Source organism: Pinus tabuliformis, chromosome 4_1, assembly GCF_031772625.1.
Source record: "Pinus tabuliformis cultivar Carrire ecotype Pingquan chromosome 4_1, CPIR1, whole genome shotgun sequence".
Taxonomy (NCBI): domain Eukaryota; kingdom Viridiplantae; phylum Streptophyta; class Pinopsida; order Pinales; family Pinaceae; genus Pinus; species Pinus tabuliformis.
Window position 1 is genome coordinate 821,173,932 of NC_142303.1, and position 72,089 is coordinate 821,246,020.

Sequence of the window (72,089 nt, forward strand, 5' to 3'; positions counted from 1 at the left end):
AAGCTCGTTAAAAAATGAAACAAGGGGTATGAGCATAGTTCCTTGTCTTGTGTCAAGCTCGTTAAAAAATGAAACAAGGAATCTAAGCAGAGTTCCCTGTCTTGTGTCAAGCTCATTAAAAAATGAAACAAGGTCCCCTGGAGCAAAGTTCCAATTCGAGTCTTTGATTAGATCTCGTAAAATACCAGTTGATTCTTTCACTTGATCTCATAAGTGAACCTTCATTCCATCTACCTCATAGCCGCAAGTAGTCTACTTAGGTGAATGCAATGAAGCTTGGGGGCATGCACCTAGTGGTAAAGTTAAGTTTCCCTATAGGTTATGTGAAGGGAATCACTTCATTCACCTTGGCTATGTGAAGGGAATCACTTCATTCACCTTTGTCCCTATCTAGACGAAGCCAAGAAGGTGTTGGATAACCGTCATGCTTCAAGGCAGCGACTTCCATCTAGTTACAGAAGACTCTCCCTTTCAACATGTTGGGGTCATGTAAACTAATCTCAAGCATAGTTTTTCGTTTCAAGCTTGTGTAAAAATGAAACTGAATCCAAGCATAGTTTGTCGTTTCAAGCTTGTGTAAACATGAAACTGAATCCAAGCATAGTTCCCTATGGTTCAAGCTTGTGTAAAAATGAACCCATCTCCATTTTAACCCTCGTGATTGCCATTTTATCAGCCTCTTCCATCAGATGAGGCTTGGTTTTTCTCCTTTGATTGTCACTATCTTCTTGGCCGATCATATGTTTTCACTTGGTTGTTTTACCTTTTTTGAGGAACAGTTGCAATGAGTGGTCTTATTAGCCAGCCTCTTCACATAACTCAACATGATTTGAGAAGTTCCAACATCACCGGAACGAGTTTCTATCCTAGACACCACTCGTTCCTCAAAACGGAGTTCTCTTTAAGCTCTTTTCAGACTCTCTAAACATGAAAAGATTTTTGAGTGCTTGTCCTTTTCAGCTCGTTAACGGATTGGAAATGACATCTACTCAGTATAATTTTAACCCTTTTTCAGGCTGAGATGGATTAACTACGAAAAAGGAATATGTTGACTGAACATGGTCAATAGGTTCTCTCTCATATTGTTTTATGCTTTTTCAGGCTTGAGAGACAAATCTATGAAAAATAACTTGTGGATTTTTTTTGTCCCTTTTCAAACTCTCTAAACATGAAAAGGACCAAGTTATCTTTGTCGTTAAACTCCTTAAAACATCAAATAGCAACAAACTTGTCCATCTAGAAAAGACTGAGTTTCACCTTCTCTAGACTCATTAAAACAACACATAGTGATGGATTCACCTGAAGGGTGGAATTATAAAACAAGCATATGTTATCCTCCTCAAGCTTGATAAAAAATAAAGAGGTACTGGTCAGCAATGACTGGGGAAAATGGAAAAAGGGGAAAACCACTTTATGGTAGCAGGTCCTCTTGAACATGACACTTTTACTCCATCACCATGACTATTTGGGTTGGGTTATCAACTTGATGGTTATCATATCGTTGGTCTATCATACCATCCATCACTTTGTTTTGGGTCAATGCTACCAATTAATTTCAGTGTCGCCAACATGCTCAAGAGAAGTCATCGAGTCAAAATTCATCCTTTGCAATACCATAAACCTTCATTTTCATGACCACCATTCCTGAACTTTGCATCATTAGTCAAATTCCGTCTCCAAAATCATTACACTTGTTTCGTGTCATTGATGTGGGATACATCAAGGCCCTCCTACGACGAGTCGCTTCTTGTCGACATCAGCACATTATCCAAGAAGTTGACTTAGAAACACCCTTCCAGTACCTTGAGGCTTGCATACATCAATGGCAGGTTTCTCGCTTCCGGCGATAGGTTGACATCACTGACCTTCGACCGAAAGACTTTGTATGGTGTTTGACATCAAATCATCCATTCACACCATGCATAATGTATTGCAGTACCTTGAGGATCATTATCATTATCGGTGATTTCTCTCGCGTCTGTTAACAGCTTACATCATTGGCTGGTAATCAGATGGTGTCTTCCCATGTTCTACTTTAGATCACATATTCACATGGTTAGACTCGTACTTGAATGAACGATTGAACGAGATAGAAGACCCGGGATCTAGTTTCATCCATCCGAGTTGCGATTTCAAGAGTACTAAATCATATGTACAATGGCTTTACATTGATGGTCATTCTGATCATAGGTCTATATCTGTAGACGACTGTCTATGAGCATGGGTATGCCTTCCCTCAGAAATTCATGTAAAAATAAAAATACCATGAAATATTTATTGTAATTGATGCAGGTCACCTTCCACTTCAAAACCTCCTCATCACATCATAAAGCATTTCATTCGACATTTTCATTTTTTGATTTCATGCTTTAGGGGGCAGCTGTTACAGATCCATTTGGGAACATCACTCCCATCATCCATATCAATGTTTTAGGGCTCATCAAACCCTAATTTCAGTTTCTACATGCCCTAAACAAGTCACCCTTTTGAATGCCTCCTTCCTAGAAAGTTTCATGACTTGAAGACATCCTAAAATGACCTCTAGAGGGACCAGCGCAGGTAGGCCCATGTAAGTGTGCGCTACAGAGTAGTTGAGTCCATGCCAGGGTGCTCTGCAGAGCACTTAGGCCCTCTTTCACCTGCGCTAGGCAAGATTAAGGAAAATTCACATAGGTTTTGGGGAATATTCTTATCTCTTGGAGTCATCTAGAAGTTTCCCTCACTTATCAACTCCTATGAGCTCGAAAATGGATGAGGAATGAGATAATATGCATCCTATCCTATCATCCCTTCCTCCATGGAACTAATTCTAAGTATGGAAGGCAATTCAATACCCCCATTTATGACATAACCTCTTTCATCCTCCTATAAATTGAACACTCATATAAGTGATCAGGGGCTAGACTTTGATGAATTGCAAGGAGATAATGTTAGTTTGAGAATTTAGACTATTGTCAGTGTTGTTATTCTCTAGAATGCCATGCTTATGATGTGACATGGATGGAACCAAAGCTGGAGGAGTGACTTCGAATTAGACTTGATGGTTGTAATTCCTTCTTCTATTTCAATAAAGTATTTGAACCTTTTTCCCATATGCTTATCTTGTTATATGATGCTTATATGTGTGAATGTATCTGATTCCATTTACTTGTATTCAATAGATCTTTTGCTTTGATCGGTTCTTTGTCTTCTATTGATGTTTACAAGTACTTATCAAGCGTGTTAAGTACAGGAAGGAGCGATAGGATCGATACAAATAAGACAAGAGGAAAGTGGAACTACAAGTAGGTCTTCTCATCTTCTTTGTCTTATCTATTGCTTATAGGAAAAGGCTAAAGTTCTTTAAACTGTTGTTCTAGATATGGCTACTTATCTAGGGATTAGTATTTATTCGTAGATACCAAATTCTCCAAAACATTAACCCAATGAATTTTCTCATTATGGACGCCAAATTGTGACATATACTTGTACTCCAAAGGTTTATTCATAGTGACCCAATATGACTCACAAAAGGGCCTGGATTTTGTTCTTTAGGAAGGGCCATGGTTGTGGGAAATGTTAGGTTATTTATCAAACCATGGTTTTTGGATTTCCATGTCACAACCATGGTAGTTACTACCATGCCGATTTGAGTGAGGTTTAAAAACCACCCTCTTCCTTTCTAGAACCATAAATTTCTTGAAGACATATGGAAAGTATAATTGGGTAAATTCAAAAAAAGGGATATGGAAAGAACAAAAAAAGGTATTTTCACCTTTGCTAGAATATGTGTGGAAATAGATATAAGTAAAGGACTCCCAAACCACATTAGTTTGAAGCACAACAACTTTCAGTGGTCACAAGTTTTGGACTATGAGAACATGACATTTTGATACCATGAATGTTTTCAAACAAATCACTCGTCTGGCCAAGAAAAATCCAAAAAAGAAAAAGAGGCAACCCAACTGACCAAAAGGATAGCAGTTTTTAGAGATTCCCCTCTTAGAAGAAGATGAAGAAATAAAACAAAATATACAAGTCCTATAGGATGCAAAGAATAAGGATCATTATGGTCATCAATCGGAAAAGGACTCCCCGACCTAAACAAGAACAAATATTCAGTTTCAACGAGGTTCTTCCCCTATAGGTATGCATATTGTGGATGGTATGCTTCCAAGAGTTCTGACTTTGATAAAGAAGCTCCCCTTATGGATGTAGATAGTGTGTTAGACTTGGTTCCTATTGTTCTCGCTCATGATGGTTGGCACAAGGTGCAAAAAAAGAAGGGTAAAAAGACCAACTAATGTCGAAATGCCATTTTAACTCTACCTACTTCTATTGTGTGTGCATTAGTTTGTTATTTTTGTTTTTTGTTTTTCAATCCAAGCTGAGAGGCGCTTATCTATAGAGTGCTACATAGCATATGCTAAATGTAATTTTATTTTTCCCCAAGATTAATAAAATTATGTGTATTTTTCTATGGAAAAAATCCTCAATGTAACCATAATATAAATAATGATTTATAATAAAAATGCATATAAGCCCATGTGGGGCAACTCATTTGGCAATGGCATGTTATGAAGTATTATGTAAACCATCATAGTCAAGGTTCAAATCCCTCATGGGGTATGTCAACAAAAAACAACATATAAATGTATATAAATTTTCCACATATGGGGTGTTATCTGAGTGAATGGGTGGGGAGCAGGGCACTACAACCCCACTTGGTGAAGTGATCAGGGAACATGGCAATATAGACACATAGTGGATGTTAAATGCTTAGATTGGTATGAGTTAAAGCCACTTGAAAACACACACCATGGTCGTTAAACACCTTTGCAGGCCTCACACTAGTCACATCTACCTCGATTGCAACCTGATTCTCCAGTCTATACATTGAAGTCACTCTCATCCGAAGCATCATTCTTTGCAAATTCCAAGCATGAAAATTTTAATCTCAGTTCTGGCACTTCATTTTAATGATGTTGACCCTCGAATGATCCAGTTCCATGGGAATTACTCGGTAACGAAATTTGCAATAAATTTTTGGGTTCCTCTACTCGTTCATCTTCTCGTCAATTACGAGAGCTTGCTAAGCAAGGACTAATACACTCTGGTTCATCCCTGAAAATCTAGTGAGGGAGACCCCCCCATTCCAATTTGGACAAGAGTTATGAAGTAAATTTCTACTAGTTCACTCAAGAGATTTGCTCCACAAAGCTTCTACCCATTCCCTATAGGCTTCTTGGACACTTCGCTTTTTTTGAGCTCAGATTTCATTGCATGAATGGTTACGGTACCTTAGAATATTGGCCAAAGAATCCAACCATAGTGACATGTTCTATACCTATCATGAAGCCTTTCTTTTGTGCACACCTCTTCCTTTCTGGTTCCTTATTTTCTTGTTTATTCATAATCTTATTACTTAGATTGGTATACCCTGTGGTTATCCAATGTTGTTGCTCTAGTTGATTCTCTGTGCAGCTCCTCTCTCTCCCTTATGGATCTCCTTCTCCAACAATGTGTCCCTCCCTAGGCACTTTTCCTAGCTGACTCCTCTCCCATCTCTATTGTCAGTCATTAAGAAATCCTTTTTCTCTAGGCTACATCTGTGGCTCCATCCCACTCCCCTAACTCTCACAGGTGTGGGTCTCTATCTTCCCCTTGATGTCCATCTTTTAGTTCTCTAGCCATGTCCCCTTTCTTGTGCTCCCATCATGCCTCACCAACGCACCTATGTCTGTAGGGGAGTGACATACTACCAAGAATGAGCTCATTGGCATAATACACACACTCATAATTGATTGGAGGAAACTACTGCTCAGTTTAGAAAGATTACTCCAAAACTGGATGAGCTTGTATACGTCAAGAGAGAGGGGACCTCCCAAAGGTACCACCTTTCAGATATCAAGGCTCTAGAAAAGCTGGCTAAGCTAGTCGATTGGGTACTAGACATTAGACATGCATGTGGTTGCTTTAACCAATACATACACACAAGGGATTTTTATTGGCATATGAAATTTCACTTAAGAAAGGTTCTCTTGGACTGATACAAGCATAGACCAGATCTTCTCCACTCCATGGAACACTTGCATTAGCATATGAAGCATCTGAATTAGTGGCCGAAGCGCATGTGGAACACCTTGGAATCCCTCCCCAACTAGAGGCACACCAAGTGACAACAAGGATCCAATACAAGTCATAACTACTAATTTAGACCCCTATGCTTAGTCTCTTGTTATGTCCCTGGTTTCTTATTCTCCAATATCTTTAGTATATCTCCATGGCCAAAAAAATTCGTATTTTAGTCTCTGTATGGTAAATTTTGAACTCCTGGGCACTTTGATGTCTTCTACCTCTTTATAGAGAGTGAATTTTTGGTTATGGTACGGTTTTCCTAGTGACCAAATGAATTAAAAATTTTAGTACTTTCATGTGATTTCTTGTTTAGAAGGAAATACAATATTTACCCTCCCCCAACACCCCCGACCCCCCCCCCCCCCCCCCCCCCCGCATGCAAAAAAAAAATGTTAAAAAATTAAAGTTGAAATATAACAAATCACTTAATAAACAAAAATTGCTTCAATATCCCCCAATCAGGCTATCTATTGAGAATATGTAGGAGGTTGGCGGGCGAGTTCGTCGCCTCCCACTATATTTGAGAGGGGGGGTGGGGGTTGGGGGGGAGGGGGGGATGGCCAACCTACCCCATTCACCAAGCATGTGATAAGGCCCTTTCTAAAATATATCATATGGAAAATCTTCATTCATTTCATAGCTTTGTTTGCAAAGTCTCTCCTCTCTGAATTTTATAGTATGCTACAATCCCTTCCCCACCACTGTTGGGATTACCTCTTTGGTCTTCCAACAATGAGGGGTTTGAGTTTTGGGAATTATTCGTTAACACGTGGGTTGCCTCTCTGTGTCTTCTTCATGCAAGGTTATATTTCCCAAATATTGGAGTTGTTGACCTTTGGGTTTGCATGTGCCTCAAACTGGTTCACGGAGTCAGAGTGACCTAGAGTTCGCAAGGAAAGTGAAATGGTGGTTTAGAGGTCAATTATGGCTATGGAAAGGTACTTCACACTAGATTATGTGGTTTTGTCTAAAGTTGGTGGTTACACCCCCTCTTCAATTTAGTCGCAATTAATGGAAAGAGAAACGTGGGTTGCTACCATCTGGGTATTATTTGTTACTCTAAACTTTATTCATATTTCTCTTGGCTCAAAATTTATTTGCTATAGTTTAGTTTGTTGCACAATGTTTTTGGTGGTCAGCGTTATGGCCTACTATGTGTTAGCCATTGGTTGAAGCATAACATTTCCCAAAGAGTTTTATCTACTACCCCACTTCTTTGTATTTTTTCCTTGTGCCAACATATCCTAACTAGGCCTCCCAACAATTCTTGTCTTTGTATTCCTTTTGGTGCCTTCACTATTTGTACCATTTGTCTTGAATTATTGTGTCTTAGTTTTTGCAATTGGTTTTGTCCTTTCCGATGCATCATGCCCCAACAACACATACGTAGCTTCTAAGGAGGAGAAGGCCATGGACCCCAGGGAATATCACATGTCCAAGCCCAAGAAAAGGAGGTTGCCACCATCTTCCATTCATCTACTCCTCCTAAAATTCATGAAGATATTTTCCAACTTGAGACCCTCACAACCAATCATCATCAAGATTTCTCTAATTCTGAAATCTTGGATGAGGTAGCCCATTGGGTTCCTGACCTAAGTTACACCAGGTGAAGATAGAGCTAGTACTTGAACTCCATCACCCTTCATTCATTGAAAACCTTTCGAGGTAGGGTCCTGAAAGAGAAGCACGAGGAGTGCAATGACATTATCTCTATTCCAAATGATATCAAGCGAGTCCAATGTAACCAACGTTCATACCTGGTGAGCCTAGATGCACAATTAGTCCACCTGGAGAGCCACCTCTAGTGTGAACTTACGTTGTCATCTCCAGCAAGGACTAACACCCAAGACCAACTCTAGTAACTTCCTCAAACTCTTGATTTTATATTATGTATTACAATAGTTGTTTTTTTTATTCGCAGTAGTTGATAAGCTTATTTGTAACCATCAAATGATATTATTTTGGCTGAATTTTCTCCTTTGTAAGTGGTCACTATATCTTATTTCCCTGATTGCAAATTAAAACCAAACAACATCTATATAAGAAATGCATTTTAATATTTTAATAAATTCACATAAAAATAAATAAAAATTTCCATGATATAAACTTAATTAAAACAATAAATCATTTAACCAATAAAACATCTTATTTGCATTAAAAATAAGTAAATTAAAAAACATTAATTTTGTTTCCATAAAGTTAAAAAATAACTTAACACTTCCCATGATAGCCATCTCCTTAGAAAACGAGTATAAATCAGGTGAGTGACTAGAGAATAGTACCATCCATGCACGTTTGTTATACTAATACTTTTGTATAGTTTAAATAAGATCGTCAAAACCCAAAATAAAATTGCTCTTTTTGAAAGGTTAATTTTTCAAAATGTTCGTTGAAGGCAAACCTCGGGTAAATATGATTTTTTTAATAAAATTAATATGGTGTTTTTAGGTTTATGAAGTTTTATGTGACCAAAATATGTAGTAGTGATTATAAATAAAATATTTTAATTTAAATTTGAAGTAAAATAATTTTATATTAATTTATATAAGGAGAAAAAAATAATTGAATATTTATGTTTTTATTTATAGGTTTTTTTCGCTTTTTAATATGAGAGAAATGTGGAAATTTCTTAATAATTACATACACGAAAGCACTCTATAGTTAATCTATAGAGATGTATTGTCCATAAATAAGTTTAAATATTTAAATATCGACTTGTTAAAAAAAAGTCAAGTCAATTTAATTTATTATATTGTAAAATTGTTTTTATTAATAAATTTATTAACAATTTTTTCGTTTAAAAAAATCATAACATGCATATCACATTCAAATAATTTATCGCAATTATCAATATTTCAAAACATATAATTAATAAAAATATAAAAATATAATTAATATAATTAATACATTTATAATTAAAAATAAAAGCATTTCTAAATATAGAAATGTGATATATATATATATATAAAATAAATAGTAGGTATATATTAAGATTCATTCCACTATAGTCCGCTTGGGGAGCTCAATTGGCAATGGTAGTGGAAATGAAGTCTCATGAAGCCTTGGGTTCAAATCTTGTGTTATCCCCCAATCAAGGTGAGAAGTAGGACATGATGAAGATGTAGTCCTACCAAGCTTACAAAAAAAAGATTCATTCCAATATATAAATTAAAATAATGGGCCTGGAGTATGCCCTAAAATTGTTTATGTTTGGCTAAGAGCTTGCCTTCCTATAGACTTAAGAAACAAGTTAATGACCCAAGATGCATTTGGTAGGAGCGAAAACCTACCCCCTTACAGAGCAACAACAATGTTGGAGCAGTCAGTGGGCAGCTAAACAAAATACAAGCAACAACAGATCAAACACATCACAAAAGAGACACAGGAGTTTTACGTGGTTCACCCAACCATTCTGGGCTACGTCCACCAAACATAGGCATCGGCAATCTTATTATCAAAATAGAAGATTACAAGAGAATCAATTTCCTCTCAAACGCTCACACACCCCACCCAATCCGTCTGGACACCTGTTTTATAGCTAAGAGGATCTAACTGCCTCATAAATCCTCCTACAGCAAATATAGGATGCATTAACTCACTCCCAACAAAATAGAGCTAATATAGCAACCAAATCAGATTGTTGTCACCTACTGAGATTTTTGCCTATTTTATTAAAACAGAAAATCTCAACAATCTCCACCTTGACAACAATTAGCCTGATGCCCTGTTTCTTTATTATTTATTTTTTCTGCAAGCCAAGAGAAGCCAAACACCAACGCAGCTTCTCCAACAAAGCTGGTTTCGTGAGCATGTCTGCACAATTTTCCTTTGTATGCACCTTTTCAAGAGAGACTCCCCTTTCAGTGATAACCTGTCTTACAAAATGTTACTTAATTGGAATATGCTTTGATTTACTATGATAGGCTGGATTCTTAGCCAAATGTATTGCACTTTGACTATCACAGAGTAACCTGATGTTGTCATGTAACCTACCAAACTCACCAAGCAAACCTTTCAAGTAAACTGCCTCTTTGCAAGCATGCGAAGCAGCAATGTATTCTGCTTCAGTAGTGGATAAAGCAACAATGTTTTGTAGCTTTGACATCCAGCTAATAGCTCCACCTGCAAGAGTAAAGACATACCCTGAAGTTGACCTTCTCTTATCCAAATCACCTGCAAAATCAGAATCAACATACCCGCAAACAGATTCACTACTCTTATTGTAAGTAATACAATAACTACTTGTGCCTCTCAAATACCGAAGCACCCATTTCACTGCTGACCAGTGTTCTTTACCCGGATTTGCCATATACCTGCTGACAACCCCAACTGCATGTGAAATATCTGGTCGAGTACAAACCATCGCATACATCAAACATCCTACTACATTGGCATATGGAATTCGAGACATATAATCCTTTTCTTCATCTGTATTAGGACATAAACTGGAAGAAAGCTTAAAATGGGAAGCTAAAGGGACTGACACAAGCTTCACATTGTTCATACCAAACCTCAAAAGTATTTTCTCAACATACTTCTGTTGTGATAGCCACAGCTTACCATTGCCCCTGTCTCTAAAAATCTCCATGCCCAAAATCTGTCTTGCTGCTCCTAGATCTTTCATATCAAATGTCCTTGCCATCTGAGTCTTCAACCTGTTGATTTCTTCAATGCTTTTGCTTGCTAAAATCATATCGTCAACATATAACACTAAGATAATGAACATGCCATTACTTAACTGCTTAAAGTAAACACAATGCTCATATTCACTTCTTATATATTTTTGACTCAACATGAAAGAATCAAATTTCTTGTACCACTGTCGAGGCGACTGCTTCAGACCATACAATGACTTCTTGAGCCTGCAGACAAATTTCTTATTGCGATGCTGAACAAACCCTTCCGGTTGTTCCATATAAATTTCCTCATCTAAATCACCATGTAAAAACGCAGTCTTAACATCTAGTTGTTGTAATTCTAAATCAAGCAAAGCAACTAACGCTAACACAATTCTAATTGAAACAATTTTAACAACTGGTGAAAATATCTCATGAAAGTCTATGCCAGCTTTCTGAGAAAATCCTTTTGCAACCAGCCTTGCTTTGTATTTGTCCTCTGAATCATTCACACCCCATTTCACCTTGAAAACCCATTTACATCCCACAGTTTTCCTGCCTTTCAGAAGTTCAACCAGATCCCATGTGCCATTCTTACCTAAGGCCATCATTTCTTCCTTCATGGCTGCTTTCCATTTGTCACTCTTTGAACCTTCTACAGCTTCCTGATAACACAAAGGTTCATCATCGTTAGCGGTCAAAGCAACTGAAGTAACATAATCATCATACCTTCTCGGAGGGCGTTTGATCCTTGTAGACCTCCTTAAGGATGTTTCTGGTGCTTCCGGAATTGGCTGACTACCATCTGTAGGAACTTCTTCATGCTCACCATCTGAGACCTGTTCATGACCTACATCTGAACCCTGTTCATAATCTGATTCTGAAACCTGTTCATGACTAGAATCTGAACTATGGTCATCATGACTATCATCAGAAGTGCTGTCAAACTGAATGTGCTGAAAATCAGATACATCATCCTGTTTCAATTTATTATCTACATCTAACTGTACAAGAGAGGATTCATCAAACTTTACATCTCTGTTGATGATGATTTTGCGGGTAGTAAGATCCCGCAATCTAAATCCCTTTGTTCCATCACCATACCCAACAAAGATATACCTTTTTGATTTTGGATCTAATTTAGTTCGCTGATGTTTAGGCACTAGAGCATATGCATCACAACCAAACACTCTGAGTTTAGAATAATCACAAGGGTGTCCTTTCCATACCTCTTGAGGAATCTTGCAACCTATCGTTGTCGAAGGTGACCGATTTATCACATAACAAGTTGTAGCCACCGCTTCTGTCCATAACTCCTTCTGCAAACCAGCGTTACTCAGCATACTCCTTGCTCTCTCCAAAAGAGTCTTGTTCATGCGTTCAACAACTCCATTTTGCTGAGGAGTATACACAATAGTCTTATGTCTCTCGATCCCTGCATCCTTGCAATAGTTTTCAAACTCCTTGGAAGTAAACTCACCACCATTGTCAGTTCTTAAACATTTTATAGTTCTACCGGTGATGTTTTCTACCAATGCTCTAAACTGCTTGAAAACTGTAAAAACATCAGACTTCCTTTTCAACATGTAGACCCACACTTACCTAGAAAAGTCATCAATAAACGATACAAAATACGACGAGCCACCGTACGAGGTTGTAGGTGCTAGACCCCAAACATCTGAATGGATATAATCAAGTATTCCTTTACTAGTATGTTTTCCTATTTTAAACTTTTGTTTACTTTGTTTGCCAAACAGACAATGTTTACAGAAATCTAACTTTCCAGACCTTAGATTAGGAAGTAACTTGCGATCAGCCAAAATCTTTAACCCTCTTTCGCTCATATGGCCCAACCTTTGATGCCATAGGCGAATGGAACTACTGTCTTGTTCAGACATGGTAGACACATGAACTGACCCTATTCTTCCTTCTAACTAAAACAGATTTCCTACTTTCTTAGCTTTCATTACTAGTAAAATACCTTTGTAAATTTTCATTACTCCACCTTGAATGACAGTTTTATATCCATTTGTGTCAAGTGCCCCCAGTGAAATTATATTTTTTCTTAAATCTGGTACATGTCTTACATCAGTTAACATTTTGGTTGTCCATCAAACATTTGCAGTTGTATACTCCCTATTCCCACAATATTAAATGTGACATCATTACCCATGTACACGACTCCATCATTCACTGATCTATATGTCTTAAACCAGTCTCTATGAATACGCATGTGGTTTTATGCACCGAAATCTAATAACCAATGTTGATCATGATTTGACATATTAACTGATAAGACTTCGTCGTTCATACCTGAACCAGATGCTGAACCTATATCAGTCGTGTTCACTCTCTTCTTTTCTGTCAATGAAGCTTCTTTAGAAGTTTGTTGTCGCTTCCAGCAATCCTTCTTCAAATGCCCTGATTTGCTGCAGAACCAACACTTTACGTTACTCTTCTTCCCCTTCGACTTTAAACGCGAATCGCTGCGCTTACCAGAGCGTCTTTCTCTAGAACGACCTCTAGCCATCATTGCCTCTGATGTAGAGGTGTCAGCATTCGACCGCTTCCTGGTCTCCTTGGACAACAAAGCTCCAATGACATCATCAAATTCAATGGTTTCAGATGAACTAAGACTTATAGAAGTAACAAAATGATCCCACGACTCAGGCAGCGAGCACAATAAAGTTATGGCTTTATCCTCGGCTTCAAATTTTACTTCTATTCTTTCTAATTGTACCATTAGAGTATTAAAAACATTCAAATGATCAATAATGGAAGTACCTTCCTTCATTCGCAAACTGTACAGCTGCCGCTTCAGGAGAATCTGATTTGTCAAGGATTTTGTCATATACAGCTTCTCCAACTTCGTCCACAAACCAGCCGTAGTCTTCTCTGACACGATGTTAAATAAAACATCATCAGCCAAACACAATCGAATTCCGCTCAAGGCTCTTCCATCCAATTCATTCCACTCATCATCTGTCACGGGGTAAGGCAGTTTGGATCTGCCCAACAACGCCTTCGCCACGCCTTGTTGTACCAGCAGATCATGCATCTTTACCTTCCAGATCTCGAAATTATTTTTGCCATTAAATTTCTCGATTTCAAATCGGGCACTCTGAGTTTTCGCCATCTCGTTTAAAAAATCAAAGAATCTCCAATTCCAACTTTTTAAAAAAAAAGTTAATCTATAACAAATGCCAATGCTTTATTGTATAATGCTTTTATTCTATAATAAAAACAAACAAACCCCTTTGTTGTCTTTTAACCAAAAAACCCGCGCCGGAAGCAAATACACACGCACCAGAAAGAGACTTGGCGCTTGCTAAAGAACAGAAGATCCGCGCCAATGAAAAATCGGTGTAAGGCAAAAAACTTGGTGCGATTATCACCTTCGGATCCGCGCTAATGATGAAATGGGCGCATTGGCGCACTTAATAAACTCGTTTCCACACCATGTCAGTATTTTGGCGCGACTGTGTTAATGTAAAACGCGCCAACTGCAAAAACCTTCTTTTTTTTGGTTTTACGCACCAATGTTTACCACGCATATTCCTTGGATTTCTTTTACGCACCAATGGGTACACGGTTCATTAGTTACCTGCATATCCACGCAGGTTCATGCAGCCAATGTTTAAGTCCACGCCCATATATCGTAAAAAATCCCAAATGATATAACACTCTTTATTTCAATATGCAGCAATGTTAACAACAAACCATACGCATGTGCGTGTAGGTTCCAACCACGCCGGTTCCAACCACGCAGGTTCCAACCACGCTGCTCCATTATGGTATTTTGCTTTACGCTGTTGCAGGGAGTTACTCCACCCACGCAGCAACGGTGTCAACCTCCTTGTTTCAACGCTGGCATATATCCTTTAAACCTCCACGCAGCCGGTAGATGGGCCTAATTTCTTCACATGAAAGTTTTGCCAATTTCATGCAGCTAAGCGTAGATAGGCTCCTTCGGTATGAAAAAATCGCTTCGAAGTCACTCACGGAACATACATTTTCATGCGATAAAATGCTTCACTCCACTCTCCTTCTTGCAGCTTCTGACATGCTCGGCATGAGGGCGAATTCTTCTCCACATATCGATCAATCGCGGGAATATGAGAACAAGAGACGACCCTTGGGGATTTATATTGATCTTTCAACCTTGCGTTTAAGTTTAATTTCCGATATCATCATTGGCGGGTCAGTATTTGTTTCCGATGTAGTACCCTAACACGAGATGACTACTGGAATTTTTACTGATCTCAACTTTGCTCGACTTTAGTGCCCCTCCAACATGCTCTGATACCAATTGTTGGAGCAGTCAGTGGGCAGCTAAACAAAATACAAGCAACAACAGATCAAACACATCACAAAAGAGACACAGGAGTTTTACGTGGTTCACCCAACCATTCTGGGCTACGTCCACCAAACATAGGCATCGACAATCTTATTATCAAAATAGAAGATTACAAGAGAATCAATTTCCTCTCAAACGCTCACACACCCCACCCAATCCGTCTGGACACCTGTTTTATAGCTAAGAGGATCTAACTACCTCATAAATCCTCCTACAGCAAATATAGGATGCATTAACTCACTCCCAACAAAATAGAGCTAATATAGCAACCAAATCAAATTGTTGTCACCTACTCAGATCTTTGCCTATTTTATTAAAACAGAAAATCTCAACAAACAAGTAATTCTAGGTAACCATGATGAGTTAGCTTGCATGGGCAAGTGATTGACAACTGAATTAGAATAAGTATTCCCACATATATATATATATATATATATATATATATATATATATATATATAGATATATATATATATATATATATATAATCTGGGTTTTAATAAAATAAAATATAAAATTATTTTTATATATAGAGATATGAAATTTATATAAATATAAATAATATTACAATATAGATTTATCTTAATTCCTTATTTATCAAGTACAATAAGGATCAAATTTCTAGAAACATGTTTTCTCATCAAAAAGAGATTTACCTCTTTAGAAATCTGATCCCTCTTCCTCACTAGTTCTCTTTTTGCATCTTAAGAAATTTAATCACTCTTTTTAATTAGTAAATCCAGAATTTTCAAAAAATTATACTAATATACATAAAATTAACAAAGAATATATAATAATCAATATAAATCCATCTTAATTTTATATTTATTACACATATAAAAAATAAATACTTAAAAAACAATTTATATTTTTTTAAATTTAAACTTTTTAAAATATTATAAACTTAAATTTAAAATAAATTTAAATAAATTATAATTATACAATAAACTTATCACTATAAAATATATTATTTCTCTTTTAAAATGTTATAATGTATACATCTTTAAAAATATACGTATTTTAGCACATTCATTCAACATTACATGCATGCACTTCTAATTGTATGAAACGACATTCTAAAACTATGAAGAATGAAATGTCTTTTAAATATTTTAACTTTTGGTGAATGGTGAAACATAACATCATTATTTTATGTGCTTGTTATTATAAAAATAGTTTTTGTAATTATTAGTGAATAAATAAATTTAATATAATCATAATTTATTTATTTACGATTGAAAAGATTTAATTATGGGAAATATATAGTAATATTAATAATGACAATTATTATAATTTAATAAGATCAAAATTAATATGTTAAATATTAATAATTTTCCTTTGGATCCAGTGAAGCTGGAGCTCCAACTGTAAGGTAGCTATCACCCCATGCATTTGACGAGGATGACATGTTTGTCTATAATCTTATAACGTGGGATTGGTCAGAGTTTAATTGCCAAAGGTGGTGAGTACAAAGAATGAAATGATGAATTTGCCATCACTTTTAATGTCTTTCAATTTGGGTCATTTACTACTATTAGCTTCACTTGGAATTTGCAGACATTAAGGCTCTCTGCAATGCGGTTTTGATGGTTGTTTTCCTTGTCCCTACTATTTTTCCATTGATCCTTTTGTATTTGTAGTCTATGAGTGAGTTGTCTCAGCCTTGCTTTCTCCACCAGATGCATTTACAAGTTTTATGGGTTCTAATTCTCATCATGTTTTTAAGTCTTACGGCACATAGCACACTCAGGATGATTAGTATGTTCACTTGGGGTTGGAACGATGGTTAAACAGAAAGTGTAATGTTGTTGAGAAAGTGTAATGTTCTCGAGGAATTAATAGTTAAGGTGTTATGGGAGGTTCTTGGGTTCACTCCAAAGTTGAGGCATTAACTTGTTTATTCTATGAATAGGTGCCTGCAATGATTCAAGAAGAGCTCTAGGAGTTTGAGGTTGATGTAGTTATTGAAAGAGGTTGTTTTTTAGATTCAGATGTTTTAATGGACATCACCAAGTTGGTGCCTGATATTAATCACACCATGGGAAAACAAAATCAATACATGCTCACGATTGACCTCTATTAGAGGACAAAAATGATACTTGGAATGCGTTATTATGCAGAGAAATAAGGTCAAAGATGATATTTTGTTTATGCTAGATAAGGAATTGGTCCACTAACAAAACATGCGGACTCATATCAAACACATTGAAGGTTAGCTCACTCCTACTGAAGGCCAAGGTGGTTGCAATTAAGGGCACATCAACCCCATTAAGGTGGATGTGTACACATTGACTTAGTATTCTAATGCATATAGTGCTATTGTTTCTCTAGTTATCTAGTTTTGTTAGGTTGTGTTTCATTGGTATTTTTAGTACTGTTAACATTCACTATGTTACTCTCTCTATTCACCTTTTATGGTACTTCATAAAACACTTTGAACTCTTTCACTTTTTGTTAAATTGATTCCATATTAAAATATATTTTTCGACACTAAAACTATGTGAAAATATTATAATTAATATAATTCTTTAAATTAATAAAATTTTATTTAAAAAAATAAAAATAAAAAGTAGTAATAGATATAACATTTCATTGATTAATTTAATATTATATTTTTATAATTAATATTAAAAAAATCCATATCTTCTTTATTTGTTTTGAAAAGTTATATATTATAAAAATCAATAATATTATAAATATTATAAAATTTATCCCTAATATGTGTATATGGAAGATCATTACTAAAAATGTTTTTTCATATTCCATCATTTTTAATGACACAAATGACATATTTTTCTCCCTTAAGTTTTTAGGTCTTGTGGAATGCTTAATTTCATTGAGTAACTGATGAAAGTTTATTTCAATTTAAGCAATATTATTATTTTTCTTTAAATTAGCAATAAAACAAAGATGTCTCTAACTTTCTAGTTTAAAGCTAGCTAATGATCTCTGTATAGACATTAAGTTTCTCTTATTTTTTATGAAAATAAAATTCTCACTTTTTCATGGCGCCATAGGCTTTCTTTAGATCCGATAGTGATATTTCTTTTGACATTATTGATATTTTAGAGAATGCCCCCGCCTGAATTTTCCAATATTTTAGCTAAAGCATCCTAATTACCTCAATTTTTAACCATCAACTCATGTTAATTAAAATTAGAAGCAATGCTATCAACTCTTTTATTTGTAATGTTTTTTTTTTTCAGCACGAAAAAAGCTATATAGATATTTTGTATTAATCAAAAAACAGAAACATGTACATCATTATAGTTATGGCATCTGTTCTGGTAGGAGAAAAATAAAACCATAGACCTCATGGTGACGGATATGTGTATCCAGATCAAAAAAATGGTACATAGAGTGTGAAATATAACATCGGACATATCTTCGAATAGATTCAATGGGCCAATGTATAGTATGAAAAACCACATATGTGTGAGACATAAGTAGGGAAACAGAAATCTTATCTGATTGGCATCACAAAATAGTGAATTGTGTACCCGTCATTGAGAAATCTTGGATCTGGCAGGTGTAGTTGTCCACAGTAATCTGCAGCCTCCATATGCCCTGCGGCGATGTAAGTCCCTGCTTAGACAAAATGTCTGCTCTTCGATTTTTTCCTCTGGCAATGTGGGAGATGGTGTAGTCCTTCCTGCTGAGCCACCAATCCTCAATCCTGTTTAACCAGCCTGTAAGGTGTATATTTCTGATTCGACTTTTGGACAGAACATGATCGATGGTGACTTTGTACACTAAGAACCTAATTATAAAAAAAAAAAAATAATAGAAAAAACTCAACCTCTAAAGAAGAATGGTAAGGGCTATTATTTTTAGTTTAATATTATAAACTATAAATCTGGATGACCTCTCTTTTTAAACATCCACTGATGTTAATTAAAATTAGAAGCAACGCTATCCACTCTTTTCTTTGTGATGTTAGTAAACTTATGCTTATTAAAATTAGAAGCAATGCTATCAACTCTTTTATTTGTGATGTCAGTAAACTTATGCTTGTACTTTAAACTTGTCTTAATGGCCCATAAACTTGTTTTAATCTGAGAAACTTATGCTTGTACTTTAAGAACCTAGTTATAATTTTTTTAGTGAGAAAAAAACTCAACCGAAGAATGGGTAAGGGCTATTTTTTTAATTTAATATTATAAACTATAAATCTCTTTTGGATTTAGTTAATTTTCCTTCCGTTTGAAATAGAAAGGTGGGGAAGAAGGTTTTTTTCTCCCAAAATAAAAAAATTCTCTGTACAATATTTCTCAACATTAAAATAGCTTCCTAGTTCATATTAATCTGTTTCTCACACTGGGCTCAATTGATCTTATGATACAAGCAACTTCAAAATGCTTTTTCAAGATTAATATAGTTTTTTAGCTCATATTAATCTTTTTTTCTTCACATTGGACTTAATTGATTTTATGATACAACCAATTTCAAAATGCTTATACAAATTAACTTTTGCTATATTCATAAACTAAATTAAAGTAAACAATTTTCTTAGAATTGATAATCACAATTTTAATTTTTTTAAGTGATATATTAACAAGGAAATATAAATCTATCAATATTTATACTAACATAACCACATTAAAAATATTAATGTGGTTATAACTGAATTCTTCATTTGTATCTATCATTGATAAATATGTAACAATAGAAATAATAATACAAAAAAAAACTATTGCAATAAAAATATTTTTAATATTATTATAATTAATAATAGTATTTCTATATAATAAGTATTTCTTTCTAGTAATTATTATTTAATTTTAAATATTATTATTATTTAATTTTAAATTATGTAATATAAATATGAACCCTAGGAATATAAACCCTTAGATTAATAAAACATAGGGATTGATATTATAAACCCAATGGAATAATAAACCCAAAGGGTTAATACTAAAACCCCAAGGGAATAATATTAACTAGAATGATAATAAACCTAAATGATTAATTCTAAAAACCTAGGGTTTATATTCCCTTGGGTTTTTAGTATTAATCCCTTAGGTTTATAATATCAATCTCTTGGATATATTAATATAAGGATTCATATTCCTAGGGTATAATATTATTCATAGACTTAGAATATTAATCTTCTAGGTTCAATATAAATCATGGTAATCCAAGGGTTTGTATACCTTCGATTTATAATATTAGACCCTTGGGTTTATAATATCAATCCCTTGGGTTTATTAATGTAAGGGTTGATATTCCCAGGGTTTAATACTAAAACCCCAAGGGATTACAAACCCAAGGAAACAATATTAACCCAACAGATAATGAAACCAAGGGATTAATATTAGAAACCCTAGGGAACATTGTTAAACCTCAGGGATTAATATTAATTACAAACCCTATGAATAATATTATGCCCTCGGAATATGAACCCTTAGATTAATAAACCCAAGGAACTGATATTATAAACCCAAGAGAATAATAAACCCAAGGGGTTAATACTAAAACCCCAAGGGAATAATATTAATCCAACGGATAATAAACCTAAGGGATTAATACTAAAAACCATTGGTTTTATAATACCAATCCCTTTGATTTATAATATTGGTCCCTTAGGTTTATAAACCCTATGAATAATACTATATTGAAGGGAATAATAAACCCAAGGAATTAATACTAAAACCCCAAGGGAATAATATTAAACCCAAGGGACTAATATTATAAATCCAAGGTATATAAAACCTAAGATAAATATTATAAACACTGAAATAAACATGGTTGACCATGGTTGATTTTCACATTGAGACAATCCGTATCATGATGTGACGTTAGATCATGGTTGACAATGCTTAACCATGGATGATTTTCATATCAAGACAATCTTTGACACATTGTGATGTTCGACCATGGTTGACCGTGGATGATCATGTTTAATATTAACGCAAGGGATTAATACTAAAAACCCAAGGGATTAATATTAAACCCTAGGGATTAATATTATAAACCCAAGGTATATAAACCCTAAGATAAATATTTTAAACTATAAAATAAACATGGTTGAGAATGATTGATTTTCATTTTGAGGCAATCCTTGTCACAACATGACGTTGAACCATAGTTGACCATAGTTAACCATCTTTATTATAGAGTTTATAATATTTATCTTAAAGTTCATATACCTTTTGTTTATAATATTAATCTTGTAAGTTTAATATTATTCCTATGAACTTATGTTGTCAACTCTAACAAACACTAGCACCCAAGACCAAACTCTAGTGACTTCCTCATACTCTTGATTATATTATGTATTACAATGGTTGTTTTTCTTTTATTCACAATTTGATAAGCTTGTTTGTAACTAACGGATGGTATTATTTTAGTCGAATTTTCTTCTTAGAAAATGGTCTATATATCTTATTTCTCTTATCGAAATTAAAACCAAACAATGTCTTTATATGAAATGCATTTTAATATTTTAAAATAATACCAATTTAAATTCACATAAAAATAAAAATAAATAAAAAATTTACTAGATATAAACTTAAACTTAATTAAAACAATCCAAACAATGTCTTTGTATGAAATGCATTTTAATATTTTAAAATAATACCAATTTAAATTCACATAAAAATAAAAATAAATAAAAAATTTACTCGATATAAACTTAAACTTAATTAAAACAATGAATCATTTAACGAATAAAAGACATTAATTTTGTTTACATAAAGTTAAAAAATAACTTAACACTTCCTATGATAGCCACCTCCTTAGAAAACGAGTATAAGTTAGGGAGAGTGACTATGATTTTGTTTACTAGAATTAATATACATATATTTATGGGATTTTTAGTTTATGATATTTTTGCGTGATAAAAATCTGTAATATTAATTATAAATAAAATATTTTAATTTAAATTTAAAGTGAAATAATTTTATATAAGGAAAAAAAAAAAATTGAATATTTTTATTTTTATTTGCATACACAAAATTACTTTACATGAAATTTAGAAAGATGTACTATTTATAAATGAGCATAAATATTTAAATGTAAACTCTATTAAAAAAACTCAATTCAATTCAATTTGTTATATTGTAAATTTGTTTTTATTAATAAATTTATTAATAATTTTTTCAATTCAAAAAATCATAACATGCATATCACATTCAATAATTGGAGGAGAGGAGAGCGATGGAGGTTCACGGGCTTAGGGTTTCAGGAAAGCGGATCTGCATCGACACGGCCCCAAAAGTTCTCCACTGTTTCGGATCGGTTAGAAGCCAGATTGCTGGGTCCTCTGAGAACGATGCCTCCCTCTGGTTCTAGACCGGATCCGCTGAAGGGAAGGATTGTTCTGACTCAAATGACAGCAAACAGGTTTCGATGCGACTGCCCTCTTTCTGGGCGCAGGGTTTTTATCACAGGGCGGCACTAGATCGCCCAGAGATTTCGCCAAAACAATCTTTTCTTACACAGCCTCGTCTTGATGCGCCTTATTTCGCGACCGTTTTGCACAGGACTGGCAGTTTTGTCAGCGATTATGGAAGAAAGAGGCGTATGACAATCCCCATGACCCTTTTTGATAAGCCGTGGACCCGACCTGCCGATATAGGGCCGATTTTAAATGACATGGCCGAAGATCGAGTATGGGCAGGGAATATGGACTTGACTCCACAGAGTTTTGAAGACTATTTGCCCTCTGTAGAGCAGATCGGGGATGTTTCTACTTCGGTGCAATGTTTTAACAGAGGGCTTACAGAATATGGCTTACAAAGGAGAGATAGCATCAACAGGAAGGTCGATCTGGGAAACGGTCCATCAGATCGGGCCAAACCTTGTAAAACAGGGGAGGATCTATCAGATCTGGCCAGACCCAGTGGATTTTCGCCAGATCCAAAACACAAATCTGAAAAATGGGCTTTGATCAAGGCAGACACAGCGGAGATGAAGCAAATCTTTGTCAGATCAACAGAAGGCAGGCACGTTTGTGTGCAGATCTGGGAACGGATGAGTGTTTTGGATCTAAAAAAAGAGATCCAGGACAAATTGGGAATTCCAGCTACACCACAAACCCTATTATTTTCAGGGCTATGCATGCAGGATCACCACACCCTCCAGCACTACAGGGTTGCAAAGGACTCGACTATTATCCTAAATCTCCGACTGCGAGGCGGATCTAAGGGATCTACCTCAAAATCTACAGGTACCTACCGCAATGCAGCCAAAGGGAAAGAACCTCCAAAGGGGAAAGAATCCAAAACAGCTGTTAATGCTTCCTCAGGGCAGTATATAGTGGATCAAATACCAGAGAGCCCCTCCATTCCGCTGGACCTACCAGAGGTAAAGTACATATTCTCAGATCTACAAAAAAATGCTGTTATTTGTAGATTTAACGGTTTCTGGCCTAGAACCGATGCTTTGTACCAATGGATTCATACGGTCTGGACAAAAAACTGCCAGATTCACCTATGCTCTAAGGGTTTCTTCATAGTAAATTTCCTTGTAGAAGGAGAAAAGGAAAAAATTCTAAATGAAGGACCATGGTTCTGGGGCAGTGCGGGACTATTCGTTACCCCATGGTTTCCGGAGTTTGATGCAAATACTATGGTGGTATCAAGGATGCCAGTATGGGTAAGGCTGCATAATCTTCCGATACATTTCTGGCATTACAAGGCCTTATCAGCAATAGGGAATACCCTTGGAAGAATGGTAAAGATTGATTCAGAGAGACACATAAAAGGGATCTTTACTTTCGCTAGGATTTGTGTCGAGGTAGATCTTAGCCAAGGACTACCTGAAAGCATCATTCTGAATTTCAACAATTCACAGTGGAAACAACCTTTGGACTATGAGAACACAGCATTCAGATGTAGGGGATGCCAACAAACAGGTCACCTGTTCAATGCATGTAAAAGTCTCAACAAGAGCAAGCCACAACAAAGGAAATCCAAAGGATGGCAGAGCGTAGATGATGTAGTAAAGAAAAGAGCCATGGAAAAGAAAGCCTCTTCGATAACGGAAGACGAAGAAACAGAAGCAGAAGAGGATGATACTACCATTGAGGAAGTTGAAACAGAGAACCAGAAGGAAAACATATCAGACAACAAGGCCCCAAATCAGGCAGAGATCCACCAAAATCAGGCAGAGACGACAAGCATGGATCAAAGCATGGGAGGCATCAAGCGGCATCATCATTCAGATACTTCAGATTCAGACAAAGAAACAGGCCCTAAGACTGAAGAAACACAGTTAGTCATTGTTCCGGTCGAGCCCACTCAAGGAGAGTGGCGCAAGGTCGAAAAGAAAAAGGGGAGAAAAACTTAAAGTGGGGGTTTTTACTCTTCACATCTTTTCTTTCCTTTCTCTCTTCTCTGTTCTTATTCTTTGTGCACGTTAGTCTTCTAACGTTGTGTGGGGTGCGAAAGCACTCGAGCCCATGTGGCAACTTATTGAATGCTTCACTGCATCTGCTAGTGTAACTTTTCATTAATTCTTTAATAAAAGGTTACCGTTTTTTTTCCTGGGAAAAAAATATCACATTCAATAATTTAATAATAATTTATACCAATTATCATAATATTTCAAAACATATAATTAATAAACATATAAAAACTTCATAAATAAAATTAATGCGTGTATAATTAAAAATAGAAACATTTCTTCTTGATCTGGGTGAGAAGTTGGACATGATGAAGATGTAGCCCTACCAAGCCTACAAAAAAAAACATTTCTAAATATAGAAATGTGAAATATATATAAAATATAAATAGTAGGTATAAATTAAGATCCATTCCACTATATAAATTAAAATAATGGGCTTGGAGTATGCCTTAAAATTGTTTATGTTTAGTTAAGAGCTTGCTAGACTTAAGGAAACAAGTTAATGACCCAAGACCTAGAAACATTTAGTAGGAGTGAAAACTTACCCCCTTAATTCCAGGGAACGATGATGAGTTAGCGTACATGGGAAAGTGATTGACAACTGAATTAGAATAAGTTTTCCCATCTATATATATATATATATATATATATAATCTCGGTTTTAATAAAATAAAAAATAAGAATATTTTTATATATAGAGATGTGAAATTTATGTAAATATAAATAATATTAGAATATAGATTTATCTTAATTCCTTATCTATCAACTGTAATAATGATTAAATTTCTAGAGACGTGTTTTCTAATAAAAAAGAGATTTGCATCTTTAGAAATTTGATCCCTCTTCATGACTGATTCTCTTTTTGCATCTTAAGAAATTTAATCACTCTCTTTGATTAATAGATCTAGAATAAAAATTATACTAATTTACGTAGAATTAACAAATAGTATATTAATAATCAATATAAATGCATCTTAATTTTATATTTATTACACATCTAAAAAATATCAATACTTAAAAACAATTTATATCTTTAAAAATTTTAACCATTTAGGCTTTTGTGATCCATATCAAATTTTTGAGAAGCTTTTTGGCGAAAATTATGATGCTATTTTCGCCAAAAACTCTTCTCAAAAAACTTTTAAAATATTATAAACTTAAATTTAAAAATAAATTTAAATTAATTATAATTATAATTTTTAAAATATTATAAACTTAAATTTAAATTAATTATAATTATACACTAAACTTATCATTGTAAAATATATTATTTCTCTTTTAAAATGTTATAATGTAGACATCTTTAAAATGGTACGTATTTTAGCACATTCATTCAACAGTAACATGCATGCACTTCTAATTGTATGAAACGAACTATGAAGAATGAAATGTCCTTTAAATATTTTAAATTTCGGTGAATGGTGAAACGTCATTATTTTATGTGCTTTTTATTATAAAAATAGTTTTTGTAATTATTAGTCTATAAATAAATTTAATATAATCATAATTTATTTCTTTATAATTGAAAATATTTATTTATGGAAAATATAGAGTAATATTAATAATAACGATTGTTATAATTTAATAAGATCAACATTAATACGTTAAATATTAATAAATAATTAATTTTATTTGGATTTAATAAGATCCACATTAATATGTTAAATATTAATAAATTTCATTTGGATCCAGTGAGGACGGAGGCTATAAGGTAGTCATCACTCCATGTAATAGACTAGGGTGACCCGTTGTTTGCCTTGCTATAATCTTGTAACATGGGATAGGTCGGAGTTTATTTGCCAAACGTGGTAAGTACAAGGAATGGAACCATGCCATAACGGAATCATGTATCATTGATTGGATGAGTTTGCCATCATTTTTAATGCCTTTTAATTTGGATCATTCATTATTATCAACCTCATTTGGAATTTGCAGACATCAAGACTCTATGCAATATAGTTTTGATGGTTGTTTTCCTTGTTTTTATTTGTAGCCTATGAGTGAGTTGTCTTAACCTTGCTATCTCCACTAGGTGCATTTGAAAGTTTTATGAGTTTTGATTTTCATCAGGTTTACAAACATGTGGCACATATAAAAACCATGTTCATTAGTATGTTTACTTGGGGTTGGAACTGATTTTTTTTGTATTTGTAGCCTATTAGTGAGTTGTCTTAACCTTGCTATCTCCACTAGGTGCATTTGAAAGTTTTATGGGCTTTGATTTTCATCAGGTTTACAAACTTGTGGCACATATAAAAATCATGTTCATTAGTATGTTCACCTGGGGTTGGAACGATGGTTAAACAGAAAGTGTAATGTTGTCGAGGAACCGATAGTCAAGGTGTTATGGGAAGTTCTCGGGTTCACTCTAAAGCTGAGGCATTAGCTTATTTATTCTATGAATAAGTGCTTGCAGTGATTCAAGAAGAGCTCTAGGAGTTTGAGGTTGATGTAGCTATCGAAGGAGGTCGTCTTTTAGATTCAGAGGTTTTAATGGACATCACCAAGTCAGTGCTTGGTATTGATCACACCAAGGGAAAATAAAATCAATACATGCTCACAATTGACCTCTATTAGAGAATGAAAATGCTACTTGGGATGGGTTATTATGGAGAGAAATGAGGTCAAAGAGGATATTTTGTTGATGCTAGAAAAGGAAGTGTTCCACCAACAAAACATGGGGACACATATCAAACACATTGAAGGTTAGCTCACTCCTACTTGAGGCCAAGGTGGTTGCAATTAAGGGCACGGTAACCCCATTGAGGTGGATGTGTACACATTGACTTAGTATTTTGATGCCTATAGTTCTATTGTTTCTCTAGTTATCTAATTTTGTTAGGTTGTGTTTGAATGGTATTTTTAGTACTATTAACATTCACTCTATTTCTCTCGCTATGCACCTTTTATGGTGCTTCATTAAACACTTTGAACTCTTTCATTTTTTGTTAAGTTGGTTCTGTCTTAGAGTATATTTTTGGACTGATAAGTAAGACTATGTGAAAATATTATAATTAATGTATCCCTTTGAATTAATAAAATTTTATCTTAAAAAAAATAAAAATAAAATATTAATAAATTTAATATTTCATTGATTGATTTAATATTATGTTTAATATTATAAATATTCTAAAATTGATCCCTAATGTGTGTATATGAAAGACAAATTACTATAAAATGTTTTTCATATTCCATCATTTTTAATCACACAAAAGAGATATTTTTTCTCCTTTAAGCTTTTTAGGTCTCATCGAATGCCTAATTTCATTGAGCAACTCATGAAATTTTATTTCAATTTAAGCAATATTATTTTTTTCTTTAAGTTAGCAATAAAACAAAGATGTCTCCAACTTTATAGCTTAGAGCTAGTGATATCTTTATACACACTAAGTTTCTTGCTAGATCTTAGACTTTTGTGATCCATATTGATAATGAGATTGTCTTTCAGATTAATCAGATCATGACCAAATCACCATGATGTGATTAATCTGAAAGACAATCTCATTAACATTAAGTTTCTCTTATCTTTTCCATGAAAAAACTTTCTCTTATATTTTATTTTTATATGGCACAATAGACTTCTTTTAGATCTAGTAGTGATATTTTTTTTGAAATTATTGATATTTTGGAGAGTGTCCTCCTCCTGAATCTTCTAACATTTTAGCTAAAGAATCCTAACGCCCTCTCTTTTTAAACATCAACTGATGTTAGTTAAAATTAGAAGCAATGATATCAAGCCTTTTATTTGTGAGGTTAGTAAATTTATGCTTATACACTAGGAACCTAATTATAAATTTCCTTTTAATGGGAAAAAACTCAACCTCTAAGAGAAGAATGGGGTAAGAGCTATTCTCTTAAATTTAAGATTATAAATTGTAAATCTCTTTTGGATTTAGCTAATTTTCCTTCAGTTTGGAAGAAGAAGGGGGGAAGAAGATTCTTTTTTCTCCCAAAATAAAAATAAAAAATTCACTCCTTTACAATTGTTCTCAAAATCAAAGTAGGTTCCTAGCTTGTAGGAATTCCTTGTAGATTCAAACTGATTAAGTAATTTGCTAAAACAAAAGACTTGAATCTACTCTACTCATTAGTGGAAATAATTAAAATATTGAGAAATCAAAACATAAACATTAGGCAAGATTCAATCACATATGATCAGAGATTTAACTAAGGGGAAAGCAACTTCTCAAAACCCCTTCCTATTTGTATTGCATTAGTCAAGAAATAGAGAAGAAATACAATGTTTGCTCAAGCTCGAGCAACCGTTGCACTAGTATAATCTATCTCACTGCTTCCTAGAAGGGCTCTGGTCAATACTTAACCAAATCCAAGACTACCCAAGTCCCTATTTTCTTGCGTTGTTCCTCAAGGAATTGGCCCCCTATTAATTATGGAAATTCCCAATTAGAATTGTGCAATCCCTTTAGGCCACTTCTCTGACTCCGTGCACCACCTGTACAACTTGGATAATTATACAACTGATAGTATACTGCCCTTGAACTCCAATATCAACTATGTAACTCGAATTTCATGCATGCATGAGTAAATTAAGGTTGATTGATCAGTTAACTTGTTGAACACTGAAGTTGGACCCCACTCCTAGACCTCCTACTAGTTCCTCTAATAGTTGGAACTAGTTTAACTAACCTTAACTCAATTTAACTAAATTAAATTGTTGCAACTGAAATTAACTCAACCTAGGCTCCTAAAATTTAGGAATCAATGTACACAACTCAAGTTAATCCCTCAACTCGAATTAACTAAGCTAACTAAGTGATAACAACTCAGTTAACTCATTCAATTTGTCTTGTGATGTGGAATTTCAATTTTCTCCTAATTTGATTCAAGGGGAAATTAAATTAGGAAATTCTTGCTGCATTTTCAACACTCCCTCTTAGCAAGAAATTGATTATCGGCTACCTCGGTCCTGCCTCTATGGAACTTGAATTTGCATTTGGACAATGCCTTTGTCAAAATAGCTACATCATGTTCCTGTTTAGGAATGTACTCCAACAACATGATTCTCCTTTGCAAACAATCTCGTAGATGGATTGTTTGATGGTGATATCAGATGTTGATATGCTTGGACAAATCATGAACAACTAGACTCTCAGAGAGTTTGATACAAATCAAGTTGTCACAGTAAATCACTGTAGGATCCATCATTTGACCAAATAACCCAACAAGGATCTTTCTCATCCATATAGCCTCACATGTTTCTTGGCTATCAACCTTTTACTCTGCCTCTGTTGAGCTGAGTGCAACAAATCACTGCTACCTATTGTACAAAGAAACCATTGCTGACCCAACACTAAAAATTCCTCTTAATGTGGTGTTCCTGTCTGATGGACTACCCGCCCAATATGCATCTATGAAGCCTTGCAACTCCACTCCCTCTCTCTGCCTGTACCAAATTCCAAACTAAGTGGTGCCTTTGAGGTATCTCAACACATGATTTGTTGCCTTCCAATAAGGTTTGGTTGGCTTAACCATAGTTCTACAAAGCTGGTTAACTACATAATACATGTTCATTCGTGTGATCACCAAATACATAAGTGAACCCATAAGATGCCTGTAGATGGTAGCCTCCACTACTTCACCTGTAGTTACATCTTCCTTCCTCCAATTCCTTGCTAGAGGAGTCTCCATGGGTTTGTTAATCTCCATGTGGAACTTCTTCAGTATGTCATTGACATACTTGCCATGAGAGACAAACAGTTCCCCATCTCCTTTCCATACATCCATACCGATGAAATAATGCATGAGCCCCAGGTCCTTCATCTCTAATTCTCTTGCAAAATATTCATTTCAAGCCTTGATCATATTCTCATCACCATTGAAAATTTAATCATTGACATATAATATTATAATCAATAATTTACCTTCAGCAACAATATGGTAAAGGTTTGCATCTGTGTCACTTTTGGTGAAGCCCAACCCAGTGAGATACCTGTTGATCCTAGTGTACCAAGCACGGGGTGTTTGTTTCAATCCATAAAACACTCACAAAGGTCTGCACGCATGCGAATTTCTGTCAAAGGTCTCAAATCCTTTCGGCTACTCAATGTACACCTCCTCCTCAATCAATCCATGGAGGAATGTTGTCTTCACATCCATCTGATGTATCTTCCATCCCATTCGTGTTGCAAGAGATAGAATTGATCTGATTGAATAGTACTTAGAAACTAGAGCAAAGATCTCCTCATAGTCAATTCCCGCCACCTGAGAGAACCCCTTGGCCACAAACCTGGCCTTGTGTTCCTTGATGCTTCCATCTGTTGCTTGCTTCACCTTGTAGATCCACCTAGAACCCACCACTAACTTGTCCTATGGTCTTGGGACCACTTCCCAAACATTGTTTCGCATAATGGAGTCATACTCCTCTACCATGGCATCAACCCATACTGGTTTCTATGTTTCTTCCTCGAATGAGGATGGCTCAGCCTCCACAAGCTCAATCAATAGAGCCATGTAGCCAGTGTACCAATCTGGTGACGTCCTCTACCTGCACTGTGATGTGGGTGCTCCCACATTTTCTCTAACATCATGCAATAATCTATTAGCTTCTTTGGTGTGCTTACTTCCATATCTGACAGTCTTTTCTTGAGTGGAAGTCTCCACTCTCTCTACCTATTCTTCTGGCTACTCCACAACTTCCTGAGGTTCCTCCTTTGGAGCCAAAAGCTCCTGCTCTGAATGCAACTGAAGCTCCCTCTCAAGGGAACACCTCATTGCCTTCTCATCAAAATTCACATCTCTTCTGATAACTGTCATCCTGAGAGATGGAAAGTACACACGATAGTTGTGAGGTGTATCAGTGTACCCCACAAATATGCCCAACTTAGTTGTAGGCTCTAGATTTTTTCCTTGCATCCTTGAAAGCATGATAGTAAACTAATGATCCAAATATCCTGAAGTGTGATACATCTGGTTTCTTCACTGAAAAAGCTTCCTCTGGTGTATGCATGCCAAGAATCCTATGAGGACTCTTGTTCTAGAAATAAACATTTGTTTTGCATGCTTCATCCCACAAGTGCAACGGTAGGATCTAATCATTCAACATGGCTCATGTAGCTCCCAAAATACTTATGTTCCTCCTCTCAGCCACACCATTTTTTTGTGGGTTATGAGGTATTGTTAACTCTCATCGAATGCATTCTTTTGCGCAAAATTTCTTAAATTCATTCTACACATATTCTCCACCGTTGTTGCTCCTAAGAGCCTTCACTTTCCTGCCAGTCTCTTTCTCAACAAGTGCTTTAAATTTAACAAATTTGGAGAATGTATGGTCTTTCTTCTACATGAAGAACATCCAACACTTTCGTGAGAAATCATATACAAATATCACATAATACCAATTCTTGGTTGTGGAGGTTGTCGAGAAAGGTCCACTCACATATGATTGAACTCTTTCACGGATTGTTTGCACCACGTTTTTGCTTTATTGTCCCTCTCATTGAAGGTGGCTTTCATGTACTTCCCAAATGTACACCCTTTGCGTGTATCTCTCTAATCCAGTGCACCCTTGGGAAGTCTTGTAGAAATATTTTCTATGCTCTTCAAGGCTCTGTGGTGCAAATGACCCAATCTTCTATGCCATAATTCATCGATGTCTCAACTCTACACCTTCTCTGCTTTTGTGCTCAATGTTGCACAATCTCCTACATCTAATTTGTAGAAGTTATTCACCAGAACCTCGATCCTCTTCACTTGTCTTGTGGTGATGTGTCTAAGGAAAACCTTTCCTTTTCTAAATATCACATCGCAGCCATGGTCTTCCAACATAGCAACTGAAATAAGATTCTTCTTCATAGCCAGAACATACATTACATCTTTTAATTTGAGAGGGGAGATAGACTCCATATGAAAATTAATTGTACCAATACCGGTAGCACTATACCTTTCATCATTCCCATTTCTATGTGCATCTGGAGGTCCTTCTCCTCCAAGTCTGATCAGAATCTAGATTAGGGGCAAAAATTTGCTCAAAAATCAAAGTGCTCAGAATTTCTTAAGAACTGAGTGACTATGTATGTCTCGATGATATGATCCCAATGCAACTCGTTTTAATCAAAATGGAGCTTGTATGAGAAAGATAGAGACTTTTGTCCGCTTTTTCAAATAGGCAAAATTTTGGGTACAGGGCTGATTGGGATGCTGACTAGGCATATGTACAACCTAGTCAGAAAAAATAATATTTCAATGAATATTCCTTGGAATATTCCCAAAATATTTTGACAGGTGGCTCAATCGAATTTTGACAAGTGTCAGCATGTTATTGGTCAAAGGCATTTGAGGTGGACCAATAAGAGGCTGACACGTGGCAAGCTCGGAGGCCACCACGTTCTCTCTCAAAGGTCATGTAAAATTTTATTTGGTAGTCCGAAGGAGTTAAAACCATGACCTCGCCCACACAATCCCCACACTTTACCCCTATACTGCAACTGTATCACTTAACAACTATGCGCTTGTGGTTATATTTAAATGTTAAGTGCCGACGAGTTTGCAGGTACGGAGCCAACCCAAGGGGACCATCCCTGGTTCCATGGGCACCATATGACCCAGCGCTGAAAACGAAGGGTGCTAGCCTGCAGCTGGCAATGTTTTTAGCAGGCCCGATAAATCCAGCATTGCTCCAATTTTGGTGGGGCTAACTAGAGTTTCTCCAAATTTGGTGGAGTTTTCCTAGGGAAAATTGAAGAGACCACAACTTTTGCAAAATTCAACCAATTTTGGCTTAAATATAGTCATTCCTAGATTATTTCGATGCTCTAAACACAATGGAATAGGTTGGAAAGGAAAAAAGACACTTTTCTATGTGATTTTTCTACGTTGAAGTTTAAGGAAGCCTAGGGCCACTAGGAGAGGAGGTCAAGCCTAGATTAGCTGAAGTCCAATTGCAGAGCTTGGATAGTCATTTTTGGGGTTTTTGGGTCTTTTGAATCCAATGGAGTAGGTTTAAAATCCATTGGAGCACTGCAGGTGCATGTAATCAGAGAATTGACCATTAATCCAAAGAGGGCCTAGCCATTGAAGCAGGTCCAAGGAGATGTAGCCAAAGAGGGTGAAATCCTTTATCATCTTTGTGTTATGAGTTGTTGTGTTTTACTTCTATGCAATTTAATCATTGTATATGTGTTTTAAATAACTAATTAACCTCATAAATTGCTCTTAAAAGACACTCAACACTTGACACATAATTCCTCACATTTTGGTTAATTTGAGATGATCCTAAACACATTTTTTTTTTATATATTGATGAGGGAGATTGCATAGCATTAACAAGTTTGCCCAACTTTCAGATCAAGTTGGTATCAGAGAACTTTTAGTTCATTTTAACCCTGAGATGGTTTGCCAAGGTTAGCTAGAAAATTAGCTATTAGTTTTGTATTTGTGCAAGGACAATTTAACTGTGTGCAAGTTTATGTGTGTAATATGAAGAAGGGAGATGGTCTGAGATGCTTCTTTGTTGGGAAAATTTTTGAAGCTTTGTGAAGACTTTTTATGCATTACAAGTGTGATGGCAGCTTCAACAAGTGATGTTTCTAATCCATCTTCCTTAGCAAGACTCTTTGATTTAGAGATGTTGCAAGAGCTTATCATCATGAGAGATATGGTGAAAGAGATGAATGAAGATAGGAAGGAGAACACTATACTTCAAGAGTAGTTGATGGCCATGAAGGAGGAGAAGCAAGAGCTTCTTGAAAATATGCATGAGATGGAGATTCAACTCCATGATGCCAAGGAAACCCTAGCCAAGTATGTGCATGAAAATGAGGCATGCAATTCAATTTTATCTTCAATTTCCTCTCAAAATGAATGTTTTGGTGCTTTTGAAAGACACACTAGAGGAATAGGGTCCAAATTATTGATGAAGATGGGCTATGAAGGTAAAGGGTTAGGAAAACATGCACAAGGCATAGTTGAGCCAATTGTTGTTGAGGAAATCCCTAGGTATTTGGGTCTTGGTTATGAACAACATGATGGAAAATGCTCCAAAGCCAAGGAGGCACAAGAAGATGTTCCAAGAAGGACTTTCATTACATTTTCATTACCTCAAGCTTGTGAAGTTTTTGTTTATGAGGAATGCAAAATTTTTATACCCACTTTGCAAGAAGATGCTCATAATCATGCAACTAGTGGAAATGGAAAACAAGAGGATGTTGAAAGCTCTAAGGTCATTGTAACCATTGTTGTTATTCCGAATGACACTACCTCATCAAATTCATCTCTTTAAGAAGGTGAAAAAGGTGAATATGCAAGGTATAAATCTGCCTCTAAGCAAGTTTCTTTTGATTATGATAAACATGGTAAATCTTCACATAAGATTTGGAGAAATTTTACATGTTCCTTTTGTGGTTTGAATAACCATATTGTTTCGAGGTGTTGGAAGAGGATAGCCATACTCGAGAAACTTTCAAAACAAAAGAGACAAAAAGCCAAAGGTCCATTGGATAATGGAAACCATGTTGAAAAGAAGATGCAATTATTTTTCACTCATTTCCATAAGCAGGGTCATCTTGTAGAGAAGTGTTGGACTTTGCATCCGACAGGTCATCCACGACATGTGAAGAAGGTGGAGAGAGCTTTTGGAAAGAATGGAAAAGAGATTCCATAATTGATGTGGTTTAGTATGATACACATGATGAAGTGCAGTTGAAAGAAGTGCCATTGAAATGGTTTGGGAAGAGATGGTTAGATTTCTTAACCAATTAAGGCGTTGCATTTTTTTTTATAATTGATGCAAATATTTCCTTATTTATGCATTTCCTTGTTATTTGGATGCATTTCTTTTCTCCTGAAAGTATGTTGCATATTGCATGAAGAAATATGTTAGAAAAGTAGAGTTATGTTGACTCACTTAGATGCAGCAAAGATGAAAATTTGCAACTACAAATTTGCATGCATGTTGTATTCTTGAACTTGCATGTTTACGTCAGGAAGGTGTTCGAAAGTGGAGTACGTTGACTCACTTTATTGTAGAAAATCTGGTCATCTCAGCGCTTTAAGTACTCTTACATACCGATGGATTCTTGTACTTGTGATTGTACTTGTGAGAGAGTTGAGATTTTTTATACATGCATGAGATTTTGTGTGTATGAACAGTGGAATTTTTAATAGTTTCATTGTGCTTGAACATGCATGAGTGATTGACTTGTGTTGGTTGATTGCTTTGTTAACATGTATGTTGTCAACTTGAGAATGTTGATCATTTGCACATGCATGAGTGTCGGCTTGTGTGGTTGATTGATTGTTACATTTATGTTATATTGACTTGGAAGAGTTGATTTTGTCTCCAAAGATGAAAGGAAGATGTGACGAATTGTTTCATGAGAATGTGGAATTCTCGTTGTAAATTGTCAATTTGTTGTACATGCTTTTGCTTGACTTGAAAGTTAGTTGTTTGAAGAAGCATGTTTTGTCAACTTGTGTTTAGTTGATGGTTTATACACCAAGATGTAAGAGTGCATGGCGATGTTCACTTGATGTGACATTTGTTGCTTTGAACAAGAAAAAGGAAGAGGTTGTCAAGTTATATTCTTGCATGAGTGTTTTTAAAGGTTAATGGTGTTTCTTGTGAAAATATGTCGCAGGATTTTGGAAGGTCCACGCTTGAACAAGAGGCTCATTGTTATGTGGAATTTTGCATCTACGAATAAATACAATTTCCCTAGGAGGGTAGCTTCACCTAGAACAACAGATTTAAAGTGTGTATTATTTTTCTATAGAATATAAATAAGAAAAGGGACCTACTTGTTATCTTTCGCTTTCCCTTTATCTCCTTTGTATGGCTCCCATCGCTCCTTCTCGAACTTAATCCCCTCGAAAAGTATCTGCAATCATAAACAGAGGAAAAAAACCAATCAAAGCAAGAGATCTATCTACTATAAGCAAATGGAATCAAAAGAATTTACTCATATAATCATCATACATAAAGACAAGAATATGGGAAAAGGTGTAAAAAACCTTATTAAGTAGAAGGAAGAGTTACGACCATGAAGTCCGATCCAATGTCACTCCTCCATCTTGGGTTCCAACCAACATCACATCAAAAGCACAAAACTCTGGCAACATAACAATACTTGCTTACAATATCAAACCTCACACCAACAGTATCTCCTTCCAAATTCTCAAAGTCCAGCCCCTTGATCACTTAGATGAGTTCTCAATTTATAGGAAAATGGAGGAGGTTTGGTCATAAATGAGGGTATTGAATGGCCTTCCAAACTTAGAGTTAGTTTCCATGGAGGAAGGGGTGAGATGATAGGAGGTTACTTAACTCATTCCTTATCCAATTTAGAGCTCATAGCAGATGATAAGTGTGGGAATCTTCTAGAAGGCTCTAGAAGATAAGAATATTCCCAGAACCCTATAAGGATTTCGCTCAATCTCGCCTAGAGCAGGTCAAAGTTGGCCTAAGTGCTCGAAAATGCACCCTGTCATGGGCCTACGTACACTAAAGTGCACTTAACCCTGACCAAGGTTGCGCTGGTCCCTTAAGGAGGCATTTCTAGAGGGCTTCAAGCCAGGAAACTTTCAGGGAAGGAGGCATTCAAAGTGATGACTTGTCTAGGGCATGTAGCAACTGGATTAGGGTTTGATGAGCCCTAATAGTACTGATCTGAATGATGGGAGTGATGTGCCCAAATGGATTTGTGAAAGATTTCCCCTAAAGCATGAAGTCGAAAATGATAATGTCGAGTGATATGCTTTACGATGTGATGAGGAGGTTCCGAAGCGGATGGTGACCTGCATCAATTACAATACATAATATCATGATATTTTGATTTTTTCATGAATTGCTGAGAGAAGGCATACCCATACTTAGCATATAAAATTTTCAATACATGTACATAGATAGTCGTCTACAGATATAGACCCATGATGGGATGACCATTAGTGTAAAGCCATCGTACGGATGATTTGGTACTTCCCTAAAATCGCAGCCCGGGTGGATGAAACTAGATCTGAGGTATTTTATCTCGTTCAATCGTTCGCTCAAGTACAAGAATAACCATGTGAACATATGATCTGAAGTCGAACATGGGAAGACATCGTCTGATTACCAGCCAATGATGTAAGCCGTTAATAGACATAAGAGAAATCATCGATAATGATAATGATCCCCAAGGTACTGTAGTACATTTTGCATGGTGTGAATGGATGTTTTGATGTCGAACACCATACAAAGTCTTTCGGTCGAAGGCCAATGATGTCAACCTATCGCTGGAAGTGAGAAACTTGCCATTGATGTATGCAAGCCCCAAGGTACTGAAAGGGTGTTTCTAAGTCAACTTCTTGGATAATGTGTTGATGTCGACAAGAAGCGACTCATCGCAGGAGGGCCTTGATGTATCCCACATCAATGAGACGAAACGAGTGTAATGATTTTTGGAGACGGAATGTGACACAAGGTTCAGGAATTGAGGTCATGAAAATGAAGGTTTATGAGTATTGCAAAGGATGAATTTTGGTTGAGTGACTTCTCTTGAACATGTTGGCGACATTGAATGAATTGGAAGCATTGACCCAAAACCAAAGTAATGGATGGTATGATGATCATCAAGCAGATAACCCAACCCATGTAGTCACTGTGATGAAGTGAAAGTGTCATGTGCAAGAGCGACCTGCTGCCATAAGGTGGTTTACCCCTTTTCCCATCTTCCCGAGTCATTGCTGACCAGTACTTCTTTATTTTTTATCAAGATTGAGGAGGATAAAATATGCTTGTTGTATAATTCCACCCTTCGGGTGAATCCATTTCTATGTGATGTTTTAACAAGTCTAGCGAAGGTGAAACTCGGTCTTGTCATGATGGACAAGTTTGTCATTATTTGATGTTTTAACGATTTTAATGACAATGATAACTCTGTCCTTTTCATGTTTAGAGAGTTTGAAAAGGGACAGAAAGACAACTCCAAAAGTTATTTTCCGTAAGTTTATCTCTTAAGTCTGAAAAAGCATAAAATAATACAAGAGAGAACCTATTGACCATTTTCAATCAACATATTCCTTTTTAATAAATAATCTATCTGAGTTTGGAAAAGGGTCAAACTTGTACTGAGTAGATGTCGTTTCCAATCCGTTAACGAGCTGAAAATGACAATCGCTTGACAATCTTTTCATATTTTGAGAGTCTAAAAAGAGCTTAAAGAGGACTCCAAGGGGGTTCCTTTTTCAATTTTTAACAGAGCTCAAAAAAGAGATAAAAGTATTCTATGTGCTTAAACTACATTTCACGATTGTGCACGTCAAATTCTGTAAGTCAGCTATAAATCTGTTCAAAGCAACACCAAATGGATCAAACATACATGTTTCATTGGTAAAAATAGGTAAATACTAAAGTTTACTCATTTAATGATCATGAAATAAACATAAAACAAGAATTTACCATGTCATTTTCACCATTTGATATTTACCATTCAGTTTGTGCTCTGGACCAGTTTTTTACCTCGATCTTCAGCAGCTGATTGCGAGAGATTCTGTGGATCATTTCTCATGCTGTCCAGACTAAGTAGAAGATCTACCCCTCCTCTTTCTTTTCATGTCATTATTTTACAGTTTCATGCAAGTTTTTAGGGTTTTTAGGGCCCCTGGGGTTATAATATTTCGCCCTGGGATCAACACAGCCTTCCATGTCAAAAACTACACTGTAGAGCACCCAAACAGAAGGGTAGCTGCTCTGTAGTGCACTGTCTCCTTGCCTGGGCTACGTTGGGCATGTTTCACAAATTTGTTTCACCTGTTTGGCCCAAAATTTCTCCAGTTTTTGCACGAAATGGATCCTAACAGAGCTTATGGTTTGATTTCAGGTTTTCATCAGATCAGAATGTCTATTACTTGGCAAGAAACAGAGCATGAAGAACAAGACATGGTTGCCCTAAATGAACCGGGTACTGTTGAGGCCCTAAAAAACTGTGGGTTTCTCAAATACTTCAGGTTGTTCGGAATGAGGAAACAATCAAAACTATTGCAGTTCCTAGTTCATGCATGGGATGCAACAGATCAGGATTTTCACATAAGGGACAAAGTGGTCCCTATTATGATTTACTTCCTTACAAGGTTGTCGAGACGTGGTGCCCCCATTTCTCTTTTAGGTTCTTCCCGTGGGGGTGAATCAGTGAGGGACTATGTTCGACAATTCTGTTGGCCAAGTACATAGCCTAGCAAAGACGGAAAGATAATCATCAAAGATATTCGTGATTTTCCTTTGAGAACAATCCTTTTCACTATCGCAAAGTTGGCAGGCAGTGTGACACTTCATTTGGCGAACAGATCATACATGCAGTATGCACTTGAGTGTCTTGAGCCAACTCTATTCAACTGGTGTGAGGTCATACTTTCTTCACTGAAAGAGCAACTGACAAAGGTAAAGAGCGGTAAGATGAAGAATTTTAGCTATGGATCACTCTTAATCACTTTTACCTTAGAGAGAATTCCATTGATGCAACCTTAGCATGTAACATTGGGTGTAGTTGGTCCTAAAGATCCACAGATGTAGAGGTGAGTCAAATTGATGGCTAGACATGCTGGTCAATCATCGATTACATTTTCTACTGCATTCTTCAGTTGGCTCGATCAACAACACATTGTTATCAAGGAGCATCCATACGCAAGGATGGATTTTTGTGGAGATCCAGAGTTGAGTTTACTAGTGGGTGCTCAATGGGGTGCTATAGGTAAATTGTCTTTGACCAAATATTTTTGTTTTTTAAGTTTCTACATGTTTTTGTGTTTTTGATGTTTCCAAGACTAAACTAAAATCGTTTTCATGCATACAAATGTTGGCATTGTTTGACCTATGAGACATAACCAGGAGGCAGGTGGACCAGCGCAGAGAAATGTTGGGAGGGCAGTTCTCCAGGATTTGGATTTGATCGAGACACTAGCAGAGTTGCAGGATCATGTAGAGGGGTTAACCCTCGGTATTCCAGATATTTGGATCGAGGAGTTACCTATGAGGCTGCAGCACCATACTATTGGTGTTCCTGGCCGTTGGATGCAACTATTGCGCATGATAGCTCAGGTTGTGACCTATTATCATGAGTATCACTATGTCTACTTAGGATGATATTTGTATGCATTTTGAGTTTTTAGGTCAGATGACCAAACATGTCTTGGACAAAAATTTTGTAAAAACTTTTAAAACATCTATCTATTTTTACTTTCAAAGTTTTTATATATGGTTATGTGCAATCCTATTCAACTAATGATGTGAATTGAAAATTTACTTTTACATGTGTCACAAATGTCTGTTAAACACATAGTTCGCTAATGAATCAGTGAATGTGTTAAAGTTTCTAGAAATATGTTGATATTGAATATACTCAAAACGTATTTCCAAAATATGAACTCTAAGGAACATATGAAGAATTGTTGGGTTTTAGACGGTATAAACATTTGTTAGTTGCAGTATGACGAGTTGTGAGTCCAGCCTAACAATGATTCGGTGAATACCAACTGAAATGGCATTAGAGAGAAGTTCGATCAATGTGCTATACTCAGTGATATTGTTCATAGAACGACTGATACAGATCCCTTGAAAACTCACTAACTTGCCACTTGGAGTGAAAATGGCCCATGCTGTAGAGGATAGGTTCTGCGTACTACGACTAGCACCATTGGCGTAACCAAAAAATGGTTCCAAAGATTCTGACATCTGCAACAAATGCAAATCGGATTACTTAACCACATAAAAAATCTAAAAGACACACTGACACACAGACATGCAATTTAATAATATATACAGTGATTTTACTACACTCAATTAAGCATAGTAACGTTTGAGATATAGCCTGTTTCAGGGTTGCGACAATGGAATTCCATCATAATCCACCCTCGTAGACACCTTTTGCCAAAACACGCTTGACAATGTAAGGGTCGGGTACCAGGTCAATCGTGAGTTTAAGAGATGAAATTTCACATTGTATCGGCAAGATTGCCTTCGGACCATACACCAATTGAAAGGGTGTGAATCCGGTTGCATTCCTTACCGAGGTTCGATATGCCCACAAAGAAAAGTATAGGATTAAATTCTTGTTTTGTTTATGAACCCCTATCATTCGTTGAAGCATTATCTTGAGGACTTTGTTGATAGCCTCAGCTTGTCCATTAGCTTGTAGATAATAAGGAGTAGAACTATCATGTGAAAGTCTTAACTTGGCAGTTAACTCAGTCACCATGTGATTACGAAAATGCGACCCATGATCTGTAACTATAGCCTATGGTACACCAAACTGGGCAACCACGTGGTTGAAAAAGAAAAGTGCAGCCGTCTCACCACTATTGTTTAATGTAGGCATCGCCTCAGCCCATTTTGTGAAATAGTCAACGACGACTATAATGTACCCATGCCCCCTAGCTAAGGTGGGGTTACATGTCATGAAGTCAATGCCCCATTTGGCGAATGGTCCAACAACGATGACAGGATGCAATGGTGCAGGTGGTAATCTAGCTTTACAGTCATAGATCTGACATGCATGACAACTTCTGACTGCAATAATGCAATCTTTGAATATGGTAGGCCAGAAGTAACTAGCACGGAGAATTCTCTGTGCGGTAGCATAACCAGATAAGTGTCCACCACAAGCACCTAAATGACAATCATTTAAAACTTTCTCAGCTTCCTCATGTGTGAGGCACCTCCGTAAAATCGTATCAATACCACGACAGTAAAGAGTGTCGCCAATGATCAGATAATCTTTGGCTTGGTATCGGATACGTCGTTGTTGCAAGCGAGAGGTATCGGGCTAGAAAGTTTGGGTCCAGAGATAAATCAGTATATCTCCATACCATGGGTCAGATGACAAAATTAGGAAAAGAGATTGCGGCTCAAATAATATATCGGATGTTCAATCCCGTATTCTTCTTGGACTAAAACCATTCCAATAGTTGTATCTGCAGTGGCGAGATACATGAAGTAGTTGTTTTTATAATTCAGGGAATACACTAATGACGCTCTAATTAAGGTATATTTAAGAGCATCAAAGGAAGATTTCGCAACCTGATCCCAATGGAAGGGTAGCCCATTTTTCAAAAGACGATAAAATTCTTTAGCCATTTCATCATAATTGGGAATGAACCTCCTCAAAATTTTAGCCTTCCCTTGGAGTCTCTGTAGCTGTAGTAGATTTGAAGGTGGAGGCAAGTCAAGAATTGCCTAAACCTTAGGAGGTTCGAGTCAAATTCCTTCCTTAGACACTACGAAACCAAGAAAACGACTAGAACTGACACAAAACACACATTTATGTGGATTGAGTTGTATTTTTTAGTGTCGGCACCATAAAAATATAGCTCTCAAATGGTGCAGGTGATCAGTCCGGTTTCATGAATGAGCAGGCAAATCATCAAGATATGGTTGAAAAATATTTTTGATGTCATGGAAGGCATAGTTCATTTCCCTCTGAACAGTTGCCCCTGCATTCTTGAAACCAAAAGGGAGTTTCCTATAAGCGAATGTGCCCCATGGACAAATAAAAGTTGTTTTAGATTGGTCCTCTGGGTGGATATTGATCTGATTATAGCTAGAAAAACCATCCATAAATGAAAATATTTCACATCCGGCACATTCATCAATAATCTGGTCGATAAAGGGAGTGGGATAATTGTCTTTTGGACAAGCCTGATTAAAATCCCTATAATCGACACACACGCGTATTGTCCCTTGTTTCTTCATGACATGAACAATATTGGAAACCCAATCAGTAAGAGGAATAGGGTATATGAAACCAGCATGCAAAAGTTTTTCAACTTCTGTTTTAATGGCAGCAGCCTTCTTTGGATGAATAGGACGGAGGCGCTGTCACACTGGTTTGACATCATGATACATTTTAATTTCATGTTCAACTATACTAGAGTCAATTCCTGACATCTCCTCATATGACAATGCAAATATATCTCAGAATTCACGAAAGAGAGCATGGTAAATATCAAGTTCTGATGGAGAACAAGATTTGCCAACATGAATGTTTTCTACAACTTTCGGTTTGGTTGAAATATTGATAGAAATAGTTTATTTTATATTTGCAAATTTCGCTCAAAATCTACTGTATCTATGAAAACAGAATTCGAAAGAAAATCAACAACTGAAGGGTGATTAAGTTCATTTGAAAAATCTTCTATGTGATCTCGAAGATGGGAACGATGATGATAATCTTCCCATGGTTCTTCTTCTGTCATCATTGATTGGATGATTCCTTCATCAGTAGAAAATATACGTGAAAAAGGATAGGAAGAAGTACCATATTCTAATGAACGATCTACCCATACAATTGGTGAAGATGGATTTGGGTTCGCCACACAAGCTAGAAAGGTTGATTGCAATTCAAGTTCAATGGGGCTTAGCGGCATGATTTCATTATTACTATAAACTTCAGAACTATTGGTAATCTTCCTTAAGTCAGATGAAGTGGAGGATATCATGTTGCAAGTCTCAACTTTTTCTAGTTCCGCCAAGTTTGATGGTGATGGTAGTGAAAAAGTACCCATTAGGGAAGGATCCTTGAAGATACCTACACCAATGTTTTGAAGAGATATTGGGGGTCCGTAAACTAACGAAATGCTTCCAGTAGCCTGTGAACTAGAGGCGAAGAAAGCGAGTTGATCGATAACTGTGATTCCACCCTTATGAGGGAATGCAATCATACGAAAGTATGTCGAAACCACAACAGCCATAGCATAAACCCATGGTCTTCCTAGCAAAATGTTGTAGTTAAGGGGTCCGTCAACGACCTCAACTTCAACAGTTACTGTTTTGCCCCCTAGTTCGATTTGCAGATTACTCAAGATTCCACAAGGTGTATATGTGCGACCGTCAAAAGCTTTTAACGTTGTTGGTGAACGTGACAAAGGCGGTGAGCCAAGTGTTTTCCAACAATTCATAGACATAATACAAGTAGATTCCCCCTCGTCAATAATGGTTCAGTGAATAAGTTTATTCAAGGCATTTACTTGAATCAGGAATGCTAATTGCATTGGTAACTGTGGCGTATAACCCGCATGGTTGAAAACCACAATATTGGAATCAGTTGGATCGATTCCACCTGACAACAAATCCTGCTTTTGGGAGGGATAATTCTGAAGCACCTCAAGCGTTGACATAGCAGAAGGCGACTGAGCCAAATCTTCTATTATGTTATAGTTTTTTGCAGCTCGAGCTTGAACGTTAAATGTTGATTTATGTACAACTCCCTTAGGTGGTTTTATTGTTAACTCTGGTCGAAGTTGAAGTCGAAGTCGAAGGATTAGGTTTATTAGCCTAGTCATTCAATGACGATGGTTGATTTCCATAATCTTTACTTCGTGTTGACAACAAAACTTCAATTTTAGGCTTAGAGGCGGATAGCATAAGCACTTGGGAAGTGGAAGCATGGGGTCCGTGAACTAACGGAATGCTTCCATATTTGTCTCTAGGTAAGATGGGATTGCCTGGGAAATAGGCCTTTGCATACCAGCATAAGGCATCTACTGCTGGTAACCTTGATAAGGATAAGTTTGTTGAGAGAATCTTGTGTAAGGTTGTTGTGTAGCACTAGGATACACTTGTTATTGTCCAAACCCAGCATAGGCTTGTTGACCAGGACCTGGGTAAACTTATTGTTCACCAAACCCAGCATAGGATTGTTGACCAAGTCCAGGATGAGGTTGGTATTGCTGGAATTGTTGTTATTGATATTGGAGCTGCCAAGGCTATTGAAGCAACTATTGTTGTTGTTGATACAATGGTTGTTGATTTAACAGTTGTTGCCCACCAATGTAAGCTTGACTAGGTTGTGAATACACTAAACCAGTGTAAGGCTGAGTCATTCTAGTAAAAGGTAAACTAGCTTGAGGTTGGTGGACTCCAGGCACAAGTGGCTGTTGTAAAATTGCTTGAGAAGGCTGAATCTATAAACCTGAAACTTGGGGGTCTGAGGTTGAAGGTCTAGCTTGCATAGGTTGAGATACAACAATCTGAGCTTGTGTTTGCGGTAAAGCTGTAACAATAGGCGTTGTAGGTATGGATGAGACAAATTACATTGTTGGCTGCCACTGACAGACAATCATTCCAGGCTAACCTAAAGACGACAGCATACCGACATATAGTTTCCTCCCAGAAAATGGAGGATAAGGATATTGTGCATATTGTTCTCCATATGGGGGTAGTCCAGTGTAAAGCGGATACATAGGACAGTAACCAGATGAACCAGCTTTATATTGAATTGATGGGTCCAGCTATTCAGTATCCATTAATGAAGAACCAGATAAAATTCCAGTAGAGGACATTCAGGTGAAGACCAAGCACTAGAAGCAACACCTGAGTGGGTTCCAGATAAAGATTGGTAACCCGATGGGATGGACGAAACACCATACAAATGTGATGCAGGTGGCGTAGTAAACATCAAAGAGGGTGCGACAGAATATTCTTTCATAGCTGCAACAGATGGTATGGTCTGGGATGTTGACCCTGCTATAGTCAAATGTCCAAATAAATTTCCTAACAAATCAATGGGTGTCTGAAAGTAATCAAGATCAAAAGGAGTAGTAAAATGAGGAGTATGAGGATACAGATAAAGTCCAGTTCCAAAATGGAATGGAGTTCTGGTTGTTTCTACCTCAGGTTTCTCTTCTATCGAATTCAAACCAGGTAGAAGGATCTCAACGTTAGGTCTATAATAGATTTTTGGTATTTGTTCCTGAGGTAAAGAGGAAGTCTCGACAGTTACGGATGTCTAAGGATGTACCGGTCGATCTTCTTCTGGTATGGTAACAACTTCTGATTGTTCAACCTCAAGATCCAAGTGTTCTGGTAAAAGAACAGATTTAGATTGGGCTTCTTGAACAAATTCTGGTTTAAAAGTAACTTTTGATTGAATAGTGATAGGTTCAGGATCAATTTCTGGTTGAATAGATTCAGGTTCAGAAGTAATTTCTTGTTGAACAACTTCGGGTTGAGAATCAACTTGTTGTTGAAAAACTTGGGTTACCATTTCACTAGATTCAATTCTAGTATCCTTAGGTAATTGTGGAGATTCCACTTCAGTAACAGATGTACCAGTAACTGTAGGAGTAACTGGGGTCACAGTACTTACCAGTATAGGTGTTTCTGGTAATTCAAATGAAGAACCAGAAGTTTGTGAAGTACTGGATTTAGTCAAATGAGACTGCTTTGACCGGATAGGTGTAGTGCCAGGCTGTAAAGGTGGTTTACTCGCTGTCCTCTGTGAACAACGGGGTAAGGGTTGATGTTCCTCCACGATTGCTGATTGATTTTATTACAAAAAAGAAATAAACAAAAAGGGGTAAGCTAGGCAAAAGGTTTACCAAGAAACTATGAAATACAGAATACTTCCCAATGAACCGAGAAGTATAGGCAAGCAATCTCCCCAAATGTTGTATTTGGTGTATCACAGTGTACAAGGCAGTCGACTCGATTACCTAAGGATGGATAGCAACCTAGTGTTATCCTCCCATATATACCTGAAAGTACGTGGAGGCCAAATCTGTATTAGCGTTGTCTAATGTGAAACCATACAGTGAGAGCATTCCTTTATACTTTACATACTGTAACACCACCCTATATACTCAAAGGTACGTGGACAAGCTACAATATACTCACGTACGTGGAATGAGGTATCACACTCGGAATGTATCATAGACAAGTTAGCGACAGCTACTATGTTTTACGACGTCAGAACATGTCTTTAGCCTAGAACCTCTAAATGTTTTGCGTTAGATGACAATGCTCCATTAGGTTAATTGAGGTTAGTTTTAAGTTGATCTTGATTAAGAATTTACCTTTCAAGGTTCACCACGTGATGTCTTTGAAATTTCTGGAATGCAACTAATATGATAAGAATTCTTTCCATTCACTTTGAACAATGAAAACCTTAGCTAGTAGGGATAGAGCAATCAGATTCTTTTAATCAAAGAACAAAGAGCACATCTAAAGCAATTTCCCTAAACTATTCCTATGAGCACACTCAAAATTTTTCAATGAATAATTCAAGTTTTTTTTTTCAATTCCCTTAATGTTGAAATGAAAAAAAGGAAACTAATGCACATACAATCAATCAATCTTTTTGCAAGAAAGAAGACTATACGACATTTCCGTTTCAAAAGAAATGAAGACTTTTACGACACTTTCTTTTGAACAAAGATTAATCGACTATAAACTAACTTTGAGAATGCACTGATAGTGATAAAGAAATCATTTAAGAAACACTAAAAAATCAAGGCCAAAGTAGGGTTATGAGAGGAAACACAAATTGATTTCAGAAGTACAACAATCATTGATCTTTCAACAAGCAAAAATAGAAGGAAATTTGGGAAAAATTAAGTCAAAGGTGGGATTTTTTTCCCTAAGGAGGATCAACACAACCCTGAATGGGAGATAGTGAGCTTCAAAGCACTGTCCTCAAGCTAAGGGTGCTCTGCAGTGCTCTGTCTCTTGACCAAACCTCTGTTGGTGCCAAAGAGGCCATCCTAGGGGCTTTCAAGCACAATTTTTACCAAAAAACACTTCAAAAAGGCTGAAACAAGATCAATGGAAGCAAGTAAAGTCTACTAGGGTGTACTAGGATGAAGGTAAACTACCTGGAACGATGATCTTTCCCCATTGGAGTCACTAATTTGTTATGTGGAATTTTGCATCTACGGATAAGTACAATTTCCCTAGGTGGGTAGCTACACCTAGAACAACATATTTAAAGTGTTTATTCTTTTTATATAGAAGATAAATAAGACAAGGGACCTACTTTTTATATTTATATTTCCCTTTGTCTCTTTTGTATGGCTCCCATCTCTCCTTCTCGAACTTAATCCGCTCGACAAGTACCTGCAATCATCAACAGAGGACAAAAACCAATCAAAGCAAGAGATCTATCTACTATAAGAAAATGGAATCGAAAGAATTTACACATATAATCATCATACATAAAGACAAGAATATGGGAAAAGGTGTAAACAACTTTATTAAGTAGAAGGAAGAGTTACAACCATGAAGTCTGATCCAATGTCACTCCTCCAGCTTGGGTTCCAACCAACATCACATCAAAAGCACAACACTTCGATAGCATAACAATACTTGCTTACAATCTCAAACCTCACACCAACAGTGTCTCCTTACAAATTCTCAAATTCCAGCCCTTTGGTCACTTAGATGAGTGCTCAATTTATAGGAAAATGGAGGAGGTTTGGTCATAAATGAGGGTATTGAATGGCCTTCCAAACTTAGAGTTAGTTTCCATGGAGGAAGGGATGAGAGGATAGGAGGTTACTTAACTCATTCCCTATCCAATTTCAAGCTCATAGGAGATGATAAGTGTGGGAATCTTCTAGAAGGATCTAGAAGATAAGAATATTCCTAGAACCCTATGAGGATTTCGCTCAATCTCACCCAGCGTAGGTCAAAGTGGGCCTAAGTGCTCTAAAATGCACCCTGTCATGGGCCTACCTGCACTGAAACACACTTACCCCTGAATAAGGTTGCACTGGTCCCTCAAGGAGGCATTTCTAGAGGGCTTCAGGCCAGGAAACTTTCAAGGAAGGACGCATTCAAAGTGATGACTTGTCTAAGGCATGTAGCAATTGGATTAGGGTTTGATGAGCCCTAATAGTACTGATCTAAATGATGGGAGTGATGTGCCCAAATGGATCTGTAACACTCATGATTAGCCTTCATTCTCAAATCATGACATGAGCAGCATGTTAATACTAGAGGATGATGGAGTCAATAAGCAAAAGTGGAAAAAAATGCCAAAAAAAATTGTAGCCATTGTAGACCATTTGATGTGTTGACGCCAAGAAGCAAAAGATATGGTGAATGCATTCTTCCAGATGTGGAATTTGGAACCGTGGAGCTAAAAGAATGGTTATTTCTTTTCTTTTTATTACTTATATCAGAACTCATTGTTGAGTTCACTCAGATGGGCTTAACTTGGAAAAGTGGTTTCCAAGGAGAAGCTTGCATCAAATGCATGTGTTGTAAAGGAGGAACATGATTCTCAGTGGAAAGGCCACAGTCAACTTTACAAGCACCGATGGATTGCTTTGGTACAATAGGGTGTTTAATCAGCAAGTAGCCAACAAGTGTTGGATTGGGTCAGAAAAAAAAGGAGAACATTGGTTGAAGTACCAAGCCGTTTGCAAGGTAAGGCATGTTAGTGAACCCAAATGGTTGTCATGGATATTTTTCCAAGTAGAATTAATTGATAAACATGGGAAGGAGAAGAGTATTCATATCTCATCAGATAACCAACTTTTATGGGTCCAAAAGCTTATCAATGGGAAGGAGTGATAAGAATATGGATAAGGGGAAAAATTTGCTCAAAAATCAAAGAGCTCAGAATCACAAAAAAAACTGAACAAGCTCGTCTGTCTTGGCGATATGATCCCAACGCAACTCATTTCACTCAAAATAGAGCTCGTATGAGAAAGATAGAGACTTTTGTCTGCTTTGTCAAACAGGGAAAATTTTGGGTATAGGGCTGACTGGGATGCTGACTAGGCATCTGTACAACCCAGTTAGAAAAAAAATATTCCTTGGAATATTCTCAAAATATTTTGATAGGTGGCTCAATCGAATTGTGACAAGTGTTGGCATGTTATTGGTCAAAGGCATTTGAGGTGGACCAATGAGAGGCTGACATGTGGCAAGCCCAGAGGTCACCACGTGCCCTCTCAAAGGTCATGTAAAATGTTATTTGGAAAATTAGTGGAGTTGAACCTGCAACCTCACCCACACAAGCCCCACGCTTTACCGCTATGCCACAACCATATCACTTAACAACTATGGGCTTGCGGTTATATTTAAATGTTAAGTGCTGACGAGTTTGGAGGTAAGGGGACCAGCCTTGATTCCATGGGAACCTTACAACCCAGCGCTAAATGTAGAGGGTGCTAGCCTGCTATTGGAAGTAGTTTTAGTAGGCCCGATAATTCGGCGCTGCTCGAATTTTGGCGACGCTAACTAGAGTTTCTCCAGATTTGGTGGAGTTTTCCGAAGGAAAACTGAAGAGACAATAACTTTTGCAAAATTCAACCACTTTTGGCTTAGAAAGAGTCATTGCTAGATGATTTGGATGCTCTAAAAACAATGGAATAGGTTACATAGGCAAAAAGGAACTTCTGTATGTGATTTTTCTACGTTGAAGTTTAAGGAAGCCTAGGGCCACAAGAGAGGAGGTCAAGCCTAGATCAACTGAAGTCCAATTGCAGAGCCTGGATAGTCATTTTTAGGGTTTTTGGGTCCTTGAAATCCAATGGAGTAGGTTTCAAAGCCACCAGAGCACTATAGGTGAGTGTAATCAAAGAATTGACCATTAATCCAAAGAGGTCCTAGCCATTGAAGCAGGTCCAAGGAGATGTAGCCAAAGAGGGTGAACTCCTTTATCAGCTTTGTGTTATGAGTTGCTATGTTTTACTTCTCTGCAATTTACTTTTTGTATATGTGTTTTAAACAACTAATTAACCTCATAAATTTCTCTTAAAAGACACTCAACACTTGACACATAATTCCTCACATTTTGGTTGATTTGAGATTATCATAAACACATTTTTTTTATACTAATGAGGGAGCTTGCATAGCATTAACAAGTTTTCCAAACATTCAGATCAAAGTCACTGAAGAATTTTTGGTTTCCCCTTCATATGGAATGAGGCTCCACTATCCAGATTCCACACACTACCCATCAAGGTGCTCACCATACAATCGATGAGGGTGAAATCAAGTTCAAATTCTGAAGCAAGAGCTTCACATATCGCTCCTCCTAAGGGCTTCTTACCCGCCTTCTTATGTGGACACTTCATGGCATAGTGTCCCAATTCATGACAGTGAAAGCACTTGACCTTCAACAAGTCTTTCTTCATGTCGCATTGACTGGACTCCCCTTTAGGTTGGGATTTCTTCCCTTTCCCTTTCTTTTCCTTTCCATCCAAGGCATATTTCTCCTCATCATCATGCTTGGATGAGGTACCGCCTTTGGTGTTCTACCTTATTTCTCCTTGCAGCACTTTAGACCACAATCGCTCCCAATTTGGTAGCTTCTCCCTCCCATTTACCGAATCCTGCTCAAAACCCCTTCCTATATGTATTTCATTAGTCAGAAAATAGAGAAGAAATACAATGCTTGCTCAAGCTCGAGCAACCTCTGCATTGGTATAATCTATCTCAATCCTTCCTAGACAAGCTCTGGTCAATAATTAACCAAATCCAAGCCCGCCCAAGTCCCTATTTCCTTGTGTTGTTCCTAAATGAATTAGCCCCCTATTAATTAGACAAATTCCCAATTAGAATTGTGCAATCCCTTTAGGCCCCTTCTCTGACTGCATGCACCACCTGCACAACTTAGATAATTATACAACTGATAGTACACTACCCTTGAACTCCAATCTCAACTGGGTAACTCGAATTGCATTAATGAATTAATTAATTAAAGTTGGTTAATTAGTTAACTAGTTGAACACTAAAGTTTCACCCCATTGCTAGACCTCCTACTAGTTCCTCGAATAGTTGGAACTAGTTTAACTAACCTTAACTCAATTTAACTGAATTAAATTGTTACAACTAAAATTAACTCAACCTAGGCTCCTAAAATTTAGGAATCATTGTACACAAATCAAGTTAAGTCCTCAACTCGAATTAACTAAGCTAAGTGAGTGATAACAACTCAACTAACTCATTCACATTGTCTTGTGATGTGGAATTTTGATTTTCTCCTAATTTAATTCAAGAGAAAATTAAATTAAGAATTTCTTGTTGTATTTTCAACACAACTCATATTAATAATTTTCTCTCAATTGATCTTATAATACAAGCAACTTCAAAATATTTATACAAATTACTGTCTATGTACTCATAAACTAAATTAATGTAAACAATTTTCTTAGACTTCATAATCATAACCTTAATTTTTAGTGATATATTAACAAAATAATATAAATCTATCAATATTTATATTGATATAAAAAAATTAGTTGCATATTCAAATTCGTAAAAGATCATTTGAAAAAAGCAATATTAACAACTTTCAAAAAAAAACTCATAACTCTCTTAAATAATGTATTATCAATACAATTTACTTATTCCAAAAATATTCATAATTTATAAATATAAATTTAATAAAATAAAATAAAAGACCAGCGGCAACTTTATTTATTGTCTATATTATGTTAGTGGAATTTTTCTTCTCATCCCTCATGGTTTATAAACATGTAAATATTTTTTTTTTTTAATAAACATATAATTTCCTTTCAGGGATCTTGACAAATTTTAATCTCTCTCTACAATTAAACAATAAAGGAAACCAATTTTATTATTACCATTTCTTAAAAATAATATTAAGGGTGATTACATTGTACCTTATTCAATAGTTCAACTTGAACTTTAAATATATTTACGAATAATATAAGTCCATAAGCATGTTCTTAAAAGGAAGCATCATAATAATCTGGTATGATTGTTTTATCCTTTGTCAAAATAAACAATAAAAATTTCAATCTAAATTTAAAGAAGTATAATATATAAAAATTTCGATCTAAATTTAAAGAAGTATAATATGTAGCATTGTTGTTTAATACTTACTTTTTATGTAAAAAGTAATTGATAACTAATTTAGATTAATTTAAATATTTAGAGTTAAATACTTTCAAAACTATTAGAAAAGAGAGGTTACACAACGATTGATTACACAAAACAAACTACACTTAGATACTTTTATTGATCATCAAAGGTACAAATATATAGGATACAAATTACAGAGTTCGACACATGTAGATCACGACGACGACTCATACATTAGAAACAACAACTTCTAGATTAGCTCCTCCTAACTCTTAATGACACTACACATGACATGGAAGCATTACTTCCAACACCCACCCTTAATGCTTACATAGAAAACATTAAAGACACATATTACAACAAGAATAATATATCTGTCTGACTAGTCTTCACCAACACTCACATCTTCTAGTTGTCACTTGACCTCCATTTGAAACATAACAGCTTCAAACCATCTTTGACGTACTTTGCAGAATTGACGCTTCTCGACCTCTCGGAGCACGACCAGTGAATCTCAATACTAAACCATCCTATGGACATGCCTCCATATGTTAAACACATGGTCCTCCGTTGTATTCTCTAGTTATCTAGGAAGGTTGTCTGGGTACTAAATGTATTTAGAAGTCAATTTTACAAGGTGACCTTTTAAACATATAATCAAATTAACTTGTAAGTTGATGTTCTGGACTCCACACGAAGCCACTAAATTATAACAGATTACACATAATCAAATTCGTGATCTGTTTTTGTGTCACCATATGCATCAAAAACCACCAATTTGAAATATGTTAATTTGTTCTATAATTGATTCTTCGTTTGATTTTTTTTTTATTTTTTTTTCTACATAAAAAAATTACAACTCACACCACACAATCTTCAATTAATAAACCAAACACCACCAACAACACCAAAATTTCACACACTATCTTCTCAACAGAGCGCTGCCAAAATCATTAAAAATCTACGAGGTGGATTATGAAATAGCCATATCAAACTTTTTGTATGTGCTGATGTGAATAGTGAAACACAGAATTCTCGTCCAATCAAACCATTCGAACAAAGACTTGAATTTTAAAAAATGAAGACTTTCTCCACGTGAGCTTCATAAAAATACACTTCTAAATTAATTGAGTTTGCAATCGGAAGTTGCTCACGACAGTTTCTAGCTCACAGCGCATAACGTTCAGGTAGTTGAAGAGACAGTGTGTGTGGTGAACATTTGCGGGTCCAACCCTTAACATGCCTCTAATGGTCTTCCCTCCTGTCAATTTGGATTGAACTCCCACAGTGACGCTTCCTCATTGATTTGAATAATGATGAGGCAGCCTGTAAAAAATCTTTTCCGTGACCGAAGACCAAACATATCTTGAATTGTTTGCATCTGTGTAAGGAATTACGTCTGCCTGGCAATATGAAACCGCGGTGCACATCTCTTTCACCATGGAGGTTCAAACCCTGCTTCAGATCTGGTGCAAAAAACAAGTTCTGGTGCAGAGATCTCGTCCCCACAGAAGCAAAAAACAAGAGCCGCCTCCATCTACAAGAAGCCTCGGTCTACAAAAAGGCCACCCCTCAAAATCCATATCAATAGATGCTTCATTGCTACATTTCTATCTGTATTTCTCGCACATGGCTATATGCATCCCTCTCTTTGAAAAATCCAAAGTTTTCTGGAAGGAAACGAGAAAATGGTTAAATCGTCAAAGCCTCCTTAAATATTCAACGAACCTTTCAGGTTTAGCGTCTGAAGAAAACATATCTTAGCTTGATCTCGCTGGACTGAAATCGTTGAAGGGAATAATAAACTTGATCCGCACAGAGGGATATCTTATTGCAAGGAATTTTCTTTTCATAAAATTGGCGGCCATAGTAGCTCAAAACACGCAACAAACAAATCTAAAAAATACAATTTACTAACACACACTATATATATATCAAACACTCTCTTACCCTATTTATTTACATAAAAATAAAATCAAGGATCTCTCGCATTTTCCTGGCTTTTCCATAAGGAATCAAGCCATAACTTACTCTAATACCATGTTAGAAAATTGAGAGAGATCACAGAGCCACTGATGGCACACAACAAATCACACTTAGATACTTTTATTGATTACCACAGGGACAAATATATATGACATAAATTACAGACGCATCTAGATCATGACTACGACTCATACATTGGAAACAACAACTTTTAGATTGACTCCTTATAACTCCTAATGAAAACTAGACATGACATGGAAGCATTACTTCCAACAAAAACCATGGAATTGATAACTAATTTAGATTAATTTAAATGTTTATAGAGTTAAAAACCTCTTAAACGATGTATATATAAAGAAATGTTGTGAACATCTTGATAACATTCCGATTTTATCTTGAAATCACGATTATTTGGCTTAGCCCATGTTTGCCGATTTTAAAATATATTTTTATGGTATATTAGTTTTGCCAATGTTTGTCGATTTTTGCCGATATGTTCCCGATTTTTACGTTTTTTTGGTTTTTCTGAACCTTACCGATTTTAACCCGATGTCGATGTTCGCAACATTGATATAAAGTGTTAGGACCTGCGGTTCCACCTAAGGTGCGACCGCGTTCGGCAGCGAACGAGCGGTTGGGAAAAGTGAAGGACGAGCTCAGACTTAGCGTGCGAGGAGTTATGCGCACAAATGAAGGAGAGCGAGGTGTTTTTATATGCGTGGGAGCAAGGATTGATTACCCATGGCCGACCTACATTTGGAACGAAGCCGACATGTGTTTGATGGCGTTTGTGAAATGTAGGGGCGTTTCATGGCGTGGTGGACGAGTTGGCTTGTGCAGCTAACTTGCCCAACCATCCTTACATATATGCGATGGAGTTAGAGCGAAGTTCATCATTCGACAAGCAAGTCTTCAAGGGAGAAGTGCATGGATAAGGCCGCAGCAAGGAGGAAGGCGCAGATGGTTATGCGCCCAAGTCTTGGGCAGGTCGTTTGAACGCACAAGTCTAAACGAAGGCCGGTCGAAGTAAGGTGTGCATGGGTAAGGCGTGGGCGCTTGGTTGTGCAAGGCGTGCATGGGTGAAGGCGAGGGCGCCCAGTTGTGCGAAGGTGCACGGGTGAAGGCGTGAACACCCGGTTGTGTGCGGTTGTGCGGTTGGGTGGTTGTGCACGGGTTCTTGGGCAGCTCGGGTGAGCGCCCGCCTGTCGTGCAGAGGCAAACGCGGAAGGTGTGCATGGTGGAAACGATGAAGTGTTGAGATTGTGAACAGAGGTGTGACTCGTGCGGAGGCGCCCATGTGTGGCGACTTGGTTACGACGAGGCGCGCCCAAGTTGGGCAAACAACACGATCGTGCGACGAGGTGAACGGAGGGTTGGTGAGCCGTGTAGTGACCATGCGCAGGTGCCGACGAGCTGGGCAACCGAATTTGCCGAAATTGAAAATTGGTTAAGTGTAAATTTGGGGTTTCCCAAGATTTAACTTGTACTTTGTAAAAGTGAAGATTGTATAATATATTGATTCGAGCAGACTCATATTGCAGGGAGTTTCCCCTCCCTTTATACTATTGTGCATTTCACTTGTATAATGTTGTTTATGTGAATGTTATGGGCTTTCACTTGTATAAGGGAAACATAATAATACTTGGTAACATAAATAAAACTAAGTATGGAATGTTAGGCGTAGTCTACAATTGTAAGTATTGGTGAAAAGAAAATGATTGGTAGTGCCGCACCTCGCTATAAGTAGTTGAAAGATTACCGCAGGTGTAGGGGTGTGACAGGTGGTATCAAAGCTAGTGCCGGGGAGCTGGTGCTGGTGTTGAAGCGTTGAAGCTGATACACACATAAACTTCATGACAGGTGGTATCAGAGCTCGGTTGGAGCTGGTGTTTATCTGCACTTCATAACAGATGGTATCGAAGTTGATTCAGGGTTGGAGAAGCTTGATAGTTGATGACAGTGGAAGCAGGTACTTGCAGGAGAAGGAAGTTGGTTTCACATACAAGTGGAACAAGAGCTGGTTCATGGTTGCAGGGAACTTGGTGAAGCTGGTGGATGGCAAGACGTGTTTAGCAGAGGTGAAGCTTAGTGCTTGGGCCAAGCTGAACGACAAGGCATGGCAGGTTTGGAGGAATGCAAAGGGAAGCTCTTGCTTACCTTATACAGGTTGAAGCGGATGAAAGAAGAGAATCCCCGGATTCGAAAGGAACTTGAAGTCTTGGAAAAGAATGTTGAAGACGAACTTTTTCAACTTGGTTGGACAATGGAGCAGGATGAAGTTGCAGATTGTGCTAACAAGGAAGAGAAAGCCATGATGATTGAGGATGTCGCAGATGTGACAACGATGGAGGATGAACTTGAGGTTGATCAAGTTGGACCAGGATCATGTAGTTTGCAGACATGGGTGGATGAGGATACTCATTTGGAGGAGCCTCATGATGATGATCTAAGTATTATTGATACTTGTGTTTCAGTTGAGCATTTGGTAGATTAACCATATGCAGGGAAGGTCAAAATCAGTTTGTTGATGCAAGGGAGCATCTTACCATGGATGTCTATGATGAGACCTTGTATGGAAAAGTAAGGATTGTTGATTGTTGCAGGACTTGTCGGGGTTGTTTGTGACCTTATGATAAAAGGTACAAAGGCTCGTGACAAGGAAGGAACATGATGATCATTGCGGAGGATTGGGTCATGCTTTAGCCACATGGAGAATTGGCTAAGTGCCGGCATGACTCATGGATAGATTGGAGGAGGGCACACACTTGAGGTACGATGATACTTGGGTGGACTTCTTGTGGCCAAGACCAAGAGATAGCCTTGGTGGGACCTTTAGTGGTGGAGCTATGATGGAGAGACTCATGTGATGATGGTATGGTTGGGTGACCGAGTTCACTAGACTGAAGCTTGCAAACTTGGATGGGGATGACCGATTGTTGTGATGGGTCTACTTGGTTGGACTACATGGGCAACTTAGTCATGGACATCAGGTTGGAGACATGGAGCATGGTAGTATTATGCAGGGACATTATGTAGGCGCACTTGTAGAGGTGTCACTTATGGGCATCCAATGAGGAGTGCCAAGGCAGGGATGTTGTGCAGGTAGATTTGCTAGTATGACATGGAGTTGTTTTACTTATGAGCCGATGGAGAGGTTGTGCACTCTTGTACAACAAGACCATGGACTTGGATGGAGTTGTGAGTAGACTATGGAGTATTCCTACTACATGGAGAGTTGAGGCATCTTGTAGAGACCTTTGGGCCGAGACTTGTATGCTTGCTGAGATGTTGGTTGGAGATGAATCATGGAGCTCATGATGACATGAGGTTGTGACTTTTGGGGACTTCATATATGGTGGACTTGGAGGATCTGATGCATTGAGGAGCTGAGGTCAGAGACTTTGATGCAGAATGGGATGCATACTTTCGAGTAGATGTATGAGAATGGCTTGAAAGAGTGACTTAATGTGGAGGATCGATACGAGACACTTTGGAGCGATGGAGTTACGACGATGATGATGCCTTGGTGGAAACACTTGGGCATGGGTTGAGCCAAGACTTAACCACTTTTGACACATGGGAGTTGATTGATCTATGATCATGGACAGCACATGGATAGATGAGACAGGTGTATACTTGTTTCTATGGCAGACTTGAGGGATGGCACATACAGATATGATGGAGGTTGCTTCATGGACCTAGATGTGGCACATCAAGAGTCGGAGTTTGATGAGATGGTATCTTCATATTGGAGAGGCACACATAAGGATGATGATGTTGGGGTAGATGTGGCTGATTTCATGTAGCACATTAGTACCAGGCATCATGGACAACATGTTGCAGATGAGATGAGGACTACTTCATGGACCTGAGCATGGCTTACACTTATATGGATATGGATTCTTGATCGAGTTAAAGATGTGACGGGATGTTCTGAGAAACAGCTGATGATGGCATGAGGATGTTCACTCTCATGGTTTGAGCGTGACAATTGGATTGATCACCCGACTAGTTCAAACATGGGGATGCGTAGTGTACAGCGATGTGTTAGCATTTGTTGGAGTATCGTGATAGCAATTCACATGAGGACGACACATGATGAGGTCGACATAAGATGTTGCAGGAAGCATGTAGCTTGAGATGGAAGGGCCAGCCTTCCACGATGGGGAGCGGCATGTGGAGATTGCGACGAGATGGTCGATGATCATGGATTGAGATGATTTCCAATGTATGACATACCGATGGGGTGTATACCTTGGTATGGTGATCTTGGTGACAGATGGTTGCCAGGACGAGACATGATGGAGACAGTGGTTCTACATATGTTGCAGAGATGGTTGCAGTATGTGGAGGAGTTGACATCATGGGTAAGACAGTTGTTGATGATCTTGGTGGATGGCTACCAGGATGGTATGTTGTCGAGGACGACAACGACTTCAGGTGGAGGAGGATGTTAGGACCTGCGGTTCCACCCGAGGTGCGACCGCGTTCGGCAGTGAACGAGCGGTTGGGAAAAGTGAAGGACGAGCTCAGACTTAGCGTGCAAGCAGTTATGTGCACAAACGAAGGAGAGCGAGGTATTTTTATATGCGTGGGAGCAAGGGTTGATTACCAATAGCCAACCTACATTTGGAACGAAGCCGACATGTGTTTGACGGTGTTTGTGAAATGTAGGGGCATTTCATGGCGTGGTGGACGAGTTGGCTTGGGTAGCCAACTCGCCCAACCATCCTTACATATATGCGATGGAGTTAGAGTGAAGTTCATCATTCAACAAGCAAGTCTTCAAGGGAGAAGTGTGTGGATAAGGCCGCAGCAAGGAGGAAGGCGCAGATGGTTATGCGCCTAAGTCTTGGGCAGTTCGTTTGAATGCACAAGTCTAAACGAAGGCCGATCGAAGTAAGGTGTGCACAGGTAAGGCATGGGTGCTCGGTTGTGCAAGGCGTGCACGGGTGAAAGCGAGGGCACCTGGTTGTTCGAAGGCACACGAGTGAAGGCGTGAATGCCCGGTTGTGTGCTGTTGTGCGGTTGGGTGGTTGTGCATAGGTTCTTGGGCAGCTCGGGTGAGCAACCGCCCGTCATGCAGAGACAAACGTGGAAGGTGTGCATGGTGGAAACGATGAAGTGTTGAGATTGTGAACGAAAGTGTGACACCTGCGGAGGCGCCCGTGTGTGGCGACTTGGTTATGACGAGGCGCGCCCAAGTTGGGAAAACAACATGATCGTGCGATGAGGTGAACGAAGGGTTGGTGAGTCGTGCGGCGACCATGCGGAGGTGCCGACGAGCTGGGCAATCGAGTTTGTCGAAGTTGAAAATTGGCTAAGTGTAAATTTGGGTTTTCCCAAGATTTAACTTGTACTTTGTATAAGTGAAGATTGTATAATATATTGATTCGGGCAGACTCATATTGCAGGGAGTTTCCCCTCCCTTTATACTATTTTGCATTTCACTTGCCCCTCCCTTTATACTATTGTGCATTTCACTTGTATAATGTTGTTTATGTGAATGTTATGGGCTTTCACTTGTATAAAGGAAACATAATAATATTTGGTAATGGAAATAAAACTAAGTATGGAATGTTAGACGTAGTCTACAATCGTAAGTATTGGTGAAAATAAAACGATTGGTAGTGCCGCACCTCGCTATAAACGGTTAAAAGATTACCGCAGGTGTAGGGGCGTGACATAAAGTATGCTACATAGTAATCATAAACCCCAATTTAAAATAGTCTTACATATAATATCATATTTGTATCTCTTAAAATTAAATTATTGCCATGCAAAAAGTTGTATTCAAAATTATAAATATATAGATTTTGAAATGCAACATCAATATTTTTCATATAAAAAACATAAAAAAAAATAAATTAATTATATTTAAAAAAAAATCTAAATAGTTTATACAGATTAATTAATTTAAATGAATATTGTAACTAAAAAATATGTGGTTATTTATTTTATATTAAATTCATTATCCAATTATTAATTAAAAAATTATAAACTATCAAACTAAAAATAATATAATATAATATGAATGACTATATTTATTGTCTTGTGCATTTTCATTAGTAAAATATATAGTAAAAATAAATATTTAAAAAGTGAGTTGTAAAAAAAAATTATTAAGCATAAATATTTAGATTTGATAGGTGTACTCCCTTTTAAATGTCATGACACTTGGTTTGGTACTTTATACAATGACAATTCATTTTCATAAATATTTAGATTTGATAGGTGTACTCTTTATTAAATGTTATGACACTTGGTTTTTGTTTTTTTTTTTTTTTTTTTTTTTTTTTTTCCGAAGGTGGCAAAACCTATCATACTCAGGTGTCAAACCAACAGTGAGGACAACCATCTCTGGCTGCTATCCGCGAATGTCGATTTGACTCATCACCGTTATCAAGGAAAACCACGCCACCTGTAATAACCCGCTGGTGGTCCGTAAGGGAGCAGGCTTTCACTCCTGCCAGATGCCTCTGGGTCTTGGGCCGTTAACCTATTTCCTTACGTCCGAGGAAGACGAGCTCTTAGCCAAGCAGAAGCAGTTTTACGGCATACTCCAGGCCGAGTTATGACACTTGGTTGCATGCAAGATTTTTTTGATTTTTGAATTTTTAAATAATTCTTTTTTTCTGATAATTCAATTTTAAACACTGTGAAATTACTCATTTCATGTAAATGAACCAATCAGAAAATAGAAATTCATTTTTTTTTTCAAAACATTTAGTTTAATATTTATTTTTTTCAAAACTTTAATGAATTTTATAAAATCTATTTATAAATTTCAAAACTAATCGAAAGTCAAACTTTTTTACTAAAATAAAAAACAATATATCCTACTTTCAACAAGTATAATAAAATTGGCTTGTTTTGTTAAATTAAAAAACCTATAACCCTCAGATCTAGGTGTTGGACGACAGATCCAAAGCATTAAGTTTTCAAATGAATTCCCCACCCCCCATTTCACTGGATGCGGGACTTTGGCAGCGCCATGGGCTCGCATTCCACTGCACTTTCGGCTTGGTGTAGGGAGTTGGTGGTAAACACACCCTCCCTTGGCATTTATGGTGCATGACTGGCGAGTACACTCATTTTGTCGCTTGGCGAGAGGACCTCCGAGCTATAATGTGCAGCTAATATTATATAAGCAAATTAACTTCACAATGGCTTGTTGTGTAAACATGCATTCATGCAAGGAGTTTTGAGTTACGTTCCAGGGTAGTCATGGTGAGTGAATGTGGTCACCCACACAAAGGAGGTCATGGCAGAGGAAGTATCCCACACATAAAATAGTTGTGACTCAATTTCCACTTGTGGGTGGGGTGCGATACCAACCAACCTTTTTGTTTTCTTACTATTATGGTTCATGGACTACACCTGTCACCAACACTTAGATTATTTTTCGTTAAGTGTTAAATTTCTTCAATGATGGAGTGGAAATACATTCATTTAACTTTCATCAACATTTACTTCATAAACAACATTAACATCAATTACACACATTTATGAAGGGAGGGGCAACTCCCGAACAAGTCTACCCAATACACTTATAAAATCTTCAAATTTACAAGTACAATTATTTTACAAACTGGGCAACCTTCTTTAATTGGCATGCCCAACCTTGTTGAATTTGTGCAACAGACGTGCAGCACATAACCATCCGCATCGTTTTACTAAAAACCTAATTTTTTGTTTCAAAAACACTTCGCCCAAGAGATGTTCAACCTGCCCTTCCTAGACGCCCTGTTGCACTCTCGCATGCCCTGCACACCATACCCAACTTTGCATGACTCTGCCTGCACGACTCGGGTTCTGGACACGACCCAAACGACACGGTTCTACACACATGACAAAACCCGAGTTCACACGACCCAGTCGAATGAATTCACGCGACCTGAACAACTACACATGGGTTTTGTGCATGATAGGACCTGACCCAAGTTCACATCACCTGACTGAACGACTGCACACAGGTTATATTCACGACACGACTTGACCCGAGTTCACACGACCTGGCCAAGCGACTGCACACGACCTGAACAACTGCACACGAGTTATGTGCATGACACAACCCAAACCGATTTCACACGACCTGGACAAATGACTACACACTACTTGAATGACTGCACACTGGTTCTGTGCACGACATGACTGGATTCAAGTTCACACGACCCACCGAATGAATGCAGACAACTCAAATGACCTGAATATACATGACTCGGTTCACCAGAATACACACGACCCAATTCACCCAACTATGCACGACCTAAATGACCCAATTTCACATGAACCAGTTATGAATTTCGCACAACCCTAGTTCACATGACTCGTGTTCCCTTTACTTAGTTTGCCCACCCTGTGGGCTCACACCCTTCGTTCTGTTTTAGACTTGAACGAATTCGATGATGTCCAAATGAATGACAACCTCTACCAATATATATGCTTTGATGCCCATTCACTTTCCCAAAGGTCACGTCTCTTAGCTATCTTGATGGGTTGGCCTGCCCACACGCTGCCCAATCGACATGTTGTCACGTTCAACACGCGCCCCTTCAATTTTTCTGAGTTATGGGCTAACCTACATTTGGTCGGGTGAGTGGCCTTGCTCATCTGCATGCACTCGCCTGTCACACCACCTGGTCACCCAACGCCTCTTATGCGAACATTATTTCTAATAGTAAATATGTATTCGAGACGCTCTATTAGATTTTTTCTCATGTTCACTGTGATAATCAGTTAACCGTGGCTATAAACCAAATCAACATGGAGCAATCGTGCCTTTGCAGGAGGGTTAGGACTTGTAGTTTGTGCCGGCCCATAAATAACCAATATATTGCCTTCAAAAGTCTTTGCCTATGCTCTTGAGTGTATCTCAATGATTGACAAGAATGTTTCTTCCATTTTTTTTTCTCTGTTTATATGCAAATTCAAAACAATATGCTTCAAAAAACATTGGCATTGATTTAATGCAAACATGTCATTTGATTATACAAACATTCAGTGCAGCGCAAACCTAGCGCTTTTGGATTCTCATCTTCCACCATTTGTTCTTCCAATAATTTATTGTTATAGCTAGATGTTTCCATGATATTGTTCCAAATGATTGGACCAATCGTTGCCAAAAAACGAAAATGCAAGTCATCAAGTCCGAGACAAGTGTATAAAGAACATTTAAAACAATGTATGCTCTATAATGATACATTATATATACATGAATTCTGTTTTTATGGTACTATTAGCCATTGTTGGTGGCTATGTAGTAAATGTGCATAAGTTACAATAAAGAAAATGTTTTATAGATTTCATTGACAAATATACATATAGTTCATTTCTGGAAATGTGTTATTAAGAATTACTATGGCCACATTTTTTTATTATCAAAAGCAGTTGCACAAGAAATAATGAAATATGAACTAGAAGCTAAAGAAAATAATACTATTCAGTATATGGAGAAAAATGTAACAAAGTGAGAACAAAATTGTGTAAATTGCATGCCAAGCATGACATAAAAATTTATAGTTACATAAGAAAAAGTGAATAAATTTATGTTCATGATTCGAAGACTTACACAAATTTAACATTTGTATGTTTTTTTTGTTTTCCTATATTTTGTTGTGCAAAATTTCTTTGTTTTTCAATGTTTGCAAATCAAACCATATGTCCAAGGTGCGCATTTGAAAATGTGACAAATATTGTGACAAGTCAAAAATGAAATTGTAGAATATGAACATTGGCAAAATGACTCAAGGCGACAACAAAGATATGGTAATACAAATTGTATGATGATATGTCCAATAAGCATCAAAGACATGGAAAGAAACAAAATTAGTTGAAAGGTTTGTCTAAATTTGATCTAGCATTAAGCTATAGTCAGTGTATGGTTTTTATGTATGAAAATTGAAGCCATTATTTTTGCATAAATGAAAGTAGTTTTTTTTGTTGATGGCTAGTTTGCAACATGTCCAAATTGAAATCACTAAGAAGCATAATCGGATAGTTGTTGCATGTGTGCTCTAAAATGAATTTGATGAAATTAATTATTTCTTCAATGTTTGCATTTGGTGCAATATATACATTTGCAATTATAATGGTTTTTTTTTCAACATGGAATGTTGAAATTGTCGATTCAATTTGGTCTTTTGTATAAGTGAAATAAATTTTCAATCACAATTTTTTTTTGTAATATGTGAGAATTCCATGTAAATGGTATAAATGTATGTAGTCATATTTTCTTGACAGTAATGGATTCGACGGAGGTGATTTTTCTTTTGTTTCTTGGAAACAAATAATGTCAACACTCATTAGATCATAGTTAACAATGATATCTTCGAAATACAAGGAAAAACTACGAGTGTTCAATGAACATATTGTCAAATCTTCAATTGTTTTATTTTGATATATTGTATATTCAAGCTCATATGAGGCATTTTTTCTAAGTCTATTTAGCTCAATAGCAACTTTGTCATTGAAGGAAAAGTTACTATGTTCCAATTTGTTTAATAAATACAAGGACTTAATATCTTTGACATAAGAAAGTGTAGTATAAACAAGTCCGTGTTTTCTAACTCCTTTTCGGTGAAAAGCCAATTTGTCCATTGTTAACCCTTGTGATCGATGTATAGTTCATGCTCATGCCAGATGAACAGAAAAAATTTATCTTGTAAAATTAATTTTGTTTTTTGCTTCATTATTCCTACAAACTCTTGTAACAGGTGTCCACGTAGATATTATTCCATCTTTGTACAAATGTGTCATTCTTTCTTGTTGAATAGTGCCAATAGATGGATAAGAAAATTCGATCCAAATTTTGCCATTTTCAAATGTTGTTGATGCTCTAAAAATTCCTTTACACCATTCACTAAGCCATCTTGAATCCCGCCAATTAGTTCAATAAGCATATTTTCTTTGAGCACAATAGAAGATTAAAACTACATTTTGATATGTTTATTACGATTTATATTTGTTGAGTCAATTGTTCTATCATATTAATTTAATATAATTGCTTCTTTGTTGATGAGAGATGTTATTCTTTCATTATGTTCATGTACATTCTTGTTTAAATAAAATAGGTATGGAAAAGTTGGATCATTTGGTGTCGATCTATAACAATGTTTTTTCAAGAATGCAAGATCATCATCAATATGTGAACATGTCCTGATTCTGTTTAAGATGGATACAAATTATTTATTGTCTTGTCACATTACTTGTTTTAGTTCATAAGTTTTCACATTTTCTTTCCAAAAGTTGTAAGGAGCACTAGTTCCTTTAAGATGTGGTTGTTCAAATATCCAACAATCACGTACAGGCTATGCTTGACATAGGTCACCATAAAATATTATGTCAAGGTTCTCAAATGGGGAAGCTGGAGTATGCATAATTTTGTGGAGTCACTTGTCAATGTTATAAATCTTTCGAGACCCAATTAATGAAGCCTCATTTATAAACGGAAATTTAAGGTGTTTGTATTATTTGCTCAATACATCGAGTGTGTTAGAAGCCAATGGAATCATGTGACATGGTGAAAGTGGAAAATGCAAAGCTAAATTGACTGTAACGCCATGTAGATTTTCGAGTAAATTCAAGTATTAGACCTTTTTTTTCAAAGGGTCACTTTGTAAGTATTTGTTATAAAAACGTACCAACGCATGGTAAAGTGCATGTGTAGTGAATGTCTTTCATGTACCTTCACCTCCAATGATGAACAAATATAAGCATCTACCTGGATTATTCTTTTTCCATAAAAATATCTGTTTGATTATTGATTGTTTCTCTTGATTTAATTGTCTCATAATTTCATGTTATTCCAATGTGTCCAAAACAAAGGGATGCTTAATGAATTCATTATTTTTTGTATATTTAGTTTGAGTGTTTTTGAATTGCATTTTCTCTTGCAAATCTTATTGAATGTCATATTTTTCATTAGAACAAGCCCTATTGTCAGTTTCTAATGGCAAGTGAAGCCTAAATATCTCGTCACTTTGGGATGAAATTGTAGTGGAAGCAGTTTCAATATCACCCCATGGTGTGACTAAACGAGAAAATTATTTTTCTGTGACATTGATAATGTGTTTATGTGAAAAGTATGCTTCAACCCATGTTTCTTCATTTTTATTTAATGTGTATTCAGACTCCCTGTATGGGATGTAAAGCATCATTTTTTCTCTATAATGGTTTTCTAGGTCCATGTGTTCATTGTATTGAATGAATCTTATGACACATGAACATTTTCTTTTTTTGATGTTGTTTTCGTGATTGAATAAGAGGAAACATATTCTTCCAAGAAAACTTTCTCAAGGGAAATGGGACATGCAACATATCTATCAACAGTTGTCATGCAAACAATATCTTCAGAATTATCGGGTTCTTGTTCTAACAAAATAGGTCTTTTTAGAACATATGTTTGTTTTTTAGCTAGAGTAGTGTTAATGAAAATTGTTTTTCTAGAAGTTGAATACAAAGGAAATGATAGAGCAATGTGGACTGCTTGTCGACTTGACATTTGTTGCATATTTATCAATGTGTTTCCAAGCTTACGAATAGTTTCAATTTTTTGTCTCTATAAGATATGGAATTTTCTTGAATTTGTTTGAATGCAATTGTCATGGAGAAATCCATTTTTCTCATATAAGAGATGCAATATGTTGTTGCAGCATAGGCATCTAAAATAAATTGAGCATCTGCATTTGATTGCCACAACGAAGGGAATTTTTTTGCAAATGCATTTATCCACACATCGCAAGGATTTATTTTGAGCAGTACAATTGACCGATAATACAAAATCGTAAGAGCATGATGTATTCTTGTTTTGTAATTCTAAGGTTGGATAAAAATATGGAAAATGTTATGTTCATATCATTATTTTCATTGCACAAAGGATGCAAGATACAAGTTTCATCAATTGGTGGGATAAGGAAAACAAATCTACAAATAGAATTTTTATGTTTTTTGCAATTTTTTGTGTGGTGATGAGTTTTAAATTCAATCATTTGATTCAACAAAATTGTTGAATCACAAGTCAAATACTGATCAATGAAACCTATGACATCGACATCAAGGGATTGTTGATATATTGGTGCATTTTGAATCCAAAGTAATCCATGGTCATGATTTGTTCCTCTACTTTGGAATTTTGTAATAAAAAAATAGTCTTGCACTTGACTAAATAATTAATTGTTTTCTGTTATCAAGGAATGTAGCGATAAAATTCTATGCCTATAATATCAACTACATATGATCGGTTGATGTTTGATCAACGTGTCAATGCATTCATCATCGAATTTCTTTGCCTGATTTGATATGGATTTAGAACTTTGTATTTTTAATGCATTTATCAATGGTTCCCAAAGATGCTCAACACTAGTGAATGTGACAAAGAAAGTCGGTGGACCAAGTTGTCGTATCATTGCAAATATATATTTTCGTAAATGTTCAAAATAATCAGGCGATGTGTGAATGCTTCTTAAACATTGATATGTAATTGGTGACTTTAATAATTTGTGAATATTTATTCTAATTTTAACATCTTTAGCTACTAGTTTTTGTCCTTTTATCTCTCCTTTGCGAATAGAAATCCAAGCTAAGTTAAAAACCTGGTTTATCAAAATATGAATTGCAGTAAAAAACATGTTTGTAATATGTGTTGAAAATTCACTAAACATGTGAAATAATTCTCACTATGTAATTGTTTGATATGAAAAGTGATTGATAACATTAGTAGGGCGACTTGATCCAAAGAATAATGTTAGGAAGTTTAATTCTTCATAGAATTTGTCTTGAAAAATGCCTAGGGGACGAAACCCTTCAGAAGGTGCAATCTGTATTATTCTTGTATCAAGATCATGGATAAGGTAGGCTTCTGAATAACCATGTAAAAGTGTTTCAGTTTCTCCCTCTAGATCATTATCTACAATTGGTGACTCTAGTTCCTTCATTTTTGGACTATCGTTCTGATGACCTTGTCTACTTCGATCAAAATTCTTTTTCATTCATAGTTGATTATTGCTTGTTCACTCTTGTATAGAGATGTCTTTCACAAGTCATGTAATGCACACATAACTTTCGTGGGTCAAATATTTCCAAAAAAATAGGCATTCTTGTATTCCAATTTTCTTTTTAGCATAATTCCCACTGCCATATTGTCATCAATATCTCTAGGCAATGCTCTCTGAATTCTATCTAGACTGGAGGGAACATTTAAGATTGTTCCTGTTAATCCAACTTGTGATATTTTGCAGCCAAGTTGTCTTATTTGTGAAAAATTCATCCTTGTTGCCACTAACCTCTCTTACAAATATGCTAATTATGCAACCAAAATCAAATTTTCATTTCATTGAATATAAAGAGGCGATGCAAATGTAGGGACTTTTTCATTCAGTATTTCATTATTACAAGATTTTCTTATTTGTTCATTGATTTTAATGGCTTTGAAGTTTGAAATAGACGTCAGATAGCAAATAGTAGATAATATGTCTTTGTTAATAGATTGCATGTATTTTCCAAAGGAAAATCTATCACAAATGCAACATGCATATGTAGTCGTGTCTTATATTGATTGGAAATATGCCTCAATTGCTTTATTTGATTTTATATGTTTCTTTTGTGATTCTTGTATTATAACACCTTATGCTCGTATTGCAGATTTCAATTGTTGTAAGTGAGTGTACCACTTACTATAAGCATTGGAAAAATAAGTAGAGAGTTCTTTGCTATTTTTGTGTCTCCATTGAAAAAGGATTATTTTCCTCATTTGATGATGTGGAATCCTTTGATACTGCAACAATTTTTTTTTTTGATATTGTGTTGTTATTGACAAGTGCTTTAATTTAGTAGAACATCTAGTAAACCTAGATTATTTGATAGCAAGATATCTACTAGGTACACTTGATATCAACTTGCAGATATCTCTTTCCGACATTCCTTGGAGAATTTGTGGTGAATTGTCGTTGTCATTAATATTCTTAGCATTTTGAATTTCTAGAATTGCATGGAAATGTGCATCTGATGTAGATATTCGTACATGCATAAGGTACAAGACTTTGGAGAAAGTTTTTGATGAATAGAATCTCAAGGAAATATTTTTTGTTTCTATATTCCAGATATATATGTTAACATCAAGCAGTTCAAATATCTATTGTATTGTAAAACATTTTCCCTCTATATGTCCATGTGCATATGGAATTGATAAATTTATAATATAAGCTTGCAAATAATTGATACATTTCTCTTGTTCAATATTTTTAGTACTCGGGTGTTGTTAGCAATAGATAGCTCTATCATCATTTCAAATGAAAAAATTGTAAAAAGTTTGTGCAATTGTTTTTCTCATATTAGACATATCAAACCATGGTGCAAGCGTGCAAATAGACTCAAACAAAGATTCATGAAAATCATTCAAATTTTTTTGATAGATCATGAAGCCTTGTTCAAATAAGATTTGTTCAATTGACAATATGTCAAACTGCCCATGTGACAATTGGTATGGGAAAATGCTTGGGCTAATCATTCTATTTATTGAAGCTACACTATCTATTGTGCTATGTAACAAGAGTGGTTCAAAATGCCCACATGCAGGATTTTGGTTATGTAGAAAAATATTATAATGATATTCATGAATGTCTAAATTGAATCGTAGATATTCTTGGCCATTTTTAAATAGCCAAACATTGACTAGAATTGACAACCACTTGGAGAACCATTTGATACAAAATGCATCCCCCCATAAGCTAATTGTAGATGGAGCACAAATAGAAGAAGGTGTAGACAATCCTTTCAAGTACATTTCAATATCATTAACATGATGAAGATCTTGAAGGTATTCAAGAGTCAATTTTGTATGCAATGAATGAAAAGAAACATCATGTCCATGAGATAAGAAATGTTAAAAGTGGTTTACAATTCCATGTCATATTTCAATTGAACTATAACGAAAGTGAAGAAGAACAACAAATGAGTCAAATAAACAGTCACCAGGATAATAGAAGAAATGATCTAATCTATGTAGATTGAATCTAGATAACTTGTGATCAATTTCTTTCAATTTTGATCCTTTCAATGCAAAACTATTTTTCATTACCATAAAGTATATTCAGACAAATTGAAAAATTGTCTAAATGTGACAATGATTTATAGCATTAAGAGCATCAACTGCATTGAATGTTCAATCAACACATATGATATTAAAAAAAATTATACCTCATATATTATCTAGTCTACATTGTCTTTATGACTATCTTCTCTCCTTGTTTTTTGTTTCACAATACTCAAAAAATGAGTACCTAGCACTGTGACAAAGGAGTAGACAAAATAGCCATAAGGAAACTTGAAGATTGCATTTTTTGCAATTGAAACATAATTTAAAACTAAAGGCATTTATGCAGTTTAAAATAATAGCAACAAAAGTATTATTATCATTTTAACAAATTTCAAAACACAATATTTAATTTTCAAAATTCTGTAATCTCTTTTTACAATTACTGTAAATTCCTTTCAAAATTTATTTAAATCAATTAGAATCTGACTAGAGCTTGTTGGACGGAGGATGGTGTGCAGCAGTTGCTCCCACTCAAGCCCTAAACGTGTTTTGGACTACGGTTAGCCGCAGTCACCATAACCTCCAAATCGCAGCCGCATCTCACTGTTTTCCGCTTTCGCCTGTATCCATTTGTTGACGATAACGATCGGTCTATCATTCCAAGGTATAACATGGATGGTATGGAGCTGGACGCCATTACTTACTCATCGGATCCTTTCCCGGAGTAGGCCATATTCTGTAACCCTAACCCTAGACCGGTTCCTGTCTCCTCTGCACCATCCAGCTCGCATTCGGCGTCGGTTGTCTCCCTCCCTGGGCTTACGGCCTCCACCCTACACATCGGGACCCTCTCCATAGACTCACCTGCTCTAGACTGCCCGCCGCTGTCTCCTGGTACCCTAAACCTCCTGGCCACCTATTCGTCTCCTCTATTCGAACCTGCGCCTGACACAGACCTCTATTTTTCTAAGAACCCTTCATCTTGCTTGGGATCTGACCCTGATGCAGCCGTAGAGACACGAAAGACTCCCGTTCATCCCAGAGGTTGTGAGGCATCTCACAACACAACTCCTCCTTCTGGCTGCTTCAACAC